The sequence below is a fragment of the Pinus tabuliformis genome, chromosome X (assembly GCF_031772625.1).
Source record: "Pinus tabuliformis cultivar Carrire ecotype Pingquan chromosome X, CPIR1, whole genome shotgun sequence".
Lineage (NCBI taxonomy): Eukaryota > Viridiplantae > Streptophyta > Pinopsida > Pinales > Pinaceae > Pinus > Pinus tabuliformis.
In genome coordinates this window covers 548,543,486-548,615,574 of record NC_142308.1, presented here as the reverse complement: position 1 = coordinate 548,615,574, position 72,089 = coordinate 548,543,486, and positions in this window count along the sequence as shown.

The window sequence follows — 72,089 nt, the reverse complement described above, 5'->3', positions numbered from 1 at the left end:
AAGGTTTCAGAATCAGATGCATGTTCTGACTCTGAGTCAGAACCCGATAAGGGGTATGAAAAAGGGAAGCAGATCATTGATGCGGATCCCAGCGCCACTGTTGCTACCGCAAAGATCCAGAAAAATGAACCCGAAGATCTAGAGGAGGAGGAGCGTCTCTTCCACTCCCAGATGTGGGTAAAGGGCTCCCCGATACAGTTCATTGTTGATAGCGGGAGTCAAAAGAACCTCATTTTGGCAGAGGTCGTGAAGTGGTTGGGCTTATCGACCACAACACATCCACAACCATACACCATTGGGTGGCTTCACCAAGGACGAGATCTTCGCGTGAGCCAGCAGTGTCGCCTTCCATACAACATCAAGCCCTTCACGGATGAGGTATTGTGTGACATTGCTCCCCTTGAAGTTTGTGATGTATTACTAGGACAACCATACTTGTGGAAGCGACATGCTGTGTATGAATCAAGGCCCCGGGCTGTTATTATTACATTGGGAAATAAGTTGTTCAGGATACCAGAGGTAGCACCACCTGCCGCCATCTCTTTGATTACTGTAAAACAATGCAGTAAGATCATTTCCAAAACCAGGAAATTTGTTTTCCTGATGATACGCCCTCAAGGAAAGAAGAAGACAGTGGCCGCGGCCTCCAAACGGGGTCCCTTTGCACGACAACTACAGATGGACAAGATTGTGGAGGAGTACGAGGACATCTTCACCTCCCCGGCAGGGGTTCCTCTGCACTGTCAAGTCAAGCACTCCATCGATCTGACCCCAGGTGCGCCGCTACCCAATGGACCAATTTATCGGCGCTCCGTTCTGGAGAACAATGAAATCAAGAGGCAGATTTAGGAGCTCCTGCATAAAGGTCACATCCGTCCGAGTTCATCGCCCTGTGGGAGCCCGATCGTGTTGGTACAGAAGAAGGATGGGACGTGGAGACTCTGTATTGACTATCGGGCACTGAACAAGATCACTGTCCGTAATAGGTACCCGATCCCGCGGATTGATGACCTCCTAGACCAACTAAAGGGGGCGAAATATTTCAGCAAGATCGATCTGAAGTCAGGATATCACCAGGTACCAATCGAACCCTCCGATGTGTGGAAGACTGCCTTCAAATCCAAGGAGGGCCTCTTCGAATGGTTGGTCATGCCTTTCGGATTGACGAATGCTCCTGCAACCTTTATGAGGCTAATGGATGACATATTGCGGCCATTCACCAACTCCTTTGTAGTAGTATACTTGGATGACATTCTGATCTTCAGCCAGAGTTGGGAAGAGCACCTCCACCACATCCGACAGGTTCTCCAAACACTGTGGCAACACAAGCTATGTGCCAATTTGGAGAAATGCACTTTTGGCATGACCCAGGTTCAGTATCTGGGATACATCATTGATGAACAGGGGGTGCATGTCGATCCAGCCAAGGTCCAAGTCATTCGGGATTGGCCCTCTCCAACCACTCTAACAGAGCTCCGCAGCTTTCTAGGTCTGGCCAACTTCTACCGCAGGTTTGTGTTGGGGTTTTCTCATATTTCTTGGCCCTTGAGTCAAGTCACCAAGGGAGGGGCGAAAGAAAAATTCTTCTGGTCTGAATCTCAACAGAAGGCATTCAGGGAGTTGAAGGATCACCTCTACACGGCACCAGTGCTCGCGTTACCAGATTTACAACAACCATTTGAGGTCGAGACAGATGCCTCTGACTATGCTATTGGGGCAGTCCTTACTCAACATGGACATCTAGTGGCATATCACAGTGAAACACTTTCAGACACAGTCCGGAAGTACCCCACTTATGATAAAGAGATGTATTCCATTGTACAGGCCTGCCGACAATTGAAGCATTACATCTTGGGGAAGGAAACGGTCATCCACACAGACCACCGACCCCTGCAGTTCATACAGACCCAAGGGAAATTGCAGAATGATCGCCATCAGAAGTGGTCTACATACCTGCAACAGTTTCACTTGAATATCAAGTATAAAAAGGGCAGCACCAATAATGTTGCAGACTGCCTCAGTCGACCACCGATCATGGCGCTAACCACCGTGCTCAACTCTTGTGGGCACGAGACTTCTGATTGGCCACTTCTCTACAAAAGCGACCCAGAATTCGGCCACACATACCACACACTCTTGGAGGGTCGACAGGTTGCAGATTTTCACCTCCAGGATGCCCTATTATGCCACCTCGGTCACCTTTGTGTTCCTTCAAGCGAGCGTGCCAAGATGATTTGGGAAGCACACTACAGTCGGGCTGCTGGGCATTTCGGGGTCGAGAAAACAGTGGTAGTACTGCAAAATTATTTCTATTGGCCGAATCTTCGACAGGATGTTGGGAAGTACATCCGATCATGTACTGCCTGTGCCATTGCCAAACCGACCATTAAGAAGCATGGCCTCTATACCTCGTTGCCTACCCCTAGCCGACCTTGGGAATCCATCTCCATGGATTACATGTCAGGCCTTCCTTCCACTAAGCATGGAAATGACTGTGTTTTTGTGGTCGTCGACAGGTTCTCGAAGATGGCCATTATGGTGGCCTGCAAGAAGAATATCACAACAGAAGCCACTGCTAAACTCTTCTTTGAACGAGTGTGGGTGCACTTTGGGATCCCACAGTCTATCATCTCAGATTGGGACAGTCGGTTTCTCAGCACATTTTGGTCCAGTCTCTGGTCAATGCTGGACACCAAACTCACGAAGTCCACAGCCTTCCATCCTCAAACTGATGGCCAGACAGAGGTTGTCAATAGGATGATTGTGCACATTCTGCGCATGTATAACTCAAAGCATCCACGCACATGGGACGAGAGCCTCCCCTATGTTCAGCACAGCTACAACCAAGCTCTTCACAGCTCCACTGGCCATAGCCCTTTCCAGGTGGGTTTGGGATTCCAGCCATTATGCCCCATTGATGTGGCCATGCCACTTGCAGCTACTCACATGAATTCAGCTCATGTCCAGTCCGAAACAGATAAGGCCACCAGCTTCATTGAGCGCATCCAACATATTCGCCAGCAGGTCCATGACATTCTGGAGAAATCAAATGCCAAGTACAAGCAGCGACATGATCAACATCGGGTGCCACACAAGTTTCAGGTGGGCGACAAAGTCTGGTTGCATTTGCAAAAGGAACGCCTTACTAGAGCCTATCGGAAATTGAGACCACTCCGATATGGTCCTTACACCATTACTAAGGCTATGGGAGACACTGCATTTGAGCTCAGCATTCCCCCATTCCTTGGCCTGCACCCAGTGTTCAATGTGGATCGCCTTCAGCCATACTTTCCACCATTGCTAGACACATCCGACATTGCAGAACAGCTCAAACCCACAGAATTAAATCCAGATTGCATGGAACAAGCTGCAACTGATCGGATCATGGACACACAGATCAAGAACACTCGCCAACAGAATATCCAACTGTATCAAAGCAGGCCAACTCCTTCAGCAAGGCAAGTGGCTCACCAGGGAACAAGTTCAGCAGAAGTTTCCTCATCTCATGGAGGAGCTCAACGCAATGGGGACCATTGCTTCCTAAGGGGGGAGGAATGATCCAGGTGGATATTGGTGGTCACCTGCCAAGTCCACCTGGACCCCCACGATTGTCTTTCTCAGCATTTTCAGTTTCCTTAATTGTAGCACAACTTACTATTTTTAGCAGTTTTTCGGGTCCTGAACTTCCGGAGCCGTTTTGAGGCCCTAAACGACTTTTTTTGGGGAATCCGGGGGCAACATGGGTCCATGGAATGGACCGATGTTGCCCATTCCAACAATGATAGTGCTCGGATAGATCTTTCTAATGAGCTATTGTACACGTCAAACGGAGATCATATGCCAAAGTTACGACCCTGGGAAGTTGATGTACCAATTTACCCCAAAACGGGGCCCACAGTTTGGCGTTTCATCTCCTAGGGTTAGGTTTTGGAATGTTAAGGGTTTTCCATTGTTTCTCAACAATAAATAGGCCTTCGAGCCTCATTGTAACACAGTTCAGAGGCATGTAGCCATCACATCTCTTCTCAGAGATAAGCTACCATCACCCTAGCTGGTTTATTTCCATTTCTGGTTGTAAGCATATTTCAGTATTTTCCATTAATGAAATGAAGTATTATTTCCGCTGCATCTTTGTGTATATGGTTATCTCTGTAATTTGTTGCGTTCCTGTTTAAATCCGGATCAATGAGGTCCTTCGTTTAGTTGGAAGATTTCCTCTTTTGTCCTCTGGGCCAAATGAACAATGATAGCTACACCAAAAATTTAAATTGTTAGTACATAAAGATAAAGATAACAGTGGTTTCAAAATATCTATACAATACATATTTTAAATACTCACATCTCATATTGCAATGCACCGGTAGCTCTTTCTTTTGGTTCCATTTTTGTTTTTCATATGAATTTACTTGGAGCAATAGGATTTTCTCCCTCTCATTTGATAAAGTCAGCAACTCGTCGTAATGGGATTACGGAAACTCGATCAATACTAATTTTTTTCTATTTATCTCTGTCCAAACCAAGTCTTTACTAGAGAACATCATTTTGCCTTTGAGGTCTTGTACCTCAAGATCCATGATATATTTCCATTTGCTTTGCTTGCCCATTTTGAACTGATCTGGTCAAACAATATGCAAGGACATCAGAACTGAAAAATCAATCTTAGCAAGTTATCCAACATATATATAAATATAAAACCTCTTGTATACTTTTTTCGAGGTCTAAAATATCAATCACTCAATAATAACAAAAATAAATAGCACAAAAGGATGCAGGCTATTTGGGGTGAAAGCCTTTCCTTTAAGATGCTGCTTCTTGCCTCATTCACTTTGAACATGGTGTTCCTAAAAGGAAAGATTCCTTTGAAAACATGAACAGATTCAATCCAATGAATGTTGGCCATGTTTCTCGAGGGTGACTATTTGCTAAACAGGACTAGACTTGAATGAAAGGCCTTTCTACAATGTATGTTTACATCACAACTCTACTAGTAGTCTGTCCTCAAAGATTATCGGTGTTGCCATAATATATGTGAAATTTATAGCAAGCAATTATTATGCTCACATTCCACTACCAGTGGCAAAAGAGATGTGCTATAACAAAGAAAATTCAATGAAATCTTCAATACCAACACAAACACCAAGAGCACTAGTGAAATTGATCCAGTCCGGCCTCATCCCTGCCCCCAGCATTCAGATAAAATAACCAAGTGCCTTCTCCCTGTCCCAAGTGTTTGTATATCCTGCAATGATTGAATTTCAAGAAACCAAGTCCTACTGAGGCATTTCGTTAAACATTTGGTAAGCAAACTCAATTGCACCATGTTTAACATATCCTGTAATCATGGTATTCCATGAAATAGCATTTCGCTCATACATTTTGTCAAACACTTGGCGCACATCAATGACACTTCCACATTTAGCATACATGTTGATGAGATTTCTACAAATACATTTGGCTCTAACCCACTTTTTATCATATGGGTATGGATCCACTTACCCTCTGCCAAGGCTTTTATGTCAACACATCCCTGCAAGATACTGTCATAGGTGACATACCCTACCTGAAGGTCCCCACAATACAAAAGCTTCATGGCCTCCCTTCTCGGCCTCACCCAAGCACCCATAACGGCCAAGAAGGTCAATCATGCAGGCATAGTGGTCTGTTTTGGGGATGATACAATGATCTCGAGTCATAGATTCAAAGTATCGATGCCCTTCTTCCACAAGACCTGCATGAGTGCAAGCAGAAATAACACCAATGCATGTGATATCATTAGGCTTTACCCTAGAATGTAGAATCTGATGAAAGAGTTGGAGAGCTTCTTTTTTTAAGGACTAAAGTCCTTGGCAACCTGCTAATCTTATCAAGAGAATGAATGATACCATTGCTTTACCCCTTCAGTTTTTGGAATTAAGGAGTATGAGGAGCACATCCAATTGTGGAATTTGTTTCCAGAGAGGGATGGCACATGTCTTATGATGTCTCTAAGTGTAGTGTTCAAGCAAATGATGATGAGGACCATAATGAAACTGTTCTAGTGACTTTTCTTTACCCTCTTTCTCCTATTGTGAGATGAGAGGCACTGGGGTGATTGTTGGGATCACAATAGGAAGCACACTTTTCGTTCTAGGCCTTATATTTGCTTTGGTAAAATGGAAAATGTTGAGACAAGAGGTTTTCCCTAAGGTGGATGAGAAGAGAAAATTGAATCCAGCCATTGAACCAACCACTGTAAATGAGTGAAATATTAAATTGTTGATGTACATACAATCAACGATTGGATGATAAGATAGGCATGCACATGAAACTTATTCCATATCGGGAAAATGAGAGGAAAATCAATATTTGGCCAATATGTATGATACAACCCATGTAAATGAGTGAAATATTAAATTGTTTATGTAAATACAATAAAAGATTGGATGAGAAGACAAGCATGCACAGGAAACTTATTCCATATCAGGAAAATGAGAGAAAAATCAATTGTGGGTCATAACATATTTCCTTGTCTTGTCAAAGTAGCTGAGATGTTGACTCGGAGCATTGGTTCCGAACAAGAAAACAACCCAAAAACATGAACTTTGCCTAGCAGACATACCAACCAATGCAATGGAGATATTTTGTTCTCAGTTAATCTGGAAATAGGATTTGGGCCAAAGGTAGATGGAGATGAGAGGAGCTGAACAAACCTAGGTGAGCCAAGGATACAAAAAAACTTGCTTTTGAGAAATGAAGATTGTTTTGTCGATGAGCTCTAGCTGATTGTACAATAGGAGAAGAGTTCCCGTAAGTAGAAAGACTATATTGCATGAGAATATAATCTTTTATGCATTCAGCAACATCTTGGAATTGTCCACCTATTGTATTTCAAATGTAAATTCTTATTTAAAATTTAAAATTAAAATTCTTATTATCAGAACTAAACTCAAGCACAAATCAAACTAGTAGGAATTTCAAATTTGAAATATTGGTTAAACTTGAAGGTTTTTGTAATAATTTAGTGACCATTTTCATCATTTTAACAAAAATGTTGATTTTTTTTTGCTATATTTAACTAGCAAATCATGTAGTAACAAACAATTTGTCCATCAAATTCCATATATAGTTTCCCCTTTTAGTGAATTTCAATAAATTTTGGAACACTATAATGTACTATGTTTTGAGAATTTAGAATGTTAATGTTTTTAAACCAAATACGGTGAAACAGGTTGCCCAGAAGGTGAGCACAGCCAAGGGTGCAGGAATTTTGAGCAAATATTTGATTTTAGTTTGGATTGGATGCAAAAGGCAGCTATTTCACTGCTTGGGAATTGAATGATCGCCCTGAGTGGCTGTAGCTGTCTGGTTTCAGTTCCTTGTCAAATTAAATCCTTGGATTATGCAAAGGAGGAAAACAAATTTCATCTAGTGAACACTACTATGTCGTAAATTAGGGTTCCCTGAAAGCACAATTCACCTCAGCTTCTTTAATTAGTTGCACATTTCTAGAATCACTGCCATGGTGACCAAGCGCTTCACATACATGATGTTTGTTTTGGTATGCCTCATTCTAGTGTCTGCCCAGCCTACGAAAGGAAACTATTTCAATACCTAGGAATCACGAGGTGAAACAGGTTGCCCAGAAGGTGACCACAGCAGAGGGTGCAGGAATTTTAAGGAAACACAGTGAAGAAACAGGAGTGGTGGGAAGGTGAGAAGAGTTCAATTTCATTTCATGGTATTTGATTTTATTTTGGAAATGAAAGATTAAAGAACATTAAAAAATGAACTAGATGAATGAACCTGCCTCTGTCTGTCACCTGGTGATGGGGAGCTTGGTTTGATGCTTGTCTGTTGCATGGGTAGTGAGTTGCAGAGCATGGGATGGAGTTTTCCCTCAGAGTCAATTGGTGAGCTGGTGAGCTGCAGAGCATGGGGATGGAGTTTTTGCGCCAAGTCGAATTGGTGAGGGGAGCTGCAGAGCCTGCGGTTTGGACTAAATTCGAATTGAAAGGAGCATTAACTCGGAGCAACAAGAATTTGGTGGAATCCAGAAATTCTATCAGATGAGATCCCATCACCATTTAATTTGGAATGGTGGCAGATGGTGGCGGACCTGGCGAAAGGTTGTGGAGGGCGGAGGAATTGCTGATGGTCGGAGCCAGACATTTTTCCAGGCGGGAACGAAAACTAGGCAATTCCTCCACCTTGTTAGACTACTCCTAATTTATATACTCTATGGAGTGCATGGTCAATTTAATTTCTTCGATGTGATTAATGTCGCTTTAGTAAGTTTCGGTATTATCGTCAGCGCATAAGGCTGCAATGAATCACTGAGAATGGTGGGGATTTCATTTGTCTCTCTGATTTTCTCATTTCGGATGAGATGGTGGGTGTACAGTCCATTCCATATTCCTGTATAAACATGCTAACTCTTCCACCCCACATATCAATATAAAGCTCAGCAATCTCAGACTCTCTAGAGCCAGTGGTGAATCACTTAACCCACAACCAAAAAAAATATGGGCTTGGGCAATGAATATGCTCTCAAAGCACTTCTGCCTCTTCTACTAATGTTGGTGGCATCCACTCTTTTGCCCTCCACAAATTGCATGAGCCCTCCTTCATTCTTAGGTCACAGTCATAGGAGGTCCTTTGTGAGGACCGAGGACATCACTAATCAGTAAGGATAGGCTAGACCTCTCTAATGTTGATTAGGAGAAGCACTACTATACTCAAATTCTCGACCATTTTACTTACAGACCAAAGGGATATCGCACCTTCCAGTAGAGATATCTTGTAAATTTAGAGCATTGGGGAGGTGCCCAAATCTATTCTCCCATCTTTATATACATGGGCGATGAGTCTTCTATTTTAAAAGATTTTGACCCCACTCACTTTATTGTTGAGACTATTGCCTAGTTCCAAGCACTCGTTGTCTATATAGAGGTAAGTCTTATTTCATATTGATAGATAGAGGATGAATCTAAAAATCGAGTTTCAATTCATGTTCTGATATATCCCTGTTTATTTCAACATCGATACTATGGATTGTCCATGCCAGCAGTCCGGAGGATTCCTTTAGGGATTCGCCTACACTAGGTTATTTCACTTCCACACAAGCGCTAGCTTATTACGCAACGCTAATTCTAGATTTGAAGAAAAACTTGTCTGCAGAAAATTACCCTGTCATCATATTTGGTGGATCTTATAGTGGAACTAATATGCCTATAATCTTTTATGTAATTACTAGGTTTTTAAGTTCAAAATGTTTGATCAACAGATTGTGGATAATATATCTTATTAATGTCACTTAAAATAAAATATGCTATACTAAAATAATCATTGATTAACTGTTATCATTAATGTAATTGTAGCTTTGAGTCATTGGAGAGTCAAGCTACAGAGTCAACCATAACAGTTAACCTCGTTAATTTTCTATTAGTTAATTTTGGGACTGAGCCCTGCCAGGATGTGAATCTAAAATCGAGTTAACGTCAAGGATGAAAATAGACCCAATATTATATTTCACATATGAGACCCAATATTATATTCAACATATAATTTATTTTTGATATATAATTGAACTACTACAGTGTTAGCTACCTAGTTTCGCCTGAAGTATCCACACATTACAATCAGGGTGCTGGCTTCGTCGGCACCTATCCTTGTATTTCGATGAAATTACACCTTAGGATGGTTATAACAGCGTTGTGACAAGAGACTCTAGAGTATGTTCATAAATTTCTTCTTTCCGTCGAGATTTATATATCAACATGTCCATGATTTGATCTGCCACAATATTATTGTTTTATGCTTCACAAGATGTGAGCGAGAGCTACTACAATACAATAAAAGAGTCATGGGCAGAAATAAATAAAGTTGCTTCATAGCCCGGTGGCTTGGAAAGCTTACAGCACACATTCAACACTTGTAAGTGAGAATTCCCCCCAAAATTAAATAATGTGAATGCACATTTTTTCATTAGTTATGACCACTTATAACTAATGAAAGCCATTTGTATATCTTAGGGTTTTTGATACTAGTACTTTGATACAATGGTTAATAGATGTATACGATGGGTCCGCTTAGTATGATTATCCACCAGTGAAAGAGGTAAGGTTTATATACAAATAAGGCTAATAATTTCGTGGATAATTACAAGGATGTTTATCTTAGGTTCAATTCAAAGAAATTTTAATAGAACTAATCAATTATTAAACATTATTAACCGAAAAATTGAAAAATGACTTAATTTGATTTTTTGTGTATGAAAGATGTGCAAGGATATCAATAGATTTCTAGAAGGTAAAACCATTCTTACCCACATATCAGTTGTAGCAAGCTTTAACTACAACTATGACGAAGTGACATCCACCACCGCCAATAATACTTGTATCGATCTTCAAATAGGTGTTAATGAGGGGTGGGATTGGCAAGTTAAGTACTTATTTTGTAAAATCATGCTAACTTCAATCCTACAAGCTAAAGTAATCATACAATCCTACAACAATATTTAATGCAACAACTTCAGGCCATTGCTAGTGATATGCTACTAATAGTTTGCGTGCAGAGTTGCATGGAAATGGTGATGCCAATGAGCTCAACACCGAATACAACAATGTTTTCTTTAGATCTATTTCATATGAAATCCTTCGCAGAGGAGTGCAAGAGAAAATATGGAGTTGTATCGAGGTCCTATTGGATCACAATAGAATTTCGTGGTCATGTAAGTTCTAAATCAGATTCACCTGGTAATCCATAGATCCATCTGATCTGAAATGATCATAAACTAAATACTGATGTAGAAGTGATTAACCATTAATGATTTGAATTTTAGATGAAGCACACAAACCAAGGTAAACTACTTGAAAAGAACACTTTATGATAGCTGATTAAACATAAAATCGATGCATAACATAAGTGCAAATAGTAAAAACACAACGATAGCAGAAAACAAATTGATGACGGAGTTCATCCCTGATGGACTACGTATCCGGATCCGCTTTCAAGATGAGCGACTGTTTTTATTAGGAATGAGAAGAAGGTGTTGATTACATGGTGAAAAGACTAGACTGAATGTGCACACAGGCAATTCTGGTCACTGTCATCAGATATCCCTCTAAACCAGCTTTCCAACTCTTCTTACGGTTTCCAAAACTGACCCAAGATGCTCGTGAAACTATGAAAACAAAATCGCCTATATCCTCCATAACCTGCATACAAAAGTTGAAAACCACTCTTCTTTTCCTCTTCATGAGAAAAACTGTCTTTATAGACCTGTGGATTCACGGAAACCTCCCCTAACTAAATTAGGGATGAATGAGCTGACTTTAGTGTTTGAATGTGTTTTTTCTTATAACATAGGGAAACCTAGATTAGGTTTAGTGACCTTCAAATTAGTTTTAACAAAAAAAACCTTTTAAAACCCAAAATAGATTATAGGTTAGCCTGAAACCACTCGCTGACAGCTAGCTGGGTGGAGGTTGGACAGCTCATTTGAGCAGGTGTTATCACCATGGTTAACTCGCCAATGGTTTTGTTGACAATTCCCAAAACCTGTAATAACTATGGCAGCTATCCTCAACATGTTCACATGGAAATAGTGTATACCCTGCTGCAGTTAGGAACTGGCAGCTTAACTTGATGCTGCGGTTACCTTATCTCCAGTCACATGCACTCCTATCCACTGCGGCTAGAGGTAATTTCTTATGCAAACCTGACGGTCTTCTCATCTCTGCTCACATGCTAGACCGCTGAGTGTTTGATGCTCATAACCCACCCAGTTAACTCTGATTACCCAGTCGTCAGAACCCACGACTTAAGCATATCTGGTCACATGACCTCTGATGCAGTCAGTGTTATCCTTGCAGTTTAGATTGGCGGTTTAAGGGACTGTTATGGTTATTTGTAATGTTTTTACAATTTGAAAAGGCCAAGAGAAGGTTTAAGCTTAGGTTTTAGGATTTTATGTGTTAAATTTTAACACATAGAAATAGGTTTCTTTTATACAATGAGTGATAATGTATTTGACATAGATTTAGGACTAGGGTTTGATAGATTAGGTGTTGTAGATTAGGGGTTAATATATGAAGTTGATCAACCCATTTTCAATGAGTCGTCTCTAAGCGACATTAGCAACACTTGTCACCTAATGACGAACTTGTCGACATTGTGACATAAAACCACACATGAATCATCAATGAAACAACATTTGTGATGACACCCCTGATGAAATACCAAACCTCTATGATGGATGACACAATCATGTCGACACCAAATCCTGCTTGTCGAACGACAAAAACACATGTCATTGACCAATCCTGATGGAACTATCGATGAACATAAGTCAACAGCTAGGTACAACACCACATCAAATGAACACCATGAAAACCATATTACGTGAACAACCAACACTGTCGCACTGTCAAAGCTGAACTGAATTGACAACAACACTTGAACACTTGTGCAATTGAATCAACGGAATCCTCCTAGATAATTCCTCTCCACTTTAAATCTTTTGAACCACAAAATTTTGACTACACAAATAGTCGATAAGGGTAGAACTCCCTCTCTTTCCACCTTGACCTGACGATGTACCAATACATTCAATCAATCACCTACAAGTGATGATCTTGATGATGCTGATCATGGCACTTTTAGTTTTGGTGACCTGTTTCTTCCATCTGCAGTATGAACAACTTGCGACGATGGGAAAACAACCTGTTATCAACATGGCAATTGAATTCTTTCCATAGAGAATCATGAGTTAGTGATTCAAAAACATCTTTGAAAACAGTATTTGTAGAACTTTGTTCAATACATCTGATGGATATTAACAATCTAGTTTCCGGAATAATTAAAATATTAAAAAACTCCTTTGATTTCGACTTCATATTAATTACTTGACTTGATTTACTTTCCTGTTGATTGACTACTAAGTGAACTTGCTTCACAAAGCTCATATAGCTGTGATGTAAAGGCTACTGCAACTTAGTTTGACTTTGAAATTATCTAAGCAATTGTTGATTTACTTGAATCACTATTTTTTCGTCTATTAACTAATATCTCCATTGACTAACACTTTCACTTAATCCGTTACTTATCAAATCATGATAAGGAAACTTTAGATCTGCTTTCTAAAATGCTTTGTCATGAAAACTTATAGACTTCCTCTTCACTTGAAAAGAGACTTCATTACTTTTTAAAGCATGAAACGATGATGCAATACCAAAGAAATGTAACACTGACTTTCCCCAATACTGACCTGCACCCCTGAAACTAAAAGTAAACATACCATCTAAAAGAAGTCTCTGATTAGACTCACATGTACTATTCCCTACAATATACTGCTGATGATGATAGTTTCTAGAATTCAATTGAATGAATGAATTGTGATTCATTTTGTCTTTAAGAAGATGTTCATAAGACATTAAATGTATCTCATGTTGCTTATCCTGTTTATGAATAAGATTTCTTGGAAAATAATTGACCACCTTGACCAATTGATCTATAAAATGAATCTCACATTCCGAATAATCATCCTTATGTTATTCCTTAATAAATATGAGTACATATTTACTTGAACTTATTAACTGCTTAACTTGATTTGTAAGAATTAAATCCAAGTTTGATTTGACTTTTTGCGCCCTAACAATAAATTCAACCCCTTCTTTCCTTAGGTGATATTTACATTCTCTTCTGTAAAACATTGCATCTCTATCATAAAGATAAGGACTTCCTAAGACAACTCCACATATGTTTACTGGAACCACATCTAACTCCAATTCATCCATGTACTTAGATGTAATTGAAAATTTTAACTGACACTACTTTGTGACATGTATCTGAGTTGATTTATTAATCCAACCTAATGGGTATTGTCTTGGATGATTATATGTCTCCAATCCCAATTGATTAACTATATGTTCAGGTATTAAATTTGATTGCGATCCACTGTCAAACATTGTGTCAATCTTTGTATGCTTAGAAGTTATCCTTATGTGGAAGAGTTCAACTCTTTTATCCTCATGTGAAGGATTTATGTTTGAAGAAGATACAATAGTTTTCGAACTTGAACCAGTGTTAAAAGTTTTACTTGTCGTAACCATGGCGGTTATCCTTTTTTCATCCCCTAAATCCGAACCTAGATCCTGCTGGACTGCTGTAATGGCCTTCTTTTCATCCTTCACCTTAAGGAGCCATTTTGGCTTAAGTTTTGGATGACCGAACCTAAAAGTGCCATGATCAGCATCATTAGGACTACAAATTGATGACGGAATTCATCCCTGATGGACTACGTCTTTGGGTCCACATTCAAGATGGACGACCATTTTTATTAGGAATGAGAAGAAGGTGTTGATTACAAAAAGAAAATACCATAACAAATGTGCACCCAGGCACTTTTAATCACTGTCATCAGATAGCCCTCTGAACCATCTTTCCAACGCTTCTTACAGTTTCCAAAACTGACCTTGGATGCTCCTGAAACTTTGAAAACAAAATTTCCTATATTCTCCAGAACTTGCATACAAAAGTTGAAAACCACACTCCTTTTTATCTTCATGATAAAAGTTGTCTTTATAGGCCTGTGGATTCACAAAAACCTCCTCTGACTGAATTAGGGATGAACGAGCTGACTTTAGGGTTTGAATATGTTTGGTCTTATAACATAGGGACACCTAGATTAGGTTTAATGACATTTGAATTAGTTTTAACAAACAAAACCTTTTAAAACTCAAACTAGACTATAGGTTAGCCCGAAACCGCTAGTTGGCAGCTAACCAGGCAGAGGTTGGACAGCTCATTTGAGTAGGCATTATCACCATGGTTAACTCTCCAATGGTTTCGCTGATATTTCGTGAAACCTGTAGTAACTCTGGTGGCTATCCTCAGCATGTTCACATGGCAACAATGTATACCCCGTTGCAGTTAGGAACTGGTTGCTTAACTTGATGCTATGGTTACCCTTTCTCTAGTCACATGCACCATGTATCCATTGTGGATAGAGGTAACATCTTATGAAAACCTGATAGTCTTCTCATCTCCGCGCACATGCTAAACCGCTGAGTGTCTGATGCTCATAACCCGCATGGTTAACTCCCGACTACCCAGTTGTTGGAACCTGTGGTTTAACCATACCTGGTCACATGACCTCCGATGCAGTCAACACTATCCACGTGGTTTAAATTGGTAGTTTAAGGGACTGTTATGGATATTTGTAATGTTTTTACAATTTTGAAAGGCCGAGAGAAGGTTTAAGCTTAGGGTTTAGGATTATATGTGTTAAATTTTAACACATAGCAATAGGTTTGTTTTATACAATGAACGATAATGTATTTGACATAGATTTAGGACTAGGGTTTGATAGATTAGGTGTTGTAGATTAGGGGTTAATATATGAAGTTTATCAACCCTTTCTCAATCAATCATCGCTAAGTGACATTTGAAACACTTGTCGCCTAATGATGAACTTGTCGACAATGTGACATAAAACAACATATGAATCGTCAATAAAACAATGTTTGTGACGACACCCCTGAGGAAAGATAAAACCTCTGCGATGGATGAAACAACCATGTTGACACCAAATCCCAATTGTTGAATGACAAAAACACATGTCGTCGATCAATCCTGGCGGAACTGTCGATGAGCATAAGTCGACGGCCAGGTACAACACCACATCAACTGAATGCCATGAAAACCATATTTCCTAAACAACCAACATTGTCGAACTATCAAAGCTGAACTGAATTGACAACAAGACTTGAACACTTGTGCAATTGAATCAACGAAATCCTCCTGGATCACCATCTTACCATGAGATTTATTGAATATCGATCTTTAAAATGATTATTACTTGTGAATGTTAAGTTTGTTTGAAGCTGTTAATGGTACACATGATTATTTTTTTTGGATTGATAACCAGAACATAAGAAGGGTGTTGAAACGGTTTGGAAGTAACATAATATTCTCCAACATATTATGAGATCCATATAGCAGTGGAGGGTAAGACGTCTTTCTTTCTATACAAATATCTTTCTCTGTTACTAATAGTTGGGGAAGTAATTAATAGTTCATCTTCTTCATGGTTGTGGAGGGTAATTTGTCTTACTTTCTATACAAATATATTTTTCTGTTACTAAGAGTTAAGGGAGTAATGAATAGTTCATCTTCTTCATGGTTGTGGAATTATGCAGTGTGAAAGAGAGCATATCCGATAGCATTATAGCCCTCGCAACAAACGAAGGTAAGACTTGACAAAAAATTTCAATTTTAAAGTTGGACTTCCTATTTTTGTTGTTTGTACTGTAGGAACCCATTGCCAAGACTTGGACTCCTCATCTAAAGAAGATCCAAATTGGCTAACAGAACAGCTATCGAAAGAGATAGAGGTAATAACAATTTGGGTCAAATGGTACATGGATAACCTATATGGTTAAAATAATTAATTATCGTGTTCATATTTTGGAAGCATAGGTGTGCACTGTGTATGGACTTCAAAGCAACTATAAACTGTAAAAGTATTTTACCATAAGATGAGTAATTTACGTTATCTTATTTTTAATGTTTTATGAGAAAACAACATGTTATTGTACTAGTAAAAGCTATGCTGTGAAAAATGAGTTAAGGTGAGTAATTTATGTTATCTTATTTTAAATGTTTTATGAGAAAATAATATGTTATTTTATTAATAAAAGTTGTGTTGTAAAAAAATGAGGTAAGTGATTCCTAATGAGATTACCTACTCTAGTCACAATGGATAATTTACACACATTATGTATCTATATGTTACAAATTTATTAAATTTATATTTTGTAAATATATATATATATATATATATATATATATATATATATATATATATATATATATATATATATATATATATATATATATATATATGTTTTTGTACTTCTATTTTTTTTATGTAGGTTTATTTAAAAGTATGTTTGGCGGATATGGAATTTAATTTTACATCGTACACTTAAATTTAACATTTGCATAAATCTATAATTTGATAAATCAAAAATATAATTTGAAAAAAAATATTTTTCTTCTTTTTTCACTAAAAATATTTACCCTTGAATCTTACTAGTTTTAAAGTTGATTTTGTTAATACATTAAATTCTTGTTTTGAGGCCATTTTTTATAGCAAAGTTCCTTTAATGAACTAGCCACAATGTGAGGACTATGCTATGCTCTATTTATTTTAGCTATAAAATACATATACAAAGGAATATGAAATAATTTTGAAGTTACTTTTTGACATTGTGACTTGAATAACTACCATAGAATCCTCCTCCTCCTTTGTTATGCCCACAAAATACCTCTCATATTTTTTTTTATTAGTGACAGGACAAGATACTTTTCTAAAGAATGGAATTCCTCCTTCGATCATGATAGTAATCTAGGATAGTTTTTTTTGGCTTTATCAACACTCAAATGTGATAAGGTTGTAGATGTTCTATAGTTTCCTTGAATGTCCACATGTGTCTAGCGCTACATATGAGAGTGGTATTAAGGTTGATGTGGAATCTACTCATATGATGGCGGTCAATAATGTAGATTAATGTCGAGGGTGTGGCACAAGATTCAAACATTTCTATGAAAAAAAAACATCATTTGATTCTTCAAAATGGTTATGAAGTTGCATAACCTAATTTTTCAAACTAGGTCTTGCTATTAAAATAGACTCTCTATGTCATCAAAAATCAATATCATTACTCCTCTTCGCTGGATTTTCTTTCCCATGGATCCCAATTGATGGAAGTATCAATTTTGTTGATATCTGTCATTGTTCAAGGTAATTGGCAATTTATGGAAATTCTTATAGTTGAGAGATTCTCTCCTTGGTTGTTGTCAAAAGTGATAAGTCTATAGATTAGAATTTCCTACATAACTATGGAAAATAACAAATACCCATTCTAAATATTGGCCTAACATGCAAGATGTAGAGAACTATGGGACTTGTTTTCATGACATCATTAGGTTTGTGAATAGGTAGCATGTTTCAGTGGTAAGGAGACCTTAAATATGATGAATTTAACCCTAGGATTTTTCTTAGGCATCATAATTTCATATTCACAATTCTAACTAAGGTTGTTGGTTATTTCCGCATGGATGACCTTCTCTATGATTTTGTGAGGAAAATAAGGGTATATGGAAAGTAAAAAACTTGTTCATGTGCCCAAAATTGAAGACGAGTGAGTGGTTAATATTCAATCCAAAAAGATAGAGAAATGGTGTTAATGTGTTTCAAAAGCATGAAACCCTAATTTTGGTGAGGGAAACCCTAGGCAGCCAAAGGATGATATCATCGAGGAGACTCTAAGGTCATAATATAATGCTTTCATGAACTATAAGGTACTTGAAGAATAAACCCTTCTAATCTAATTTCATTTATTTTAGGTCAAATTTTCCTAAGTCTTAGGACGCGCCTTTAGGAATAGTGGTTATTATAGAAATATAGTTCTCACTTAGTGATTAATTCTATGCTATAATGGCTTGGGGGCCTAAAATTTTTTCTTTAAAAGTTGAATTTTGGCGCAAGTGATAGTTATGGGACTAATAAGTTTGTCAATGAAACATTATGGGGTTTAGGGAGGCAATTTTTTATATTCGTTAAATTTTTTTATGTCCACTAAAGTGCACACATGTTCACTACCTATATGTAAGCTCAAAATACACTACATATTGAATATAAAAGTAAAAATGTTTTAGGTAAAAAATTTAAGTGCATATTATTATTGCAATGGTGGAGCGGTTAGTTATACTTGGAAGGGAATCATTTGACAATAAGTATAGTTACTATGATGGAAATAAAAACCCTAAAATACCATTTAAAATGGTAAATTCCATTAGAAATTTTATAAACAAATAAAATAATCATGATCAAGCTAGAAATGAAATCCTCTAGACAATTCATAGAGTAACTCTATCCACTCTCTTTCTCATGTTGCTGGAAGGACTACCTAATTCATTTCTTTCCTTGCATATTTCTTTTCTGATGTCTTTTGTTTAGAAAACTTTATAACTTCATGATCTTTTTGAGAATTTGTCATTGGATCTTTCCCTTTTGTTCAAGGTCCTGAATGCATAATAGCTAGCATGTCAATAAGAACATTAAATATTCAAATTTGAATTTACTATCAAAATTAAAGTTTCAAGTCACATTTTTCATTTTTGAATTTTGGTATCATTATTTATTAGTATTTTTTTCATATATTTATGCAAGAGTATAAAATGTCTAACATTTTAAGTGGACACTCGACTGATTATAAAATGAGTTTTAGGGTGCTATCAAATTTAAAAAAAAGTTTAGAATTTTGATGATTAGATGTTAAGTAAATTAAATTAAAAAAATTATTCACAAAAATAGGGGAATGTTTTGAGAATATTATAAAAATAAAATTTAAAGGATTAAAAATTTTGGATGTAAGAAAAAAAGGTGAAAAAGGAGAAACAAAATATATTAAAAATTTATAAGTCAGTTCAAAGGAATGTGACGTAACCTTTGATAAAAGGAAGAAAGAAAGGTGAGAGAGTAAGAAAATTTAAGGGGAGATTACTTAAAAGGAAATAGAAGGTTAAAAGAAAAACAAATGGGGTAGTAATGAAAGGATGACTCTATTGACTGAGTCGATGGATAATATGCTTCCATGATTTTTTGAGTGTATAATTATTGATATATGGCGTATGATAGCTGTTGATAACTATCATGATCTTATTTAGGTATTTGGTATTTGTTATAAATGTCATGTATATCATTTGATGTAAAGGTCATGTAAAGACATATGATGTAATAATTTTCATATTCAATCATTTATAGACTTTTGAGATCATGTCCAATATGTAATCCCACTTAGTTGGGTGGTTGTGCTTAAATGTAATCCCACTTGGTTGGGTGATTGATGTAAGTGTGGGTCATTGGAGATAGGAAGGTCATAGTCATAGAGTCATATACTTCATTTTACATCCGTCAAATATTTCAACAAGTGCTTAGGGGGAGCATGATTAGAGAATTTAGCATGTGCTCAGGGAGAGCAATTCAGTTATGGAATTCTTCATTTAAGTTTGGTTGCCCCTTTTCCCTTGATGTTAAAGGGGGAGAGTAGCTTGGTGTTTTAAGAGTATCTTGATGATTTGAAAAGTTTGGTGCTTGGCTTGATGTTATTTATAGGTTGTGGTGACCAAACACCAAAGTAGTTGCCATGAAGTCCAAAGGGGGAGATTGTTGGAATTATGATGCATGTGTTGTCTTGATGGCAACTCACTTGTAACATAATTCACATGTCAATTCAAAGGTGATAGAATGATGGAAAATAATACCAAAATGATGGGTCAATGGCTTATAGATTAGAATCAGAAGTTTGATATGGGGAAATTGTTGGTATTATGAACTGGGTGTTGTGCTTGACGGAAACCTACCTAATGAATTATACTTGATGAAAGCATATTTGATTAAATGGAATCCTACTCGATAAGTTGTCTTTTGATCTACTTCTTAAAGGTATAAACATGATGTGTTTACAGATGTGACATAATGCGTGGCAATTCAGAGGAATCAATTCAAAGGAATGATAAAGTTGGAAGTTCAAGAATTATATGCAGGTTTTGTTAAGCTAAGTCATGTATGCACGCGAGTTCAGTCAAGAAAAGTAGCGTATGGTTTTTATGCCATGGTATTCTAAATATAAGGGGTTCTTACCATGGTATTGGCCCATAGTATTGAACGCAACAAAAAATATTGATCCCATCAAAGAATACCATCGACATAACTATGGTTTTGAGCCAAGGTATTGAAAGAGGCTAAAAATATATAAGGAGATGAAGATCAAAGTGTGTGGGTGTGCAAGTGATGAAAATCTTATGAAGAGTTAGATCAAAATAAAATATGCATGTTATGGGTTTTTGATGCTTTGCTAGATCTAAACTAAGTATGCACCTAAGAGTTTGATGATGGATGAGATCCAATAGATCTGAAATAATTATGCACTAATGAATACAATGATGGATCAGGATCATGAGACCTGAAATTACTTTTCATTGCATGATATACTCATGGGTTGACTAGATCGAAGTACTGACGCATGTTTTTATATCTAATTATTATGATATGGTCGTTTATGAAGTGATGAAAAGCTGCGAAATTTTAGGTCAAAATTTGTAGATCTATACGTTGGTTGGTCTCGGGAAAAGCACGGATACAAGCGGGTACATCGCTTCAAAGTGATGTATACAAAGTAAGGGTTTCCGTTTATAAATTATTGATCAATCTGATCAATGCTGCTACTTCTCTGTTGTCTGTCAATGATGTCCTCATGATTGATCTTTATTAAGTGATAATGTCTAAAGTAGATCTGATTGAATGATGAAGTTGAATGTGGTTATGAATAGTATTAAGGCTACTTGTTGATTATGATTGAAGATCAAGTTCAGTTCTGTGATTGGTTCATAATGTTGTAGTGCATCTGAGTACGACTCGGTATTCTTTATAGAATTGCAGTAGTCAAGCTTTCATTTTTCTGTATTTTAAGATATGTACGCAGGTTTCTCTACTGAAAAGCACGTATGCACGTGGGTTGCCTTAAGTGAAGTAGCGTATGTATTTTGGCATTTGAATGATCATGACTGTAGTTTATTCTATGTCTTGATGCGGTATTACGGGATCAGTTATGTGTACTGGTTACCGTGATGCGATTGTTCTAGTTAATTAGTTAATTTTTTATTAAGTGTCAGTTAATTGTGTGATTCAGTTGTGTTAGAGGTTTCAGTGATTGATTGTTTCAATTGTGTCAAAAGTTCCAGTGATTTTTTGATTCATAAATTGATGATTGGGTTTCAATTTTGTCAGATATTGATGATTGGGTTTTAGTGATTGATTGATTCAAATGTTTCAAATATGGATGAATGTCTTACAATGATGAATTACAATTTTATTTTTGATATTGAGCTTAAGTGTTGATAATGGGTCCTTTTTGAAAATTTGATGAAACGTGGCCTACAAGTTATGATGTGTTGAAGTAGGTGAATCTAGTGTGAAAATTTATGAAACGTGGTCCATGGATGTTGCTGAGGGTTGGAGCCTTCAGTGAGGAATTCAAAGCTTCCTGCCAGTAATGGTTGGTGATTAGATCATGGGGTCAGAGCTCCCTTCCAGTAGCAGCTGGAGAATGAGTGAAGGTTGTAGCCTTCTACAAGTTTACGCCTGCATACTGGTACAAGTTTACACCGGTACAAGAACCAGGGGCTAGGATCTCCCTTCTAGTAGGAGCTAGAGAAAGGTCGAAGGTTGTAGCCTTTTGCAGGTGGGTGCCTATGTACTCGAATAATTTTGCACCAATATAAGATTGTAAAAATATTTTTTCTTTATATTAGGGGAAGACATATACGACAACAACAGGTGGTTTTTTTCTGCATTGACTTTCCACCTTAAATCCTAGTGTTCATGTGTGTTTCTTATGTGTGATGGTTTATTTTATTTTTACAACACATGACTACTCTTTATATAATGTTTAATAAGGTACTGATGCACTGGCAGAAGATAAACATATGGTGAATTAACTAAAACATAAGTTTACTAGATGTACGCTAGTTGTCTTAAGAATAGTCGCGTACACACCCGAGTTCCTTTCAGTAAAGTCGATTATAGAATTCTGAATATGAAATGGAAAATTTATTGATTTAAAAATATTGATTCACCCACCCCCGCCAACTCAGTATTTTTCCCAACAAAACCTTGGGTATCTATTGCATTGTTACAGAAAAGTAGTAAAAGGGAACATAATAAACAACATTACATGAACAATTTGAAGTTTAGGTGTATGATGCAAGAGCATCGTAAAAATTTTATTCTATAAAATTTTTATCATATGTAATTTCTAGAAGCCTAGGTTAGTTGAGTGAATAATGAGGTGATTTTTTAATAAATGACTTATTAGCCAAATCTAGCTCCAATCATCTGGACATTGAGAGCTAAGTATTATTTAAGATTGTTTTCTATTTTTATAGTTATATCCTATTATTATGTATCTAAACGGAATATCGTTGTAATTTTAATTGTGGCCACAAATAATATAATAATCACTACCTACGCTAGTATGGGGTGGTGTGGAATATTAAATTTCCTTTTCTGGTCTCGGTGATGATGTTACTCCATTATTATTAGTTTATGTGTAAAATTGTACATGAGCATTGTCATATATTTTCCCATTTCTTTTAAAGTTCTTTTGTGCATGGGAGTCAGTGAATGCATTGAGGATCCACGCTCAGGGTTTGAAATCCACTACTAGACTCGATCAAGGAGAATCGAGCCTGGAGAGGTGATAACATAGTGGAAGTGTAAGAGGAGCAATAATCAGGGATGAGGTGGTCTCTTATCAACGTGGGTATGTTTGTCAAAGTTAATTGATCGGTGCAAAAGGAGTGTTCGATACAACTTATGGTACAGTCACAATCCAACGTAAATTGTAACAGAGATGCAAGTAGATTCAATTTGATGGAGATTAGCTGTTAAAGGATTGAGGATTTAAACAATATTATGATTCACATTTATAACTACAAGAGTTTTACTTTCCTTATAACAACAGTTAAGGAGTTTTTGAGATTGACTTTTGCTGGTAACATAAATAGATTACCATTTATTCAAATGTAAAAAGTATACTCTCACTAGATATAAAACTAAATTCCATATCAAAAAAATATTTATTAACATACTTTTAAATAAAATCAGTTGAAAAAATAATCACTAAAAATACAATTAAATTATGCATCTAAAAAGACTCATTTAATATATCTTCAAATAAAAAATATTGAATAATAATAATAATAATAAAACAAAATTTTCAAAATATTAAACAAAATACCATTCAAATCATTATCATAAAATAAAATTAACATGCTTCGTAAAAATAACGCTATATCTATATCATTATGGAAGTACATTTTGATTCAAAAACCTTGGAAATGGTCATAAATAATTTTAGAATAGTAAGGTAGGTAAAGGATTTAAAAATTAGATAATGGATTTGTAAACCACACCATGTTGATTGCTTTAAAATAAACTTCATTATTATTATAAATATTTATTTATAGTTGTAATGTTAGTTTAGTTTTTATACTTTATGTAGTTATTGTAATATTTATTATAAAAATAATGTTATACATTAATTAAATTTAAGTTAGGTAGAATAATTGATATTTTGTTCACTCAAATTTGTTAACTATGTTTTTCTCTTAAATAAATATATATTTGGATTAACCTTAGAACTAAAAAACCAACTTTGTTTCCCAAATGATTTTAAATACTTAAACATAATATTATACATTTGGTATTAAAATAATTAATTACAATTTCCATAAAATACAAAAAAAAATTGTAATCTTTTCAAAATCTTAGATTATTTCATAACTGTATACTTGAATATGATTAAAAAAACGACAACATTAATGACAAATACAGAACATGTGAAGAAAATTTTTTCAGACAACGTGTGAAGAAAAGGTTTTTAGAGCTGCTTTTAAGATACTCATAGGGCCCACGAAAATCAAAAGTAGATAATCATATGGCCAATGAAAATCTCATTTTCAATCAATTCTTTTTTTACATCTCAACTTTTACTAATAAAATGACATGTTATTTTCTCATAAAATATTTAAAACAACATAGCTTAAATTACTTTGAAAAACTTTTCTATTTATGATTGCTATGAAGTACATACACACTTATACTTCTAAAATATGAACGAAACGATTAATTACTTTCACCATATAGGTCATCTCTGTATTGTTTGACCCCATTTTTTATTATCTTTTTCGCCTGCGGTTCTCTGAGCCAATCTAGATCTTCTTTAAATGAGAAGTGCAAGTCTTGGCAATGGGTTTCGACAGTACAAACCACAAAAATAGGATCACCCGTCTATTCCAATCCCAATACATTATATCCCATTATTCATCCAACTTTAAAATTTCAAATTTTTGTGAAGTCTGCCCTTCATTTGTTGCGAGGGCTATAATGGTATCCAATATGCTCTCTTTCACACTGCATAATTCCACAACCATGAAGAATATGCAACTATTAATTACTCATTCGATGTAGTGAAGAGGAAACATATATACATCTAGAAAGAAATACATTTTACCCTCCACTTTTATATGGATCTCGCAAACTATTGGACAAGATTATGTTGCTTCCAAAACATTGTATTGTTCTTATGTTTTGTGTGTCAACAAAAAACTCGTGTACCATTAACAACTTCAAACAAATTGAACATTCAAAAGTAATAATCATTCGAAAGGTCTACCTTCAATAAATCTCATAGTAATATGGAAATCAGGTGAATGTGATTGAGAATTTACTTGGCCATCAAATTCTGTTGTGATCCAATTGGGCCTCAGTACAACTCCATAGTTTCTCTTGCATCTGAGAAGGATTTCATATTAAATATATATAAAGGGAACATTATTGTATTTCCTTTTATTGTATTGGGTGTTGAGCTCGTTGGCATAATGATTTTAGTATTACTCTGCACACATACCATCAAGTTTATATAAATATAAATGGCTTTAAGTTGTTTGATTACTTTAACTCGCTTGACATTAGTTGGCCTTATGTTGTCTACAAAATAAGTACTTAACCTGCCAATCCCTGTAAGACAACAAATTGGAAACCAAACTCAAAATTATATTAAATATTCACCTCAAAGAATGATGTACACAATGTACATATAAATACATAAATAAATCGTTGATTAAGTTTCCTTCTTCTTGAACTCTAATAACCACTCACCATAACACAAACCTAATCTCGAGGATTATTTTTCTAACATTGCACCCTTAATCCGAAGGGATGTATCAAAGTCAAAAAATGAGAGCTCAAAATGAAAAAATGCATCTCGGCCAAAAGTTGAACATTTCTCAGAAATGGTTTTCAAAGATAACCACAAGCCAAAGATGGTGGGTTTTAAGAGAAAACCACAAATGATGGCCACATCTAGAACCTTCATAGCAATTCCCAGATCAATAAAAAATCTCAACTCTAGAACCATCAATGTAGTTCCATGAGCATTGCTGAATCTAGAAGCACTCATTCACAAACAATTAATTCAAAAAGAAAATAGAAATCTCTATGGCTACAACTTTGGCTCTAGCTAGTACATGTTGTCGCTCAAGCTCACTTGTGGATCTATGACTCGGGCTCACCTAAAAAATATTCGAAGCTATAGTAAACCACAAAAAATTCCCCCCTTGTCGAATATAGGGTGAGAAGAAGTATTCTTCACTGCAAGGCTAGTCAACACTCTAGAACATATCCTGCAGTATGACCTGTAAATCTTCTTGGCTATTTTCGACCAATTGCAAGAAGCAATCCATCTGAAATTTAGTTTCTCTCTTGTAGTAGTATTCTTTTTGGAACATTTGTTTGAATGATGATTGCACTTTCCACAATTCTCACCTGTGTGAATATCAAAACATTGATCCTTCCCATGTCCAACTATGTCACAACATTGGCACTGATCAATTTGTTCTAGAACAACACCATCCAGAAATCCAACGCTACGAAATTTTATAGGTTTATAAAATTCAGGAACATGAAAATATACATCCAAGGGATCTTTGTTATATCCCAAATCAGTTATGTGTTTGTTATGCATAATTTATTCCCACAATCTTATCAAAATTTTAGTAATGACGGGCTTGACATTTGTATGCAAATGACTCTTTCATACCCTTTCCTGAACATTACTTTCCGTTGCATCCAAATTTCCTCTTGAACTCACTTCATTACTCTAATCACTCTCTGATTAGTTATTAGGCTCAAACAAACTGTTGTTTTGAACAAGAACATATTCAAATTTACAATTCATCTTTAGGTCACGTAATTCATCCTTTTGGAATTGTGACTCTAACTCCAAAAATTCAACTTTTCTTTGAGCCTTTTTCAAACATGTTCTGATGTGAGAGAGTGTATCCTTGCTGATTTGGACGTTGTTATGGGCAATAGACAACATTAGAGTGTTCAATGACTCAAACAAATCAATGAGTTTACCCATTTTCTGCAACTTCCTATCGAAGAAAACTTGCAATCAACTCTGAAAAGGGTGTCACCTACCACAGAGGATGCACCCAATTACAATGGAATATGTCAGATAAAAAGGACTCTTAGTATTGTTCTATTTTGTAATCAAATTTTAAAAATAAACTTTCATATATGCTACTCTCACATATGCTTTCAACATATATAGACAACCGAGTTTCTTTATCTTCTAGTAATGATTTAGGTAACATTTGATGCCTCTCCACCAATACCCACAAAGATGATTCATAACATTGCTTAATTTATGATTACCTTCATTTCAATCATCCAAAAGAAAGTCACCAAAAAACATGACAACATTTCTTCCAAGGCTCTTGAATTTTAACGCACAAAAATAGTATTTTCTAAAGTTATTTGGAGGTTCAACGCTATCAACACTGACAATTTAGACTCTGTGTTGGGCAATATTCTTCCTCTTGCTCAAAGGTCTCTTCATATTCAAGTTCATGATATTAATTCATGAAAATTTGGGAGAGTGCTTACCTTCTATATTATTTTGACACCGTCCAATGGCCAGACGGTTTTGGTTGAATAATCATAATGAAATTTTACCATCCAATGTGGCAAGGACATGATGCCATGGAGGCCTTCCATGTCACACCCCCTATTTCTTCTGGAATTTTATTTCTTGGTGTCAGACATCCACCATCATCTCCTTCACACTTTATCTACCTTTAACCCAATTTATGATAGATAGATCATTTATTTCAACGGACTCAATGCTTCCTTCCATGCTCTATAAATTCCACTAGCGGCCCTCGTGGCCCTTTACACTGAAGTCCACATATTCTCTAATTTATATTCATTCATGGCTGGTTCAAATTAGTAAATTTCCTCTCCTGAGCACCATATCAACATTCCTTTCTGAAATTTAAGTGCAAGCTAAACTAGAGGTACTCCTCTATACACTCTTCCATTCAGATTCCAACTTGGCCTCTCAACTTGTATTTCTTTGATTGTCAATCTGAATTCAATCTTAATGTCTTCCTTGCAAACTAAGAGGATTTTCTTGTTGCTTCAAAACATCCAGTGATGGATTCAATGATCAAAACTACATAGTCAATCTTATATATTCCATCAATCATGTTCTTGATCAAAGTTCTTGATAAAATCACGATGGATAGGGACATGAAAATTCAACCCTTCTTAGCTAATCGAAACTCGGTTAATACAAGCACTGTAGGGTGATCAAATATCACACAAGTCCTGCTAATACAATAAAATTTTGACCAATGAAATTAACAACAAAAGGAAATCTATTGTTCTCTGCAACTTTTAAACTATCCTTGAAATCCAATTTTCAACTACACCTTAATAAAAACTTTAAACAAGGGTAAAAAATTAAACAAAATGAACCCAAATCTTATTGTATATTTACTCTAGTTTTGGCCTATCTTCAAGGAAGAAAGACGTAGCATTTAGGGATCGAGCATCTCTTATGCAACAATGGATGCGGTTACCACCATAATTTTCAAACCATTTGGGTTATTATATGCATTTCTCATCAAAGGCTTCTTGCGAGTCATGCATTTGAATGAGTTTTCAAAGTAATATCCATGTATACACCTTTATGCCATTATTGTTGAGTTTCAATGAAACATCATAATTGTATTTTCGTATAAAAAATTACATCTATCGAGGCTTCTCTCTTCCTGATCAAGCGACATGAGTCACAAATTGAATCAACAAGATTCAACAATATGCAACAACTGTGATTAGATAGTAAAATGGGCATTATATTTATGGATCCCACAAAAGTTCTAAATGGGAACCTCATAAAGGGATTTGACGTCCAAATAGGTGGAGAAAAAACTTTTCCATGTAAATGAGCAAGCATAAGGTCTAAGGTTCAATTCCTTTCACAATCATAGTAGAGTAGGAACATCAAAGACACAACACTGAGAAAACACAAAATTTCTATCGTAGACTTGTCAAATGGAACCAAAACTTGAATGACATGATCCAAAGAGAGGGTGGAATTTGACAAAGTTGTCCACTTTTCTGTCATGGACAGTTGTCGGTGCTTTGCACAAAGCACTTCCATGAGGGTTATTTATTCATAAATTTCATTTAGAAATTCGATCCCCACTCAGAATTTGAATTTGGAGGGAATTTAATAGCCATTGAGGATTGAATAAATTTTAAATGGATGAAGACATGCACGTTAACACAGTTTCCACAATAGAAGAAAGTATTGAGTGGTCCGGGGCTGCATTAAAGGAGTCCAAGAAGCTATGGATTCTTTCTGGTTCATCAATAATTGTTGTGGTTTTCAATGTATAAATCTTGTCCAACTATAAACAGGACCGATGAGTCACTTTTCTATAAAATAAAATCATTCCCACAAAATCATTAAAACGTTGATGAATTAAATCCCTTACGGTCCACGCACTCAATCCCTGTTTAAACTTCTCATGTGATGCCATACAATGGAACGAGTTTAAAACATCTTACCAAACAGGCTTGATATTCTCGTTCTGTTTGAATACTCTAGCCACCAACATGCACAACGAGGAGTCAAAAACATGCTTGTTCTACTACAATGAATCGGTTGAGAATAACCTCCCATATCTCCTCCCCGATACACTAGATTTCCATAAGACTAGTGACTCATTCTATTTGATAGAGCAGGTTAACCTCCGCTCTCATACCACTATAAGACAACAGATTGGAAACCAAACTCAAAAGTATATTAATATTGACCTCAAATAATGATATACACAATGTATATATAAATACATAAAAAAGCCATTGATTAAGTTTCCAAGTCTTTTTGGACACTAATAACCACTCACCATAACACAAACCTAATACTGAGGATTAGTTATCTAATAATCCAAACCTAAGCCCTCCCAACCTGGACAAACGTTGAAATATTGTTGAAGATCAAGACAAGTATTATTGTAGGTGGTGGACATCTCTTCGCCATAGTTGTACTTAAAGGTTTTTGTAGCTAATATTCGAGTGAGAATGGTTGTGCCTTTGGGAAATATATCGATGGCCTTGCACATATTTCATACACACAGAATCAAATTAAGTCAATGTTCAATTTTTCAGTTAATATTTTTTTAATAATTGATTAGTTCTATTCCAACAAATATGTGTTAAATGTTCTCCAAATTAAACATACGATAAACATCCTTGTCATTAGAAATGAAATTATTTTCCTTAGAACACTAAAGAAGAGTACTTAATCCTTTACCTATTTCACCTATGGATAATCATACTGAGCAGATTCATCATATGCATCTATTAACCAATATATCAAAGTACTAGTGTTGAAATCTCTAAGATATATAAATGGCTTTCATTAGTTATTAGTGGCTATTGTAAGTAGATAATACTTGTGCATTCACATGATTTTCTAGTAACTTTTTTAAGGGGGGAGGGGAATTCTCACTTGCAGGTGTTGAATGTGTAATACAAGCTCTCCGAGCCTCTAGGTTGTGAAGCAATTTTTATCTTTTTTTCCTTCCCATGACTCTTTTATTGCCTTGTAGCATCTCTCGCTCACATTGTGTGCCACAAAAAGTAATAATGTTACCACAAATAAATTGATGGAAATGGTTATATATAAATCTCGACATAAAGAACAAATCTATAAAAGTACTCTGTAGTACCTTGTCACAACACTGGCATAATCATCCTAAGGTGTAATGTCATCGAAATACAAGATAGGTATCGAAGAAGAGAACACCCTGATTATAATTTGTGGATACTTCAAGCGAAACCAGCTTGCTCACACTACAATGGTTCAATTATAAATAAATATAAATTATATATCAACATCTTCATGTTTAGATAATATCGGGTGTCTTTCCACAACCAAATCAACGGACTAACCTTAACTTGATTTTAGGTTTATATCATGGGCAGGCTCGGTGCAAAGTTAAATGTTCTTTATTTTGTAGCTTGACTCTTCATTGACTCGAATCTACAAAAAAAAGTAATAATAGCCACTAAACAATGTTCAGTGATATTGTTGATATGGTATATATTAGTATATTTTATTTCAACTAATAGTGATCAACCATAATATCCACAATCTATTAAGGAATCATTTTAAACTTAAAAACATAGTGAATATAGGCATCTTACTTCCACCACAAGATCCATCGAAGATGATTACAAGGTAGTTTTCTATAGATAAAGTTTTCTTCAAATCTAGTACCAATGTTGTGTAATCAACCAACACTTGTGTAGAAGTGAAATAACCTAGTGTAGAGGCATCCCTAAACGAATCCTATGAACTCCCAAAGGGCATGGAAAATCCATAGTATCGATGCTTAATAAAGAGGGACCCTTAAAAACATGAAACTGGAACTCAATAATTTAATTCATATTCTATCTATCAATCTCAAATGGAGTTCAATTCAATGAACAAAATGAGTGCTTGGAACTGAGGAGCTTTCTAATTAAAAAATCCAATGGCGCCAAAGTCTTCTAAAATAGAAGACTCATCGCCCATGAAAACAAATATGGGAGAATCTCCTTGGGGACCTCCCCAATGCTTTGCATTTATGATATAAATATGTTGGAAGGTGTGATATCCCTCCGGTCTGTAAGTAAAATGGTCAAGAATTTGAGTATAGTAATGCGTTTCATAAGCAACAGTAGAGAGGTCCATCCTATGCTTATTGATGAGTTATTTCCCAGTCCTAAGAAATGTTGGAAATTGTAATTACTCTTGCATGCAAGACTTGGCTAAATTTGGAGAGTTAGTTAACTGAGTCAATTCGAGTGGGTTCGAGTTAAGTCATATTTTGGGTAAAGTCGAATTTAGAGTGTGTGTGCATGTTAAGTTAGTTTTGGGTGAGTCATTAGATGAAAAAGTTTAAATACCCTTCACTAGGTTCATTGTAATGAAGTCAAATCAAGTTTTGTGTGATCAATTGAAGAGCCAAAACTCATGTTATTGTGTGTGTGTTAAATTTTGTGTCTTTCCTCCTCTTCCTTTCTAACAAACTAGTATCAAAGTCAAGTCAACAAAGAGTCAAGGTTTCAAAGGCTTGTGTGTATCAGAGAAGTGTAGATATAGTCTGTAGAGAAAACCAATTGTTTGTTATTCGTTAAAAGAGCCATGAGCAGCCTCAATTGAGATTTTCCACAACCCTGGTTGTCATAGTTGGAGTCGACGATCGCGTAGTCATTCCCTTTGAGTTTAACTAGCCACTGATTGTTTCAAGTGGTGTGGTCATACTGGAAAGTCAATCATTTTTCAAAAGGAGCCACCCACAAACCTAAGTCTGCAGATGAAGATTACAAGTTTGGAAGATTAGAGAGTACGAAAAGTCATAAGGGTACCCATGCATGTGATTTGGAAATGAGAAACCTACTTTTAAAGTTTGGGAAAAATTATTCCTATGGTCGAGATTTAAAGAAAGGGTATTTTATTTGAGGTTGAAGTAGATTAAATTCTTTTAAAATGTTCCAATGTGGTCTAAATAAATTTCATTCCAAAACGTTTATTCTTTAAAGTCACATGGCCAAGTGTAAAGGTTATTTTAAATTTTTAAAGGGCCATAGCATGTTGAAGTTTGAAGCATTTGAAATTATTAAGGTGTATGATAAGAAGCGGTTTTAAAAATTGGGTTTTATAGAGAATTTTATGAAGTATTTTTTGATTTTATTTTTAAAAGAGAATTAAAAAGGGAAAATGGTTTCACTGGAAAAAAGCTTTAGGGCCTTGCAATAGTCCATCTATTTACAATTTTTGTTTTTGTTTTGTCAAGCATGATAATGTTTTGGGTGAATACTATGCCTTATGGAGTGCGCGCGCGCACACAAACACACACACACACACACACACACACACACACACACTCACACACACACACACATACACACACACACACACACACACACACACACACACACACACACACACACACACACACACACACACACACACACACACACACACACATATATTTTCTTTTTTTCTTTTTCGAGGGTGATAGTCAGGAAAGAAACTATAAGACAGAGGAAGGACAATAGCCATGGGTCGCAAAGCGCGGTTGAAGCAGATTAAGAAAAGGAATTGATAGGAAGAGGCAATGATCCTTTTCATGTTTAGAGAGGTTCAGGCCACAACTGGTGAGCTGAGAAATCTAGGAACAGACAAAGAAGAAATCAAGGGTGATTGGTGTAGCTTTGATCTATTACCGCCTCCTATGTTTAAAATATTTTGATTATTGGGTTATCAAAATGCTAACTTTTATTCGAGATAAAGAGTTAATTGAGTATGAGTCTAATAACCCATATGATGAAGTATGTGATGCTTTAGCATTGGATTTTATAAGACAGGGATTTTTTGAGAAGTCAGTCACAGATCTAAAAGTATATGAGAAAGACTCTGAGAGGACAACAAAGCTTGGAGAATCTCACTCAAAAGAGGATAATGGTGGTGAAGCCTATACAAGTGAAACCCATAATGCAGACATGCATATGAGTGAAGAAGATGCAACAAAGATTGCAGAGAGAGAAGTTGAAGTCTATGTGTGTGAAACAGAGAAAAAGCAGATAAATGCTCAAGCACTCCACTATAACGTGGAAGGTGTAGATGATGGTGTATCCCATTGTGGCGAGATAGATGTGAATGATGACTGTAAAGTGAGATGTGCATTGACAATTCAAGTTGCAACTGATGAATTTTGTGAAGTTTAAATTGTTAATGAGAACATGTATGCACAAATATCCCACCATAGGGTGGATGAACATTATGGTAATGGAATTTGTGAAACAGGGATTTATTGTGGAAATATTGTAAGCACCATGTTTGATAAAGAATTGAAGGTTGAATTTTCCTTTGTAGCAACAAGTTTTGAAGCAGTTGGAATTGTTCATGAAGCAGTGTGTGAACAAGCAACAACTGAGTTTGGGGTAGACAAAGCTATCAATAGACGAGCAAGTGATTTGGTGGATATAATAATTAGAATTGTTGATGTTAAATTTGATCAAGAACCATTAACTTGTGATGAGTGGTTGTACATGATGCAAGAAAAAGAACATATTGATATGTTGTTATTTGGTGAGAGAATCCCACTTGTGTCTCGAAGCCAAGTGGAAGACAACATGTTTGCAACAACTAATGTTGGTAAAGAAGTGGATGATAAGGTGGAGAAGGCAGAGGAAGAGAAGAGATCTCTCACTGTAGAGGATAAAGAAGATATTTCTAACATTTAACTTGAGTGTGCAGAGTACGAGAAAAAGGTAGTAGTACCTGATGATGAAAGTGAAGAGAAAGAGATGGAGGTTTCTGAACACAAAGATGAAAGCATTGAAACAATTTTTAAGCAATGGAGTCAAGAAGAGGAAGATTATGCTATGAAGAGACATGGAAGAAAGAAAGGTAGGTATACGAAGCGCAAGAAGTAGCATGAAGAACACAGTTTGAAGATGAAGAGTTCTAGCAACAATACATAGCTAAATGAATATTTGAAGAGGAATCTATAGAAGACATTATCAATCTTTTCAGCACAAATTCAAACAAGTCAAAGAAACATTGCAACATCAACAAGTAAAGAAATATGGAGCCTACAACAAGAACACACAACAAATAATGAAGCGATCTCGAGGATATAGAATTTGGAAGAAGAGAAAAATAAAATGAAAAAACTGTAAAAGTTTTGAGTCATTGTAAGCCTAGCTAAGACATAGACTAGCAGGCATGATTTTGTGATGATTGAGTCGATTTCTATTGTAAGAATAGCAAGGATAGTTGATTAATGTTGAGTCATGTTTGAGTTATGTTGAGTCATATGGTGGTAACTAAGCGGGGGTGTTGGAAATTGTAATTACTCTCGCATACAATTGTTGACTAAATTGGGAGAGTTATTTAACTAAGTCAAGTTGAATGGGTTTGAGTTAAGTCATATTCTGGGTAACGTCGAATTTAGAGTGTGTGTGCATGTTATGCTATTTTGGGTGAGTCATTAGACGAAAAAGTTTAAGTACCCTTCAATGGCTTCATTGTAATGAAATAAAATCAAGTTTTGTGTGGTCAATTGAAGAGTCACAACTCATATTATTGTGTGTATGTTAGATTTTGTGCCTTTCCTCCTCTTCCTTTCCAACAAGAAAGGGCGTCCTACAATCATGACCTGAGGAGGAAGGGCTCATGCAATGTGTAGATGGAAAAATAGTGGATGCTGCCAACATTAGTAGAAGAGGGGGAAGCACTCTCATAACATATTGATTTCCAAACTCCATTGTTTTATTGTGGCTAGGTTAAGTGTTTCACCACTTTCACTAGAGAGTCTGAGAATGTTGAGTTGTATATTGATATGGAGGGTGGACTGAGTTTTTTTGGACTTTAATAATTGTTCATCATAACCATAATATATTATATGTCCAACGAAAATAAACATCTACACTGAAATCAATACATCAAGTATAAATCAAATAGGATTATAAATTGATTCTACACTTAGATTAATGCATCTATTTCAGTAAAACAATATAGTATTATATTATATACTATATAATAATTTATTTTTAAACATTATAATAATATGTTGAATATTATAATATTTTATTTAATATAATAAAAGAATCCATTAGGAATTGATGTTATTATTAAGGTACGCTTTTACCAAAGGGGAGTTTTTTGGAGCTTTGCAACCCTAATGGTCATGGAGCCATGAGGTAGGCGGCGCAGAAAACTGTTGGCATTATGATGCATGTGTTGTACTTGATGGCAACCCACTCATGGAAGAACTACAGAAGAGATATCAGATGGGCCATAATACATGGGATGTAGAGCAGATTCATCAGGAATGCCAACCATAAGCAAAGAGGCGCAGATAGAGCAAGAGGAGCCATATATATGTATATGTCACATATATATGCCAACCATAAGCAAAGAGGCGCAGATAGAGCAAGACAAGCCAAGATGAGCCAAGAAGAGCCATATATATGTATATGTCGCATATATATGCCAAAGAAGAGGAGCATACACAACTATCGAAAGCCTATCGGAGTAAGAAAGGCACTCTCATATGCAAGGAGGTCTTTGGACGACACTACCAAGCCAGAAGAGCATATCGGGAGCTTATCGGGAGCCATCGGGAGCAACAGACAGAATTATCGGGAGCGCAGACAGAGTCATCGGGAGCCATCGGGAGAACAAAAGCAGTTATCGGGAGCCATTGAGCCATTGGGAGCTTATCGGAGCAATAGAGGCACATTCTCATATATAAAGAGCTTATCGGGAGGAATCGGGCGTATAAAACCCTTGGATGCATGCTTAATCATTATCGGGAGTCATCAGGCCATATATGCATGCTTTAACTCTATCGGGAGTTGTTTGGGTGATTAAAACCCATATATGCATGTATTAACACTATCGGGAGTTGTTGGGCGCCCAAATCCCATATATATGCATTTTTATAATCAAAGGCATTTCCCCTTTTTGGTAGATAAACACAGTTATATGTGTTAATATATATATTTCGACATATATGCGTGTCGGGGGATCGGCTATGTGACACCGCTGAAACCTCCGATTACAATGGACCTGATGGTGGCATTAATTTGGTGTATAATAATATCGCGTCCGGATAAAGGGTTGCCCACCCCAATCCTCCGATTGCGATAACTACGCGGACCCGATGGTGGCATTAAACTTGGTGTATAATAATATCGCATCTGGCATATATCGCAGTGCTTAAAAGCCCTGCCTCACCCGAATGCCGATTGCGATAAGAGGAGGCAGACCCGATGGAGGTATTAAAGGCAGTCTATAATAATATCGCATCCGCGACAATCACTCATATTATAAAGGCTTCCCACATCCAATCGCCGATAGCGATAAGAGGAGTGGACCCGACATATATATAAAGCAAGGTTAATTTCCATATCGCATCCGATCCATCGGATCAGCCATCGGAAATAGATGATGTTATGTGCATGCGCCGATAGCGATAAGGTTGCGGACCCGATGAAGGCATTAAAAACAGTTTATAATAATATCACGTCCGTCATATCGGAGAGTTGTGTATCGCAGCACCTGAACGCCGATTGCGATAAGCAAGCAGACCCGACAGGCATATACAACATGATTCAATGTAATATCGCGTCCATAGGAGGATCGGCCTATCGGCCATCGGCGATGTCTTGAGAAGCGGACCCGATATATTTTAGATGCGGGTTTAATATTGCTTGAAGTCCGCCTTTTAGTCGTTTGGACTGTTTTTCATCATTTTTCCTTGTTTTATCACTTAAGTCATCGTTTAAGTGATCGGTCCAAGCTATTGAGCCCCAGGTTTTCGGATCCCTTGTATTGGTAATCTACGATTTCGATTCTTTGTTTTAACAAGAGCTTGACTATATAAGAGGAAAGGAGATCGTTTGGCATTACATCGCTGAATGTTGAAGATCTTACGAAAGAACAGTTCTGAGACACTTATGATCGGTTGGGGAGTGATGGTTGAGATCTCATCAGCACAGTCTGGGTATGCTTGAAGCCTAAAAATCATCTATTCGCAAGAGTGATACGGTACACAGAGCAGGAGACTGTGCAGGCACATATACCTGCATACCAGGGAGAAGCACAGGCGCAGATGTTCACAGATGTTTTGGTGAAGCCGCGATCCCCAGTCGAGATTTGTTTTATCTGCCTTTGACTAATCTGCAGAGTTCTGGGTGCACAATATTATGTTTATCTGCTGTATTGAGTTCTGATATCAGCATGATTAGCCTCTGTATTGATGATTGACTAGATCGGGTGATAACTATCGTAATATACTTATATGTGGTGATTGGGTGATTCAAAAGATTGATTGATTATGTGCTTCAATGATATTAAAGGGTCTAGTATGAAAATTGGATGAAACGTGGCCTTTCAGATTATGTATTGTGCTTCAGGTGTATCCAGTCTGAAAATGTATGAAACGTGGTACGCGGAGGAAAGAAGATTGTAGGCTGGCGCCTACGTACTAGTATCTTAGCTAGTACAAGAGCATTGTAGCAGGTAGCAGCCTGCGTACTAGTAAATGGATCGGCTAGTACAAGATCTATAAGAGTTCTAGCTCTCTGCAGGTAGAAGCCTGCGTACTGGTATAAGACTGCACCAGTACATAAATATTGTAAAAGGATTTTCTTATTAAGATTGAGATGACTTGCAGCAGGTGGTTTTCTCTCGCATTGGGTTTCCACCTTATATGATGGTGTTCATGTGTATGGTTTGTGTGTGATGATATGTTCTATTTTACTGCACCTGTTTTCTGTTAATATGGTTGACAATGTTCTAATGCACTCATTGAAGATCAATTAACTGAATCATAAGTTTATTGAACTGAAGCAGCATATATGAATCAGAGTTTGGAAATGAAAAAGTTTTATTGAGTTAATAATACTGATTCACCCCCCCCCCCCAAGTGTTATTTCCAACAAAAACTACAATTGCAGTCAGAAAGCAGCACTGAAACCAAGAGATTATAGCAATGACAAAGGAAGATAGGAGGGGAGAGATCCCCTCCTATAGAGATGCAGCGGCAGGAGAAGGACTGAGCAACAACAAATCAGATGAGGAAATGAAGATACAGGGACCTGTCCTCGGAGAAAGATGGCAGGCAGGCAGTAGAGGCAATTTCTTACCGTGTGTAGTGGAAAAACCGAGATTAATTATTCCCATGAATAATATGGAGCACTATAGAAGCTACATGAAGGACCATGCATTAATATGAAATTTTATTGGCGTATGGCCGTCAGAAAAGGACCTCACCAGATGGATCCAACAAAAATAGCAACCCCGAGGCCACATAGAGCTGAAGTTGGGTGCAAGAGGCTTCTTTACGATAATTTTCTCAAACATGCAATACAAAGAAAGAGTGTTTGGAAATGGTCCATATTTTCATAATAATGTAGGATTGTTCATGAGGTACTGGAAGGAATGTTATAACCTTGATAAAGAAAAATTCCTAGCAGCCCCAGTTTGGGTAAGACTGTTCGGGTTACCAATGGACATTTGGGATCCAAAGATCCTAGAGGGAATAGGAAATACCATAGGAAGCTTTGTTAAAATAGTTGAATCAACAAAGAAGGGAAGATACACTTCATATGTAAGAATATGTGTCTATATGAACAAAGCTGACTCGATCCCGGGGTCAGTTGAGCTAGAATACCATGAGGAGGTATGGCAACAAGCACTGGAATATGAGCATATCCCTTTTAGATGCAGAAGGTGTCATGAATATGGACATCTTTTCAATGAATGTCATCTCAACAAAGAAGAGGAAGAATGAATAAACAAGTAACAGAGGAAATATCAAGAAGATAAAGAAGGGCTTCAAGAGATAAAAAACAAAAAAATACCTACAATGGAGAACCCCAAGGAAGGCAGAAAGGAACAACAACCCAAAACAAATACGTCAAACGGATTTGAAGTTCTACATGTAGAAGAAGAAGATAAGTAAATTCAAATAATGGACTATCAGGAGGAGAAATAACAAGAGGGAAGCACAAGCCAAGGTACAAAAAATAGTAAGAGAAAAACCCAAAGTGAAACAACAGAAAAGGAAGGAAGGGAAAACGGAGAGAATCGGGAAAGTGAAGTAATGGAAATCGATATCAGTAGAGGGGAAGATCCAATGTCAGAAGAAGAAATCCTGAGGAAACTTCTAGATGAATGGAGACACTTGGACGAAAGGTTCATCCTAGAAGAGGAAAAAAAATTATACAGGGAAACCTTTCAAAAATACAAGGAAAAACAAGATCAGGGAAAGACAGAAATGGTTGAACAACTAGGCATCCAACCAGAAAACAATCAAGATCAACAAAGTAAAGTGAAAGGAGGAAAAAAAAGAGGCAGGAGGAATATTCAAGAATCAATACAGATCATAGGGGAAATGTTAGTAAACACTGGAAGAGTAGTACCGCTTTTAGCGGTATTCCACCAAACAAACCCAGCTACCCAACGATAATTACATCCTGGAATATATGGGGACTTAATAGCAATGGTAAACAAAGATACCTAGCAGAAAGGATAAAAAGAGAAAGACCCCAAATAATGTTGTTATAGGAAATAAAAATAACAAGGGGGGAAATGGAGGAGATCTTAACCAAAATCAAACCTACATATGAATGTATGACAATTGATGCAAAAGGGAGCGCGGGGTGGGATTGCAATTTTATGGAACCTCACTAAAGTCACAATAGATTATTGAATAGGAATGAAAAGGATTCTCACTGGGAGGTTTCGACTTATAGGCCACATAGAATGGTTCTTGGTCTCAGCAGTTTATGGACCTCGTATACCAGTGGAAAGAGGAAGTTTCCTCCTCAAAATGCAATAGTTAGGAAACCTGCATAAAGAAAAGTTGTGGCTGATAGCCAGCAACTTTAATATGACAACCTCAAAAGGTGAAAAGAAAGGTGGACTGCAAAGAGAAGAACCAGACATGGAAAGATTCAGGGACATACAATCAGAACTGAAAATTATAGACATCCATACCATTAATGGCAAATAGACGTCGAACAACCGTAGAGGAGGAAGCAAGCAAATAGCTTCTAGGCTTGATAGGTTCCTTGCAATAGAACATTTCATAGGGAAGGACCTTTTCTATGAAGCAACAATCCTACCCTGTCAAGGGTCCGATCACTGGCCCATAAAATTAGAAATCACCATGAACAGATAAAATCAAAATAGACCCTTCAAGTTCAAGGCATTCTGGTTGAGAGATCCAACCTTGATAGAAAAATGGAACAATGGTGGAAGGAGAATGATACTGGAATAAATGGAAGAAACAAAATGGACACCCTACAACTAAGATTACAGGATCTCAAAGGTAAAATAAAGAAGTGGAATAGAGAGGCATTTGGACATATTCAAAAAGACCAAGAAAAGCTTTAGACAGAAATGAAAAGAATACAACATAAAATTATAGAAGATGGGAGAACAAAGGAATTAGCAGAGGAAGAAGTAATGGTACTAAACATGCTGGAGGAAAGAAGAAAACAAGAGGAAATCTTACAGAGACAAAAATCGAGAATACAATGGCTGAAAGAGGGGGAGAGAAACATGAAATTCTTCCACAAGGCTATGCAACATCACAGACAGAAAAATATAATATTCTCTCTAAAAGATAACCAAGGCAACAGGTTAACTTAGAAAGAAGAGATGGAGAATATGCTGGTACAACACTTCAAAGGAATCTTGACTGAGATGGAAAGCAATAGAGAGGACGATATAGCAAAAACAAGCCAATATATACCCAAAAGGGTGAATAGAGAATAGAACATGGCACTCCTAAGGGTTATAATAGAGAAAGAAGTAGAAGAGACAATGAAGACAATGGCAAAGAATAAAGCACCAAGACTGGATGGATACACCTTGAAATTCTTCCAAGATACATGGAGCTTCATGAGTCAAGACATTGTAAATGCAGTGGAAGAATCTAGATGCATGAAAAGAATGCACCCAACTTTGAATGCTACCTTCCTCACCCTGATTCCAAAGATGGAAAAAGCTAAGGAACCACAAGGATTCAGACCGATAGCACTATCTAATGTAATTTACAAAATCCTAGCCACCATAATGGTGAATAGACTAAAATCTATACTCCCAAAGCTGATTTCACACGAATAGACGGGGTTCGTTAAAGGGAGACAAATAATGGACGGAATCATAGTTGCCCAAGAAGAAATCCATTCACTGAAGAATTCAAAACACAAGGGGGTAATGATCAAATTAGACTTAGCTAAAGCATATGACAGGCTAAGCTGGGAATACCTCTAGAAAATCCTCAAAGCTTATGGTTTTGATGACAGATAGATAGATTGGGTAATGTCTATGATAACTACGCCAATTATGTCCATACTGCTAAATGGGACACCTACAAAAGCCTTTAACCTGTCGAGAGGACTCAGGCAGGGGGATCCACTATCCCCGTTTCTATTCATCCTAGCTGCTGGTGGTCTAGGAAGATTGATAAAAGCAAGAGTGAATAGCAGATAGCTAAAAGGACTCAGACTGTGGGGAGAAGAACTACCTCTAACACATCAACAATTTGTGGATGATGTCATGTTGTATAGACAAGCCAACCTCAAGGAAGCAAAGTAATTAATGGAAATCCTCGGTGAATTTACAAAAGTAATAGGTACTGAGATAAACAAAGATAAATTGGAAAGCTACTTCTTCAACACTCAAATGAATTCCCAATCATTTCTGGCAAGAACCATGGGTTTTCGAGCAGGGAAATTACCCACTAAATATCTAGGCATTCAACTAAGTGAGAAGGAAAATAGAATTTCTAACTGGGGAGGTCTGATGGGAAAGATACAAAAACGAATGGATAATTGGTCTTTCAGGGCTCTGAACACCTCGAGCCGCGTCATCCTCCTCAAATTGGTCCTCCAATCAATTCCAATTTATCAAATGACTAGCCAAGCTATACCAAAAACAATATGTTAAAAAATGGTGGAAATCTTCAAAGAATTCCTATGGCAAGAGACAAGTAAAGCTAAAAAGTGGGCATTTCTATCATGGAAATGGCTAAGTAAAACATTAACAGAAGGAGGACTAGGGATACGAGATCCATATATTATAAACCAGGTAATGGGGGCAAAATTGTGGTGGAGATGGATACAAGGAGGAGAAGATTTGTGGAAAATGTTGTGGGAGAAAAAATGTGAGATGGCCAGATGTCCAGAAGGAAAACTGAGAATCCAATCAGAAAACCAAGGATCCACAATATGGAACCTAGCAAGATCAAATAGGCACCTGATAAGAGAACATAGGTTCTGGGAAATAAGAGAGGGGGACAAAGCAAATTTCTAGGATGAGGCATGGAAACAAAGAGAAAAAGTTCGTCAACAACCTCAACTCTAAGAAATTCACTAGTTCACCACCCAAATGGAGGAAGACGTAGTCCGGAACTACTGGCTCCCTAAAAGGGATGGATACTAGAGAAAATGGAAAAAAGAAGAAGACTGGCAAGAAGCACCAGAAACAAAACAATGGGCAAACTATGAAAAGGAGATGGAGACAAGGAAAATAGCGGTTAAAGAAGGGACGACATCATAAGATGGGGAAAAAGAATAAATGGATGTTCATGGTAGTAGAAGGATAGTACATAAAGGCTGGTAGAACTAGCAATCCCGAAATAAAAAAATGGGACAGTATTTGGAAAATGAAAACCTGGCCGAAGATAGCATTGTTTACCTGGATTATGACCCATGGGCGAGCTTTAACCTGGGACCAGCTGCGAAGGAAGGGGACGCAAGGCTCATCACACTGCGTACTATTCCAAGAACAAGAGGAAATGATGGAACACCTAACTAACACCTGTCGAGTCAGCAACATCCTGTGGCGACACCACCAAGAACTCTTCAAAATCAGTGATAGAGACACAAATAGTATGAAATTAACAGTAGAAAACTGGAGGAGTAAACCATACCAAAATGCAGTCCTGAATAGAGCTTGGAATCTCTCCATAGGGTTCATCCTGTGGAACATATGGAAAGAAAGGAACCAGTTGATTTTTAAGGATTATGGTAGAGAAATAAATGATATATGGAACCAAACAGTCCAGAACATAAGAGAAGCCATAATCATAGAGAAGTGGAATGATAAATACTGGAAAGCAGACCAAACTGAGACACGAATTTTGAACCTCCTGCAACTAAAAATAAGCATAATAGACATGGATGTAAGGAAATGTCAGGCGAAAGAAGCAAAGGACAACGATTGCTACAGGAATCTGCAGCAGGGATTCACAAAGTTGAATTTTGACAGAGCTGCAAAAGGAAACCTAGGGGAGGCAAGCATTGGAGGAATATTCAAGGATGACAGAGGAAGGATGCTAAGGGTATATGCGATGGACTGTGGAAATGCATCAAACAATGAATCATAATTCCATGCGCTGAAAAGGGGGATAGAAATAGCCATATGAGAGGGGTATCAGAAACTACAGGTAGAAGGAGATTCAAAGCTAGCTATAGACATTCTCAAACAATTACAGCGCAGAACACCAGTAGAAAAGCTGAGTCACAGCTGGAAAATCACATGGATAGTCAAGGAGATAAGGAAATTGCTGAGAAGGATACCATACATACTACCATCCCATGTGAGACAAAGAGGTAATGAACCAGCATATAGCCTAGCGAATTGGGGATGCAAGAAGGGAGACCAGTAGTTGGATGCAAGTGGGAGAGAGCTAAACCAAAGGGAGGAAATTTCACAACTGATACAACTCGTAGAAACATATAGGAATACGAGTGAACATCTAGAGAAATCTAAGAGAGATGACCGGAGCGGAGAGGGAAAAGGATGGACGCACGAAAGGATAGGGAAGATACAGGACAGGAGGAGATAGGTGATAGGTAGGATGTTGGAGCAGGGCAGAGGAGGGACAATCCCCGAGAGTACAGGGGATGAACTAGAAAGGAATGCCAGAGGAGAGGGCAAGACAAAGAGAACGAAGGCATGTAGAGGAATAAGGACAAGTGGCAGAGTAGAGTTAGAAATACTACGGCAAGAGTAGCCGGGAGAGGAAAGATATTAATTCAAGACAATGGTAGATAGGACAGGAGGGTAGCATCCCAAGACAAGAAAGAAGGGATTCATGCCAGGAATAAAACAGGACAACTGGTGGTAAAGACAAGAGTTGGGAATGAAAAAGAGATAAACCTCAAGGAAAATAGGAAAGAGGCATTATGCATGCAGAAGAGGACAAGGAAACATGATGAGAGAGGAAGGGGAGGAAGCGAGAAGACGTAGAAGGCAGAAGAAAGGCAAATTTTGGTAAGAGGGTATGTAATACCTCTGGCTCTAACTCCTAAAAGCTTTAATTGTTTGAGAAATAGGCCTCTAGGAAATTGCTAGTGTAATCAAATCTGGCATCGTCATATCGATTTCTATAGAAACTTCAGTGGAATGGAGGAAAATAGGCTCGAAGAGATATCGTCTACTCTAGACAGAGAGAGCAAGAGGAGAGGCATAGAAACCTATGAGAATGAGGGCCGCCCTGAGAAAAAATTCAACAGTTCCCCCCTTAGAATCTAGGTCATAGCAAGACTCATCGGAGTGAAAGGCAGAATGCCTATAGCCCTGAGAGAAGGAAGCTGCGAAAGGAATACCCCGATTTCCAGTGTGACAACACTACAACCTAGGGGGAGGGGAGGGAGCGAAGCCAGAAAAAACCTTTTTCAAAAGCCTAAGAAAACTGGGTCCAGGGGATACCTCTTCCTCCTAATACTATCCAAGGGCAAGGCCCCAGGAGGGAGGAGGAAAAAAAGGCAAGAGTTGAAATCCTACGTGGGATGGGAGAAGAAATGAACCCATTGATAGCCCATAACCCTTGGAATTAAAAGAGATGGAGCCAAACCTAGATTAGTGGGAAACCAGAAGATAGGAAGCTCAAGAAGGAGGAAGGAGGAAAAAACCAGGGAAAATGTTTTAAACCAAAATAATATGACTAACATATGCTTTAATTTTGTGATAGTTTCAATAATAGAATAGGGAAGGCATGTAGAATAGTTCAGAGAGCTCAAGGTTACAAGCAACAACTGCCAAGCTACAAGAAAAATGGCTCCCAAAATAGGAAAGAGGGTAGCTAAGAAGGACAAAGGAACAAGTGGCTAGGCAAAGAAAAGAGGCAAGAAGCAAGATGGAGACCAAATGAGGAAAATTATTTACTCCTACATGGAAGGAAATCCGAAGGAAGTAAGGGACCAGATAGCAAGCTAGGAACGAGACCTAAGAGATAATCTTAGATACAAAGATATACCTATGGATGAATGGGAAAGAATGGTGCAAGACCTCAGGACTACTAATGGACCACAATCCCTGTTCAAAAAAACCCTACACCAGTACTAGGCTATGAAAAATGTGGTGGCATGGGCCATGACCCTCCACTGTGAGCAAATGGTAGTGGAAGAATTTGGAAAACAAGAAGACAAAAAGGAGAAGGACCCAGTCCGAGCTGAACTTCTAAGGAAAATAGTGACCATACAGATTCAGAATTACCGAAACAATCTTGCATTAGGAAGGATTGAGTGGACCCTGAAAGAGATAAAGTGGAAAATGGAACAGAGAAGCGAGATGCCAGGATCCAGCACAAAGGCACCAGCTCCGGTAATATCCTCAGATGAGGAATGATCAAGCGAACCAGAAAGCTTTGAATTTTGACTATGATGAAGAAAGCAGACATGTTTATGTTGATCTGTAGAGATATTGTAGAGACAGTCAACAAAGAAATATTGGATGGATTGTTATGAACTTATTGAAATTTTGGACAGGATTTATAGCTGATCGGTGGTCACGTGGATTCCTCCATCTAGGTGACTACCCCGAATATATGGATGTAATTTTTTTTTTTTGAAAAAAGATGATAAATAGAGATCTGCCAAGTTTACAAAAAATAAATAAAACAATCCATTATTTTTTATGTTATATTAGCAAACAATTATTATATAATATATGGATGATCAGGTGCTCAAAATTATGCTAAAAAATCAAAGTCATCAGAATGGTGTGGAACCTGAATGAATGCATATTTCTCATAATCATGAATCCATCATAGCTTGCTTCACATGAAACAAACTCCGTATGACTCTAGGAATGAGTTCTGTCCACTTTGTCAAACAAAGGAATTTAAAAAAAATGGATAGCCTAGTCAGCAGTCTGTACTGTTGACTTGGCACTAACTGGGCAAGTGAGGTGGCAGTTTGACTTGGTTGAAGTCCCCTCGGCTAATGGGGTGCTAACAATTGGCATTTGTAGTGTTCGTTGAAATTTTCATGTTTTTTTAATTGGTTGGTGAAGTGACCAACCACAGCCTAACATGTGCCTAGCCAGAGGCTGCCACATGCTAGCCCGAGAGGCCACCAAAAGTTGGTTATAGATCGAGTGGAGGAAAAGGGGGTCGAACCGTCAACCTCCCAACACACAACAAACACCAATTCCAATACACCACTACCGCAGATCTTAACCTATAAGAGTGGCGCATATTAATAAACGTTAATGTCGGCGCATATTAATAAACGTTAATGCCGCAACAATTGGGGGTTGGGAAGACTTAACCACACCCCCATGTGAGCAAATCGTGTCAACGGTCACGCTAATCACTATATCTAACAGTCCTTAAACCGCCATTCAAACAACCATTCAAACCGCCACATGAGAATGTCAGCATGATCACCAGCTTAACCGCCACCCCTGATCAGCATAGCCTGACTGCCAACATCTAACTGTCGAGGTCTCCACCACCTGTGAATGCCTTCATGTAATCTTTAGTATCTATGTAACCGCTAGATGGAGGGCACCAACGCTGGGGGCTAGCCCCTGGGTGCATGGCAGATTTAGTGGCTCGTTAGCGGAAAATGGGGTGAAATTGTAGGATGATGCTAAATTTTGGGAAATTTGATGAGCAAATAGTGGATAAACTAGGGGAGGTTATAACTTCTCTAGTTTTTGACAAAATTGGGTGCAGAGAGAGGCTAGGTAGCCATTTTTGGACATTCTGGAGTCATTGGAGCAGGTTTCAGAAGCATTTGAGCATTTTAAACACATATTTTTACACATTTGAGCATAATAGAGAGGCTCAAGCGATTGGAAGTTGGACCAAGGAAACGTAGCCTAGGAGGGGTGAACTCCTTCATCATGTTCCTATTGTGATGTGTTTTTGGTGATGTTCTGTACATTTTTATGTTATTGTTCAGTTTCTTATTTACATTAAAATTTCTCATAAAATTAGCATAAAAGCTCATTTTTCACTTGCAAAACTCATGAATCCTTAAGCACATGAATAGAATATTGTTTCTAATATGAGGAGGCTCTTAGCACATCAAACTAATATTCTTAATTAGATCATTTTGGTATCATAGCACTAGGTTGGCTTTGTGCAATAAGGATTTAGCTGTTTGCAAGTTTATGTCATGCTTACAAGGTTAAAACTAAAAAGAGGAGAAGGGAAGCTGGTTGGAAGCCCTGAAGTTGGGTCAAGGGGAAATAGGGCAAGGTTTCCACAATCTCCAACACCATTTCATCGTCAATTTGCAGTTGAGACTCCAGATAGCATGTCTCATGATGGAGAACCTACAAACCCTTACTTATGCTCATCAACATACCTCAAAAGGAGGTGGTAATTCACCCTTACTAAAACTTGATGTTAAATTTGAGCTACCCATATATCATAGTGAAGTGAATGTAGAGAAGCTTGATAATTGGATACGCCAGTTAGAGGTCTATTGCATAATTCAAAACCTTCAATAGGATGACATAAAGATTCAGTTAGCTTCCTTGAGAATGGAGGGTGTAGCACTAGTATGGTGACAATCAAAGACACAAGAGGAGATAAAAAAACACGGTAAGATCTCAAATTCTTTGTCTGATTTCATTGCTGAAATTAAAAAACAATTCTACCCTCTAGCTTATACGCAGAAATCCATCATGAATTGGCATAACTTTAGACAACTTAAAGGTCTAAATGTGCAATATTACAGCGAAGAATTTAGGAAAAGGTCTCTAATGTTAGGTGTAGATTTGCAATCACAAGACACATTGCTGAAGTACATAGGGGGTTTACACAGTTACCTTAAGCATACTATCTTAATGTTTAATCCCAATAATCTAGATGATGTGTGTGTGCAAGGAACTCATCTTGACGCAAGAGGGAAAAACACTCCAGAAGAAGGTGGTAAAAATCCATTTAAGAGTAAAGGAAAAGAAAATGGTTTCAAAGGGAAGGGAAAGAAAAATGCATCTATCAAAAAGGAAGGAGAGAAATTAACATGAAAAGATTGTTCCAAAGAGGGTCATGATGAAGATCATTGTTGGAAGCTTCATCCCAAAATGAAACCAAAAAAATTCAACAACAAAGGAAAACAAAATACAACTGCAACCACTCAACAGGACTTGTGATTCAATTCGATTGATGAAACTAAAATTACAGCCATGGGTATAAAAAGAAAAGAATCCATTTCTAGCACTAGTACTTCAAATTCATGGAATGAAACTCCAAATGAAAAGAAGAGGATAAACTTTTTCACATAAGGGTGATCTCAAAACATAGTAAGATTGATACACTTTTTGACAGTGGCTCTCAAGACAATCTCATCTTTGAAAAAATTGTCAAAAGTTTAAGCTTGGAAACCACTCCACATCATAAACCATATTCACTTGGATGGGTGTGTGGAAATGAACAGTTATAGCTTACTAGAAAGAGTAAACTGAAATTCATCATTACTGCAAATTTCAAAGCTAGAGTGGACCTTGATGTTGTGCCATTAGATATATGTGGGATAGTTTTGGGCAACCTGTACCTCTATGACAGAAAAGTTATCTTCCATAGACATTGTTGTCCTTTAAGAAACCAATTTCCTAACTATAAGGAAATTGTGTTTAAGACATTAATAAAAATTATTTACTGTCACTTATTGTTTATTATATTCCAAAATGAAGGACTTGGAAAACTTGGCCTTAGACTCTTAATACATGTATGACCAGAACATCTCAGAATGCCATTTGTTACTAAATATAAATCATGAATGAGGAAAATTTGAAAGGGAAGTTAAAGAAAATATGTTGATCTCTCACAGGAACTATTATCTATAACTTAGAGAAATTATGATCATGAGAAATAAATCATAGACAATATGTTGGTCTTTCACGGAAACTACTATCTATAACTTAGAAAGGAAGTAAGGACTTTAAGTATAGGAGCACTCTTTAAGGGATTTTACCCTGCAACTTCATTACTACACTTAAAAAGAAGAGAACATTGCACGACACATGATAGTGAACCTTACAAATTAAATGTAACAACTCTTGGAAACTTCTGTTTGTTTTATTAATCAATGATGTTATGAGGAATACAGTGGCCTGGTTCTCCAAAATTTCAACCCCTACATAGTAAAATTTTCCCCCCTTTATACATTTCTGGAACAGTTATTGATTTCTAAAACCTATCTAACTATTTTCTAACTATATGAAGTAAACTACTACAGAATTTATAGAGGGTAAAACACCTCAAAGAACATGAAATAGCAAGAACAAAACTGAATCTAGAAAAAGATGGTAATTGCTAGGTTGATCTACTGATTTGCTGCCGAATTCGACTGTAAACGCTCTAATGATGCTTAACTCTTCTTATCTGTAATGCAATGTGTTTAGTTTGCATAATTTTGGGCGTACATTTCATTCTGACTGGCCAAAATGCCAAGAAACATATCAGATTGTCTCCTTCTTTAGCTTCGGCTCTAATCCCTGATTTTCAACACTACATAGTGAAATTAACGTGACTTCTCATGAATCTGGAACTTAAAAAGAATAAACCTTGCTTCATAACCTATCAAATCTGCCCATACAACACTCTATTAACTTCCATCGCAAATCACAATTGGCTATGATAATACATGTTATAATGAAAATATATGAAAAAACAATACTTTTCTTCTTCCAATACAGGCTTTGCATAGTTTTCGTGGTATACTTTCTTGCAGATCCATTTCCACCATTGAACTGTGTTTTGAGATCAGACGGTCTATAAAGGCTTCGGGTGAGTTTCAACAAAAACCATCTATTGCCCAGAACAATGCAGACTTATATATTATAACATATATATTACCATCGGATCGAGTCCGTGATCGACATGTCAAATATATATATAAAGTGCTAAGTGATAGTCACAAACCCACCGAGATTTAAAAATATAATAAATATATGCTTGAGGTCCGCCCTTCCTTCTATAATCCTTTATATAATAGAACCTTACATAAAACGAAATATATGTAAATATACAATAAAATCTTCATAACCACAACATGTCGGATGTGAGGGATTATAAAATATAACACATTAAATATTGGGTCCAACCATATAAGTCGCAATCGGTGCTTGTCCATATACATGCATAAAGGCAGACCCGATGGACTTCAAAATATGATATGTCCGATCCTTATGGCATATCGCAATCGGCGTGGTCATATGCATACAATATAAACGTTTTATATAATTTCAGACTTGTTGATGTTATAAAATATGCCATATAAATTTTCGGGTTTGGAACCCAATCGGTAATCGCAATCAGCGCTTATCTGCGGAGCCAACCACCCATATTGCGGACCCGTCGAACTTTTAAACATACCATATAATATTTCGGGTCCAATTTTAATGTTTTGACACTTTTTTTGTTTTGTAAATCCGATCTTTTCCTCCATTTCCTTTGTATTTTGATTTCCGATAGAGTTATGATTGCGATATACATACATATACATATATATATATATATATATATATATATATATATATATATATATATATATATATATATATATATATATATATATATCTGTATGCCCATATAATTCTTGGCCTCCAATATACCATTTTGGTTTCTTCTTTTTTTTTAAAGTATTTTTCAAAAGACATTTTTGAATGAAAAATAAATGTTATGGAAAAATACAAGTCACAACATCTAGCTCCACCTGGGGATAGTGCTTTTGCCACAGAAGCACTAAGAACTGCAGATTAGTTCCTTCACCTCGAGCATGGAGTCATATATTGTTGTGCATAAACTGAAATACTATGGAATTTGTACAATGAATTCACTCCGGTATTCACAACGAAATGATGCTTGATCTTTAGAACTGGAAGTAGTGTTTTAAATATTGCCCATTAACAGGCAGATATGAAGTCTCACCATCAATATTTTCAAGGATGAAGGTATTATTGGATCTTACTTCAGAAATTCTAAAAGGGCCATACCAGAGAGGATCAAACTTCCCATGCTTACCCTTATCCTCTCTTATGGTATCCCATCTCAATACTAAGTCTGCAACTTTGAAATCGATTTCCCTAGCTTTTCTATCAAAAATATTTTTCATCTTGGACTGATACATAATCAAATTGTTTCTTACCTTGTCCCTGTTTTCGCTAAGCTCCACCGCTTTGTTCATTCTTCTTACCAAAGCATTTGGCTCTGCTTTCACCTCCTAAATCATCGAAATCACTGGTTTCACAAGTTGACTTGGAAACAGAACCTAAGTTCTGTATACTAATTCAAAAGGTGATTTCCCTATGGATCTCCTTGTAGTTACTCTAGCAGCCCACAAAGCAAATTTTAACTTAGCATCCCAATCTCTTTGATTTTCTGCAATGGTTTTCTTTAGGATCTTCATCAAAGTCTTGTTAGTGGATTCATCTAGTCCATATCCCTGAGGGTGGTAAGTTGTCGAATGAGACAAAATAACATTATACTTTTGACAAAAAGCAATGAACTTACTTGAGTTGAAGACTTGAGCGTTGTCTGTTATAATTTTAATGAGACATCCAAATCTGCTGAAAATATTTTCTTCCAGGAATTTCATCACTATCTGATCGTTTTCTCTCTTAGTAGGAATTTCCTCTACCCATTTGGTGAAGTAATCTGTTGTTGTGAGAACCCACCTATGTTTTCTGCTTGAAGGTGGATTGATTTCTCCAACAAAGTCCAATCCCCATTGTCTAAAAGGCTCCTCTACGAAGACTGGAATTAGAGGTAAAGGAGCTAATCTCTTCTTTTCAGCAAAAAGCTAACATTTTTGACAACTTCCAACTAAGGTAGGCCAGTAAAATCTAGCCTGAAGGATCTTGTGTGCAGTTACTTTCCAACTGTAATGTCCCCCACAAAACCCCTCATGATAATCTTTGATTTTTTTCTATAAATTCATCTTCTGTTAAGCATAGTAATAGAATTCCAGCAATAGCCTTCCAGTACAATCTGCCTTCTACAATCGCATATGATTGTGCCTTAATCTTTAGCGCCATATACTTTATTTTGTCCAAGGATTGAGGACCAGAAAGAAAGCACAAATAATGAATTATATGTTTATACCATTCTGAACATAAGAATTTATCCCTGATATTCATTCCTGATTCTTACTCTCCTTCATTTTCTCTAGCTTCTTTTTCATCCACAGGTGCCAACAAGTTAATTCCAAATGCCTGAAAATTTGATTCTGTTAACATTTTCGCCATTCCTTGTCCTTTTACCAACTTTGTGGGTTTTATGTCCAAATCATATTCTTGGATCTTGGCAATCCACTTTCCTCTCCTGCGTTCTACATCTCCCTGTAATAATATATCTTTCACTGCAGCATTAGGCACATAAGCAATGATTTGGGACTGTAGCATGTAGGTTCTAAAAAGATTTCAGGGCTTTTACCAAATCATACACCTGTTTCTCAAGAATATTATATTTCAACTCAGAATCCCTAAGAATCTTACTGAAGAATGCAATTGGCTGCTCTCTCTCTTCATCATTCTTCTGTTGTAAGAAAATAACTATCGAACTTGATAAGGCAAATGAAAAAACTTGGAAAGGCTTCTGATAATGAGGACTAATTAAGACAGGAGCAGCCTGCAATGCCTCTTTAACCTTGGAGAATGATTCTTTAGCTTCCTTGGTCCGGCGTACTTCATTCTCCTTCTTCAGCATGTTAGTGATTTCTTTAAGGATTTTTTGCATAATTGGATACAAATCTTCTCAGGAAGTTTATCTTTCCCAGAAACTTTTGAATATCCTTTTTACTTCTGGGCAATGGTATTTTCTGTACAGCTTGTACTCTGGCTGGATCTATCTTCACTCCTTCTCTGGAAACAATGTGTCCCAACAATTTTCCTTCCTCGAGAGAAAAAATTGATTTCTTGGGATTTAAAGAAAGTCCAAATCTTCTAAATTTATCAAAAGTCATTTTCAAATGATCCAAATGTTCTTCATCAGACTTAGAAAAAATAGTAATATCATCCAAATATATTACTACAAACTTATCTCCAACAAAAGTGATGTCCATAGCGCTTTGAAATGTAGCTGCGACATTCATCAATCTCAAAGGCATTCTGGCATACATAAATGTTCCCAGGTAGTTGTGAGCATTGTTTTCTTTTGATCCTCCTTGTCCACAGCCACCTGGTTATAACTAGAAAATCCATCTAGCATTAACATTCTAAAAGATCATGTTACCTTTTGCAACACATGGTCCATTTTAGGCAAAGGATAATTATCTTTCAAAGAAGCTCTATTTAGATTTATGAAGTCAACACAACCTTATTTCTCCATTTTTCTTTCTGATAGGTACCAGATTAGCCACCCAATCAGAATACTTGAGGGGGACTATGATTTTAGCATCGAGCAAATTCTTGACCTCCTTTTCAATTGATGGTAGAAGTAGAGGATTTATCTGCCTAAGCTTCTATTTGTAGGGTTTAATCCCCTCCTTCAAAGGAATCTTATGCCGAATAATATTTACATCATAGGTTTTAAGATCTTCATAGGACCATGCAAAGACATCAACATAATTCTTGAAAAGTTCAATATATCTTTCTTGAAAATTAGGTGAAATTCCAGCATATAATTTGACTAACCTCGGATTTTCTTGAGTTCCAATGTTCTGATCCTGAATATGTTCATCCTGTGAGATTTTCCCTAATTTCGTAGCCACCTCATGGGAATTAAATAGTATTTCAAGAGGAACAAGTCCCTTTGGAAAAAAATTATCTTTCAATTGAAAGATCTTCTGATTTGCTATTGAATCTTTAAAACCACTAGCTCCTAAAATTTTTGCTGTCTCTTCTTCGTCGTGATCAATTTCTGTACCCTGAAATTCTTCTACCATAGTCAAAAACTCCTTAATCTACTGGTCATCTTCAAAAACTTTCCAGTTCTTAACATTATCAGGAACATAAGCTCTGTGTCTCATTCCTACCTCATATCTTAATCTTGGATTAATAGGAGGCTTGAAAGTGCTAGCAGCCACAACCAATGAATCTTCCAATCTATTTTCATCCCTTGGAATGAATTGAATGTTAGAAGCTTCAAAGAAATTTTCAATTAAATCCAATACCTAATTTCTGTATTCCTGGAGTCTAGCATGCTTTGTTTGGCAGTGATATTTTATTTGCTTAATAATTAGCTCCGAATCTCCAAAAACGGAAATTGATTTGACTCCCATTTGTTTGGTTGTTTGTAGCGCAATAATCAAAGACTCATATTCTGCCACATTGTTAGCTACCTCAAACTCTAATTTGAAAGAAAAAGGAAGCAAATTACCTCCAGGTGCAATTAGAAGAAAACCAGCACCTGTTCCTTCCTTGAATAAGCTCTGTCAAAGAAACATTTCCACACTTCTTTCACTTGCAGCTTTGTAATTATATTGGCTAAAGCAAGCTTCTTCTGATTATCTTCAGCTAGCTTTGCATTATCATGTAGTGTGAAACACGCAAAATCATCCTTCTCCTGACTATACACAGGTGAGTTTCTTGCTCCATTTTTTGTAATTTTTTTACAAACCTAGTTTCTTTGTACAGTCTCCTCTCCTCCCCACCAAAAACTGGTATAACAGCATATGTAAAATCCAACTTCAAAACACCTCCCAATTTAGCACCCTAGGACCTAGATAGAAGCATTCCAAATCTAGCAAAGATATATGCTACTACAACATCCATGACCAAGCTTCTAGCTAGAATTTGGGCTAATGACACTGCTAGATCCTTAATAACCCCTAGAAACTTGACCTCGTTTGAATCAAAATAATACAAATCCCTGTAAGGTTTGGTCACTTGTAAATTTAGTTGCTTCATCACTGATAAAGGCATAAGATTATGTGAAGCCCCCGAATCGAACATGCAATTATGTAAAAGGAAATCATGAACCAATAGGGAAATATAAAAAGGAGGCGTTGAAGAATCTACTTCCTCTACATGCGGGCCAAAAACCACTACTGGTTTATCTTCCTGCAGATTTACAGTATCACTCTCACTTTCTTTTAAATTAATGAACTTAACAATCTCCTTTTGATAAGTAAGTGTTCTTGCTAATTCTGTAAGGGAAACCTATATTCTTACCTTTTCCATCTCCTTGGTATGACTAAACAAGTGACCCTGTTTAGCAATCTTTTCATCCTCATCTTCACCTTTCTTATTGGCTAGAATTAGTTGAGGAAATGAAACAAGCTTCTCCAAATGAATTTTTCCTGTTTGATCTTGAGAAGACTCACCTCGAAGCATCTGTGTCTTGACATTCGTATTGTGTTGCTACTTTCCTTTATTTACTTGTTTTTTAGGCTAAGATTTTTGTGGAGTCGCCTTTGATGAGGAAGTTGAAACTTGTTGCCCACCTTCATTTTCTTGACTTCTCGATCTTTTCCTAGATCTCAAGTCATATTTTTTATGTAGTTTAGCCTGCATAAAATTAGAAAATTGTTTCCAATATTCATCAATTTCATTTTCATTATGAATAGCATCTGCTTCATCATACACATACTCCTCTCCTTCAATGCCAAGTTCATCTTCATCAACTGCATATAGTGTAGAAATTTGATCCTCAGTCTGTTCTTCATCAGGATCTGCTTCTATGTACAATGGTGCTTGAATTTTATTTTGATCTTTTCTTTCCTTTTGAAAGATTTGCAAAGGTTGTCTTTTGAATTGGGGATTAAAATTATTATTATATTGCATTTGTCTCTGAGATTTTTTATTCTCTAACTCTAACCTATTTAACTTATCTGACATGGTTTTAATTATATTACACATATCCTCCAATGATTGACTTTGGGAGGATCCCGTATTTGCTTTTACATTATCTTGGGAAAGCTACATTTTTGGAGCTTTTCCTGCAGTCACCAGATTCGCTTCTATCTCTAAAGCATCTGTTTGGATCTGATCAAGGGTTGGAGCTCTCCTTTCCCTTATTGTAAATCCAAAATTTCATTGAAAAGCCCCTGCAAAAGTTATTTTTGCACCAACAAGAGGAGTCTTAATCTATGCTGGGAGACTATTGTACAATTTGTTGAATCTTCTGAAAAATTTAGCCACAGTTTCATCAGACTTTTTCTTTATGGCATTAAATTATATTAATGAATATCCATGGTCTCTTTTTTCTCCCCGTCTCAAAACAAACACATGTTCCATCTCTTCCCAAAAAGGAATAGAATTATTGGGAAGACATTTTAACCATTTCCTTGCTTCTCCATCCAGAGACTGAACAAAAAGTCTTAGAACAACATCTAAATGTTCAACATTTAGGCTTTCTGCAAAGTTACAAAATACTACTACATGATTCTCTGTTCTCTGCTCATCTTCTCCTGAAAAACGTGGAAGAGTTTTGAGGTAATCCTGTGGCATTTGATTGAAAGGTTGTGGTAGTTGAAGAGGTGCATACCTATTCACTAAAAATGCAGGTGTTGCCATGTTCACTGAACTTTGATTACCAACAAATGTGAAACTTTATTGAGAGGTAAATGGACAATGCAAAGGAGGTAATGTGGTTATTGGTTGAGCTTGAATAATTACAGTAGGTAAATGAAAAGTAACAGACTCAAAAGATTGGTCTTGACAGCGAGGTTCCTGAAATGAAGATGATGAAAAATATGACTCTATATCAGATGAATGTTCAGATAAGTTGTTGCTTGATGCAGACAATACAAGAATCGGTCTATTTGAGATCCTAGACTTCCTAGCCCTCCTTGAAAACAACCTTTCAGAATCTGGAAAAGCTTGAGCCTTCTTTTGTGAAGTGTCTGATCTTGTATGGGGCCTTCTTGAAGCCAAAGTTATTATTTTGATTCAAAATAGCGAAATATTTCCTCCTCAGTGAACAACCAGAGGAAAATATTGAAACCCAGGGAAAAACCTTCTTGTATTCTTTCCCCGACAACAGTGCCAATTAATGTTGTCCCTTAAGAAACCAATTTCCTGGATGTAGGGAAATTTTGCTTAAGACATTAATAAAAATGATTTATTGTCACTTATTGTTTATTATATTCCCAAATGAAGGACTTGGAAAACTTGGCCTTAGACTCTTAATACATGTATGACCAAAACATCTCAGAATGCCATTTGTTGCTAAATATAAATGATGAATGAGGAAAATTTGAAAGGGAAGTTAAAGACAATATGTTGATCTCTCATAGGAACTATTATCTGTAACTTAGAGGAATTATGATCATGAGAAATAAATCATAGACAATATGTTGGTCTTTCACAGAAACTACTATCGATAACTTAGAAAGGAAGTGAGGACTTTAAGTATAGGAGCGCTCTTTAAGGGATTTTACCCTGCAGCTTCATTACTACACATAAAAGGAAGAGAACATTGCATGACACATGATAGTGAAACTTACAAATTATATGTAACAACTCCTGGAAACTTCTATTTGTTTCATTAATCAATGATGTGATCAGGAATACAGTGGCCTAGTTCTCCAAAATTCCAAACCCTAGGTAGTAAAATTTTCCACCTTTATACATTTCTGGAACAATTATTGATTTATGAAACCTATCTAATTGCTTTCTGACTATATGAAGTAAACTACTACAAAATTTACAGAGGGTAAAACACCTCAAAGAACATGAAATAACAAGAGAAAACTGAATTTAGAAAAAGATAGTAACTACTGGCTTGCTCTATTGATTTGCTGCTGAATTCCTCTGTAAATGCTCTAATGATGCTTAACTCTTCTTAGTCGTAATGCAATGTGTTTAGTTTTCATAATCTTGGGCTTACATTGCATTCTGATTGGCCAAAATGCCAAGAAACATATCAGATTATATTCTTCTTCAGCTTTGGCTCTAATCCCTGATTTTCAACATTACACAGCGAAATTAACGTGAATTATCATTAATCTAGAACTTAAAAAGAAGAAACCCTACTTCATAACTTGTCAAATCCACCCATACAACACTCCGTTAACTTCCATCGCAAATAGAAATCAGCTATGATAATCCTTGTTATAATAAAAATATATGACAAAACAATACTTTTCTGCTTCCAATACAGGCTTTGCACAATTTTCGGGGCATAAATTCCTGCCGATTCATTTCCACCATTGATCTGTGTTTTTCAGACTCTATGGCCTATAAAGGCTTCGGGTGAGTTACAAAAAAAACCATCTATTGCCTAGAACAGTGCAAACTTGTATATTATAACATATATATTACCATCGGATCCGACCTGCGATCGGCATGTCGAATATATATATAAACTGCTAAGTGATAGTCACGGACCCACCAGGCTTTAAAAATATAATAAATATATGCTTCAGGTTCACCCTTCCTTATATAATACTTTATATAATAGAACCTTATTTAAAACGAAATATATGTAAATATCCAATAAAATCTTCATAACCATGATATGACGGACGTGAGGGATTATAAAATATAACACATGAAATATCGGGTCCGACCATATAAGTCACAATCGGCGCTTGTCCATATACATGCATAAAGGCAGACCCAACGGACTTTAAAATATGATATATATATATATATATATATATATATATATATATATATATATATATATATATATATATATATATATATATATATATATATATATATATATATATATATATATATATATATATATATATATATATATATAGATATATATATATATATATATATATATATATATATATATATATATATATATATATATATATATATATATATATATATATATATATATATGTTCGGGTCTGGCCCTTATCACATATCGCGATTGGCGTGGTCATATGCATACAATATAAACGTTTTATATAATTTTGGACCCGACGATGTTATAAAATATGCCATATAAATTTTCAGGTCTGGAACCCAATCGGTAATCGCAATTGGCGCTTATCTACGGAGACATCCACCCATATTGCAGACCCACCGAACTTTTAAACGTAGCATATAATATTTCAGGTCTAGTGTTAATGTTTTAACACTTGTTTTCTTTTGTAAATCCAATCTTTGCCTCCATTTCCTTTGTATTTTGATTTCCAATAGGATTATGTTTGCGATATACATATATATATGTATGCCCATATTACCCTTGGCCTCCGATATACCATTTTTTTTTCTTCTTTTTGCTTTATCTTCTTTTTTTTTAAGTATTTTCAAAAGATTTTTTTGAATGAAAAATAAATGTTATGGAAAAATACAAGTCACAAAAGACATGAAAACAAATAAAAATTGTTCAAATATGGAGTAGAATATATTGCGAGAGATCATAGAAAGGAACTAAATATTTCACTTGTTAATACGACGCAGATGAAAAGACGGGTGAATTCAAGTAAGAATTTTATGCTTCTAATGATCAAAGCCAATAATGATGTTGATAATGGAGCTTTTAAAGGTTGTGATTCAAAATTGAAATATGAATTGGTTGATGTACTTAAAAAATATGATGATATGTTACAGGAACCAAAAGGATTACCTCCCAAAAGAGGAATCCAACATGAGATACAGTTGCATGAGGATTGTCCTCTTCCTAACATTGGCATGTACAGGATGTCAATGATGGAAAGTGTAGAAATTAAGAAGAAAATTAAAGAGTTGTTGGACAAAGGGATCGTTAGTCCATCTTCTTTGCCATGTGGTTCACCTATTGTCTTGGTGCCAAAGAAAGATGGAACATGGCACATATGTGTGGACTTCCGTGGATTGAACAAAATTATGGTAAAGAATCATTACCCACTACCTAGAATAGATTATTTACTTGATCAATTGAAAGATGAAAAGTGTTTTACTAAGTTGGAATTAAGGAGTGGCTACCATCAAATTAGGATAGTTGAAGGAGACATTTGGAAGACAACATTCCAAATAAAACAAGGTTTGTTTGAATGGCTAGTTACACCTTTTGGTTTATGTAATGCTCCTACTACATTCATGTGTGTGATGAATGATGTATTGAGGCAATTTCTTGATGAGTTTGTTGTAATCTACATAGATGACATCTTAAGTTTTAGTAAATCTTGTGATGAACATGCCATGCCTGTAAGAAAAGTACTTGATGTCTTGAAGAAAGAACAGTTGTATCTTATGATGTCAAAGTGTGAATTTGGAAAAGCTTCTTTAGTTTACATGGGTCATATTGTTGGAGGAGGTGAGTAGAAAATAGATCCCTCCAAGTTTGCTGTCATTTTGAATTAGCCATGGCCCAAGATAGTTACTGAGGTAAGAAGTTTTTTGGGAGCAACCCAATATTGGACGAAATTCATTGATAAATTTTCTTCTATAGCAACTCCTTTGCATGCATTGACAAGTGTGAAAAAGGTTTTTCATTGGGGAGGCAAATAGGAAAAGGCCTTTGATGCATTGAAGGAAAAGATTAGTTCATCTCCAGTACTTGCACTTCCATATTTGAGACAGTCATTTCAGATTCAGACTGATGCTAGTGACTATGCCATGGGTGGAGTCCTCATGCAACACGCTAAGCCTATTTGTTTTCATTCAGAAACTTTTAATGGTCCAATTATTAACTATCCTACATATGGCAAGGAATTGTATGCATTGGTGCAAATTGTGAAAAAATGGAAACCCTACTTGATTAGTAAGGAAACAGTCATTCACATTTATCATCAACCATTGAAATACTTGCAATCTCAATCAAAGTTGCAGAAATCAAGGGACTTCCAATGGATGGGTTTTCTTCAACAATTCCACTTGGTAATTAGGTATAAGAGAGGTATCTACAATAAAGTTTCCAATATGATTTCTAGTTCTATTATTAGTGCAGCTACTTTACTCAAGCATAATTCAGTTTTGCATGAAAGTTATGTTGAGAAATATGCATTGGACAATGAATTTCAAGATGTTTATGCAATCTTGAGTCAAGGTAACGAAGTAGAGGAATTGAATTATCATTTGCATGATAGCTTGTTGTACCATCTTAGAAATCATTGTATTCCGTAGGGAGAAAGAGTTAACATCATAAGAGAGACACATACTTCCCTTATTGTTGGTCATTTATGTATAAGTAAGATGGTGGCACATCTACAGAGGTATTGTTATCGGCCTTGTATGGTTGAAAGTGTGTCACATTTTATTAAAGGATGTTCATTATGTGCACTCAGTAATCCTAGCAATAGGAAGTTGGGATTTTACAGACTACTTTTGGTTCCTTCACGACCGTGGGAGAGTGTTTCTATGGGATTTGCAGGAGATCTTCCATTGTCAACAAGAGTTCATGGTTATTTGTATGTAGTTGTGGATAGGTTCAGCAAAATGTGTATTTTGGTGCCATGTACAGAGCAAGTTACAAATGAAGAAAATGGTAAGTTATTATTTCAGAATGTATGGGTACATTTTGGATTGCCTACATCCACTGTTACTGATCAAGATTCTCGCTTTGCCAGTAATTTTTGGTCAAGCTTGTTGATCAGTTAATGAAAAAGGTATTATAAACTATGTGTGAATTCGCTTATGTTACTTAATGCAATGGATCGAAAAGATTTCAAATAACATGAAAAATTAAACCATTTGAAAACATATTCAAACACATCAACACAACAAAATTTAATAAAGGAGTTCACCAGACTTCCTGGCTACATCTCCTAGTCCTTTCGCTTCTAGTGTTGAACTCTTTATTTTGTCTTCAAAAACGATGTTACAGGCATGAGCTTAAAAACAGAGTCTTAGATGAGAAAATGGATGTCACCACTGCATCCAGCTAGAAATTTCGAGTCAAATGAGTATAAACTCGACCATATTTGGCCACAGTGACCTCCAGACCCCTTGGAAAGTCAAAAACCACCTCTGCTTGTGGAAAAACCACCTTTCTGCTGCACAAAACTGCCTCTTCCTATGAAAAACCACTTCTGCAACTAAAATCCACCTTGGAAAGTAAACTCATGGTTTTGGCCTGGTTCGGCACCTGCATAAAAATTTAAATGTTGTGTGGCTTGAATACCAAGCTCCACTGTATGGCAAGTTGGCTAGTGGACTTATGTGAAAGTGTTGTTATATAATGGTTTTGGGAAGGTCGACAGTTCAAACCTCTGCCCGACCCTTCCACCTTATCCCTTGCTATACATTAATGTTTATGATCTCTCTCTCTCTCTCTCTCTCTCTCTCTCTCTCTCTCTCTCTCTCTCTATATATATATATATATATATATATATATATATATATATATCATATACGATATATCATTGCAGCGCATGTGGGATTATATGGTTAATATGATATGGTTGGTTGTATATGGTTCGGACTATGGTGAAATCCTGTGGTTATACACACATTAAATGCCAAGGGACCGGTGGTCATGGGGTTAACCCTGATCGTCCGACCCTTTTTCCGGTGGATCCAACCCGAAAACAATAAATACAATATCCTTTCCTTTATGAACAAGCGGTGCGATAGTTCATCTAGTGAGTGAAATCCAGCGAGATCTTAGTTACATGGGAGGTCAGGGATTCGATCCTGCCTGACCCCCAAATTTTGGGATTTGCATGTCAATATTGGGGAAATCCGGGTTGCCGCGTGTCAGCACCGGATTGGCCCATGTGAACCAATCAAAAAATGCCATGTCACCTTCCTTACTGATGTCATCAAAACCATGTGGCACATTCTCAGGATGACACGTGTCCCACTGATGTAAGCGTTGACTGTTGATAGTTGATCAGTTTGACTTTGACTTTCTTTGACTTTGACATTTTGACTTTTTTCCCTAGTTTGCCTTGAAACTTTGACTAGCCTTAACTTCTTCATCGGAACTTGAATTTTCTCACCATTGGAATCATCTCATAGAGCACTTCGACTTGATCCCACTTTCAATTGAATTTGGAGACTTTGATACAGAGGCAAAACTGAATCCATTTTGGATCACTTGTGGGGATTCATGGGCACCAAATTGAAAAAGATTACAACTTTTCATCCACAAACAGAGGTGGTGAACATAACAATGATACATCTTCTACATGGGTATTGCAGCAAGCATCCTAAGTTGTCGGATGAACACTTGCACTATATTGAGTATTCTTACAACTGGGCCAAACACTCTTCAACTCAAACATCACAATTTGAGGCATGTTTAGGATGCTTTCTCAAATCTCCTTTGGATTTCATTTTTGGCAAACATGTTTCTATTGATGGTCATAGTGAAATAGATAAAACAAGAAAGTTCATTGAACAAAACTAATTGGTAGACCAAAGAGTTCAAGAATAGCTTGAAAAGAGACGAGGAATGTACAAAGCAAGGCACGACAAGCATAATGTAGATCACAAGTTCCAAGATGGTGATGAAGTCTGGCTTCACATTAACAAAGAGAGGCTCCAAGGAGAAGGTAAAAAGCTAAAAACAATTAGATATGGTCTATTCATAATTTTGGAAAAGATTGGTAACAATGCCTTTAGGTTGGATTTTCCTTCATAAATGCAAATTTATGTTGTTGTTAATGTTGAAAACTTAAGGTTGTATGAGCCTCCTTTGATGAAGATCAAGGAGAGAATGTTAAAATTCCATCTATTGAAGACTTTTCTCCAGAATTCCTTGATGAGCTTTAGCAAGACACTATACTTGACAAAAGAACAAGGACATCAAAAAGTGGAAGTTTTGACTATCTTCGAGTGGGGCTCTGTTGAAGCCCCGAAAATCGGGTCGACAACAAGGGGGATACCCACCCGGTTCGGACCTTGGTTGGCAGCTCCTTATCCATTTGGTATAGCGGGTCCGACTGGGGATAATGGGACCAGTTTCCCAATCTAAGGGTGTGTGTGTGTGCAGAGTTGGATGATGCTGATCTAAAAGTTCTAATGTAAGCTACTTTAGTCTAATTCTATGATATTGTAATCTAATGAAAACATCACATCTAATCTATGCTAACCCGGGATGTATTTCTTCTATTATGCGATCTAAAGAGATTTCAAACAATAACTGGTAATAAAGATCATTCAGCTATCATAAGAATGGAAATCAATTAAGATGAACCACTTTGCATAAAAAGTTAGGCAAAATAGTTGTGAACAGCATATCGCATAATAAGTTATTCATATATCAAGCATAAATAAATTACTCCACCATACAAAAGTGCCAAATCGTAATTCACGCATTCATGCAATAATATATAAACAACTAAAAACTGTATATCACTTTAAGAATATAAGCAGAAATGATCAAGAGATAAAAGTACCATTTATGACTGGTCCTACTCATAAGCTTCAAGCAATAATGATTTATCTCCACTTGTTCTAACATCTTCTAAGAGTACAGAAGTGCAACATCAGTAGCAGACATCAAATGAAAACATTAATAAACATCGATCCATCCATTCATCAAAACCTCCTCTGAGGGTGCAGAAGTGCATGTTCTGAGGACAAGTTTTTTACAAATTTCTGGACCCTTCTCTAAATGCATGAGAAGGGTTAAAATACTACTTCCTAATTCTAATAATAGTTTATTTACAAAATTTAGGATGCGGTTTTCAAATGACCGTCCTTTTTCTAATCTAACTTTAAAAAAAAAAAACAACATTCTAAATAAAATTACTTCTGAATCTAATCTTTAAAGATGCATGCATTCATCATGGGTTTGAGGAGAGTCGGCTGGCTGACTTCTGCTTTGAGCTGGGCTGAGAAAACAGAATCTATGAGAGCTGGCACTACTTTCTCGGCCGCATTTATGATACATTTCACAGTCATCTGCTGATTATGCGGCTTCACCAAGTATGCCCAGTAACACTCCCAATTTAACCTGTCTAGTGCTTGGACCGCTTTTTCCTTTTCTTGTGCCTTCTGTTTCCATTCTGCTTCTAGTCGCAGTTTATTTGGTAAATACCCTGGGGTGGTCTCTGCGATTAAGTTTGCTCTGTGCAAATTTTCATTTACACAGTCGACAAGAATGCTTGTTGTCGTGGCCGTTGTTTCTGCTGCTTGTTCCGCTTCCCTGATTTGATCGTCCCATTTGTTGAAGAGCAAGTCTTTATGATTTTCATTTATCTTGGGTGCGCCTGCTCTTTTTCCCTCGTCTTCTTCCTGCCAAGCCAAGTACTCCGTCACTTGTTTGTCAATCTGATCATAGTCACTTCGCAAGTCTACCACTTGATTGGTGATTTTATCACTTAGTTCGCAATAAGAACTCCACTGTGATATCTTCTGTCCCAACTCCTCCTGTTGCTGCAGTAGTTGTTCGTTCAAAGCAATAGACTCTGAAATAAACTCTGTAATTTTGGGGTCGTCTCTATGCATCTCATGTACATCCTACAATTGTTTTCCCTTTTCATCCAAACTTCTTTGATAACTTATTTGCATTTGCTGGAAGTCTTCCTGCAACTTTTCAAGCTGTTTGCATACCTCATTATTGGCATTGGCTTGTTGCAATTGTAGTTGCAGTACCTGTATATGATTTTCTTGCTCTTTCAGTAATTGTTGTACTTCTGACGCTTTGTCAATAGTCGCAGAGGCATACACCCCTGCGATCTGAGACAGTTTGGTGAGATTTTCAGTTGGATTATTGACAGGATCTTTCCACAGGACGTCTAAATGCTCAGCATCCTGAGAAAGTGTGTTTTCTAACTTTCTCTTTTTCCTTTGTCTTCTTACAACTGCTTTATGTTGGGGACTGTTGGGCCTCAAAATAGTCCCTATTTTCACTCCATTATTCACCAATATTTTCACATTTTACCTTCATGTCACCTCCATTCCACCTCCATATCATTACATTTACCTCATTATTGGGTTCTAACAATACTTTTCCAAAGTTTATTAATTCTTAACATTTTTAAGTGAATTTATGGCTAGAACTTAGAAAATAATATGCTTAAACTTATACCTAACAATTAGCATGAGTTTGTTGACATGTGTAGGCACAAAGGAAGCTTCCAAGACACCTTTATGTGGCCTTGAATGATCAAATTCGAATTTGATAAGCTAAGCTTCATGGAGAAGATCATGGACCTCATGGAGGAGATCATGGAGGATAGGGTTATGTGTCATCATTGGTTGAGAAATATGTGGGTCAAAGGAGAGAATAGTGGGTCTACATTTATGAGGTTGTTATCATAGTTTTTGTATAAATAGGAGTACCTCCTCCATTCCAAAGGGGAGGACTCTTAGAGCATTGTATCCAATTGATGATGGAATAGAATAAAGCTTCATTTTGCATATATTTCTATTATGTAGTTATAGATATAAGTTTTACATATATTTCCATTATGTAGTTGTTTTAGATATAAGTTTGCTTAATGTAGTATATGGAATAATTTGTCTTGTTCTTAGGAGAATTGAGCTCACTCTAAAAGGATGAGAGAAACATGTTATTTCATATTAGATTTTAGTTCATTTCATTGTTTAGATGTTTAAGGATTTGATTGATGAATGAGTTTTAAATTGGAATGTAATCAACATATGAGAGGACAACTAAGGGTCTAAGTTGGGCTCTCTCTCTCTATTTGATTTGTATGATAATTAAAATTCATTCTTTTGCTTTTATGTTTCAAGTATCATATGAGGAGATACCAAGAGTTTAAGTTAGGCTCTCTCTCCAATGATTTATATGGTAATTGAAATTCATTCTTTTGTTTCAAGTCATTTCATTTCTTATGCTCATGAATGACTCTTAGTTTAGTTTGGATTAGTACATGAGAGGACAATCAAGAGACTAAGTTAGTCTCTCTCTCTACTTGAATCTAAACAATAACTAAGTTCATTTTCTTGTTTTCATTTTAAGTTTTTTTAGTTTCATATGATACTGTAGGGAAGGACAACCAGGACCTCCTTAGTTAGGAGCCTCTTCCCTTGCATATTATATTGAATCGTAAATAATTTAGTTAGACATAGGTTAGTTGCCTACTCCTGCATATATTGTGCTGGCATCATCACAAGCTTACGAGTTTCCCTGGTCGATAATTTATGCAGCAATTTAAGTCCAATAAATTGCCCAACAGGGACTGTAAAATATGTCTAGTGGGGGAATTTCTTCTACATTCAATAGAAGCTTAGAAGATGGAGCGATAGGAATATGCTCGGTTTCTGTGACATTGCTGACTATGGTTGAGCACACTTCTTGTGCTACCCGTGTATTGCTCATAGGTGTTTTTGGGGCCTGTCCTTCAAGATTGATCAGTTCGTTGAAGGTTTCCCATTCTTTGTCTAATTATGTTGTGATGGGTGGTGCTTCAATGATGAGAGGGGGGACATCTCTTGACGGGGAGGAGATATCTTGCTGCTGTGGAAATTCCATTGACTGAGCGGTGTCCTTAGCTGACTCTTCGCCTCTATCTTGGTCGATTTCGGATTTTTTAGAATGCTCAGGCATCTCTTGTCCACTCTTAGATTTAGATTCGGAAGCGCTTGAATTCCCACTAAGGCTAATGCTTGGAGTAGGTTCTCTGGCAGGTAGTTGCAGCTTTTCTAGAGGAACACTGGCTAGTCTTCTTTCCCTGTATACCATGAATTTTTGGAGGTCATCTGGAGACAATCACGATTGAGCTTCCCGCAAAATTTCCTAGAGTGAGCTTTTATTCTGAAATAAATCATCAAATAAATCCTTCTTTCCAATGAATACTTTTATCTTGACATTCGTTGTGAAATCTTGGGCAACTTCATTTGGGTCAAATGGCCTTGCCAGGAATTTAAATAATTGTAGACACGTCATATTATCCACTTCGGTGAACGCGTGACCTACATCGAACAATGAAAAGGCCCCACAAGCTATAGGAAACTGGGGCCATATGGCCTTCTTTTTGTCTTTTAGGTCTTTGGTTAGGTCGCCTTCTGAACAGGTTTGATATGCAATTTCTCGAGCCAGCAGTTTGTTAGGAATATACAAAGGTAGGACATGAGGAGGGACGGTGCTTCCAAATACTCTAATATAGGTGAACCATTCTTCTCCGAACCATCTTGCGATGGGGATGATATCTATCTGTGCCTCAGGCGAGCACCTCGGGGGTTCTTTATCATACATCATTTTATACATGGGTAAGATAAGCCCATGACAAATTTGGTAGAAATGTGGAATGAACTGAGAATCCCATAATATCTTATGATAAACATGGATCGGTAATGGGTCCTGAGTTGTCCATTTCCAACCCATAGAGGGAAATTTAGACACAGAACAAATAGAATCCATAACATATGCGGATAGGTAAAAAGGAGGATAGATCCTTTGAGACATGGATCTTTTAGACCGGTAATTGATAATAGTTGTGAATAGGTTATCAGAAAAGATCTTGGCCCAATCTATAATAACGACATTTGTGGCAGCATCAATCAATGGTGACCATTCAGACGAAAACTTATTGATATCTGGCATCCCAAATAATCTACAAAGCATGGCCGCAACGAAACAATACGGAGAGGTGAGGGAACCAGTGCTGTACATACCGTTTTTATCCTTTTTGAGCGGTTCATCTTTTCTGGACCAATCTTTAGTGGTCTCTGATAGGTTTGGGTTCTCTGCCACAAATTTTTTAATGAATTGTGCATTGTAAGTCGCCTGCGGTTCAGGAAGATGATACATGAGATTTAAGTCTTGTGCAGCGAATGACCCGATTGTTGTTGGGAAAAGTATCCAATACGGAATGACCCTATCCCACTCTAAGGGTGATAGTACCTCAGCAACAACCGAATGCAAAGCTATTCGAGATTACTTCTTTATGAGATGTAAGAGAGAGGAGAAAGAGATCCACTAACCGTTATCTTTCGCCAATGATTGATCCAATCTTCCCTCTTTGCTGCTTGCTCCCAGCTCCTTGCTCTTTCACTAGCCCAGCTACACCAAGATCCTGCAAAATAACAAGAAAGGGAAACTACAAGAAGCATACATTCATAACTGATTCAAGGATTAGAATAAATCAAATATACAAGTATCAATACGCCATTGAGACACATGCATATAGAAGAACCTCAAATGCTTTATTAATGGAAGAAGTAAAGTTCTGAGAGTGTTACAACCATAAGAGGCCCAATCCAGCAACACCTCCCAGCAGAAAGAAATCTCCTCTTCACCTCCTTCAAGCAAATCACCCAATAGTTCTATACTCAAACCAACAGCACTTCCTTACATTCACAAGATTCCAGCCCCCCTAGACCTCATGAGAGAGCTCTATATATAGGAGATTTGGAGAAAGGATGAGTCAGCTTGAGCTTGGCATGGAGCTGACTAGTGTCCTCTCCCACTTCAGTTATTCTTCAGTTCTTGAGTCCACTTGGAGTTTCTTGCTTCCACTTGGAGATCTAGATCCTCTTACTCATCACAAGGCGAATTCCTTGATCCAAGTGTCATTTTGGAAGCTTCCTGGGCATTTGACACCTTGAGGAATGACTGTGCCACTTGGCCAAACTCGCCCAGCGCAGGTAGCCTTCATTGCTTTTGACATTCAGCGCAGGTACAGAGTGGAGCAGTTGACATTCAGCGCAGATGCTCAGTGGAGCAGTTGACATGATCTAGAATTAGCTTGTTTTTGAGTGTTTTCAGGTGGAGAACTGATATTTAGTGTTGTGGTTTGCTGACCTTGTTCCTCTAGGGGTAGGAACAACATGTTTAGGGACTTTGGATCCCTTAGATTATTGACATTTCATGCTTCATGCTGTAAGGCACAAAAATGTCTATAACAGTTGCCCCCTAAAGTATGAGGTCGTTTATCGGGTGAAATGCTTTATCAGGGGGATCCGAAGTTCATTCAATCGCTGAGAGGTGACCTGTAATAAGATACAATACAATACATTATTTTTCATTCTGCTTTCATGATCTAGCTGAGGCGGGCATTCCCATGCTCAGCTTTATAAATTCATTTTGGTACATAGAACAGACGATCGTCTGATGGTAGACTGATAATTCTCTGCTGAAATTATCATCCTTTGAGTAGGATGATCATCTGCTGCAATGATGTACATATCAAATGTTTTTATATTTCCTGAATATATATCGCAGCCCGGATGGATGAAACTAGATCCGGGGTCTTCAAACTCGTTCGATCTTCACTCTAAGTACAAGTTGATCCATGTGAGAATTGCGCTGAAGTCGAACATGGAAAGACATCGCTTGATTACCGGTCAATGATGTAAACCGTTAACAAGCGCGAGAGGAATCACCGATAATGATAATGACCCTCAAGGTACTGCAGTACAATTTACGTGGTGTGAATAAAGGATTTGGCGTCGAACACCACGCAAAATCTTTTGGTCGAGGTCATTGATGTATACCTGTCGCCGGAAGTGAGAAACTTGCCATTGAGGCATGCAAGCTTCAAAGTACTGAGGGGGGTTGTTCCTAGATCAACTTCTTGGATAATGAGCTGAAGTCGACAAGAAGCGATCCGTCAAAGGAGGGCCTTAATGAATCCCACGTCAGTGACACAGAACGGAGCTAATGATTTTAGTGGAGGTGAAAACAATCTGTGACATATGATTCAGGGTGGCGATCATGGGTGGATGAAGGATAATGTATGGTAGTGGATGGGACACGGTTGACTCTTTCTGAACAACATCTCTTGAACATATAACGACACTGATGTGATGGATTGGTAGCATTACCCCAAATGTGGATGGTTTGGCGAGGACCATGGTGATGAGACCGGTGAATGAAACAACCCAACCCGATGTGATACGGAGGACAAAGTGTCATGTTCAAGAGCGACTTGCTACCATTAAAGCTTTGAGGTTCTCCCAATTTTTCCCCAGTCATTTCTGACCAGTACCTCTTTATTTTTGTCAAGCTTGAGGAGGATAACATATGCTTGTTCTATAACCTGCCCTTCGGGCAAGCCCATCGCTATGTTTTAACGAGCCTAGCGATAGGGAAACTCGTTCTCGTCTAAAGACAAGTTTGTCGCTATTTAATCATTTTAACGAGTCTAACGACAAGGAAAACTCGGTCCTTTTCATTTTTAGAGAGTCTGAAAAGGTACAGAAAGTTAACTCCAAAATTCCTTTTTCGTCATCTAATCCCTTAAGTCCGAAAAAGTATAAAACAATACAGAAGGGATGAGTTTTCGATAACTTTAATGAGCCGAATAAAACAAGCGCTCGACCTTTTTGTGTAATAATCCCTCAGGTCCAAAAAGATTAAAATCTAGAGGAGGGATAGCTCTTCCGGTCACTTTAACGAGCTGGAAGGCCAAAACTCGGCAAACTTTTCATATTTTACGAGTCAGGAGAAAAGAGCTCAAAGAAGACTCGTCTTTTGAGGAACGAGTGATAAACAGGGATAGCAGCAGATTCCAGGTACAGGTTGGAATTTTCCAATCACGGCAGTGTCACAAGGATGGCTAGGTGAAATCACTCTTCACAGCTGTTCCTCAAAATAGGTAAACAATCATATGGAGG